The sequence below is a fragment of the Pseudopipra pipra genome, chromosome 4, assembly GCF_036250125.1.
Source record: "Pseudopipra pipra isolate bDixPip1 chromosome 4, bDixPip1.hap1, whole genome shotgun sequence".
Taxonomy (NCBI): Eukaryota; Metazoa; Chordata; class Aves; order Passeriformes; family Pipridae; genus Pseudopipra; species Pseudopipra pipra.
The window spans coordinates 17,424,674-17,485,621 of NC_087552.1; the positions used below are offsets into that span (position 1 = coordinate 17,424,674).

The 60,948-nt window shown below is 39.6% G+C and overlaps 4 protein-coding genes across 10 annotated transcripts; 2 read left to right on the forward strand and 2 right to left on the reverse strand.

Moving 5' to 3' along the window:
* Nucleotides 1–7,009: 7,009 nt before the first annotated feature.
* Nucleotides 7,010–25,563, reverse strand: LOC135412833 (glycerol-3-phosphate acyltransferase 3-like). 3 transcript variants are annotated; one of them, XM_064651782.1, is made up of 12 exons: nt 24,490–25,563; nt 17,679–17,720; nt 15,636–15,928; nt 14,430–14,504; nt 13,685–13,774; nt 12,674–12,767; nt 12,305–12,420; nt 10,838–10,893; nt 10,403–10,488; nt 9,511–9,639; nt 8,330–8,409; nt 7,010–7,883 (listed from the first exon to the last, which is right to left on the reverse strand). In XM_064651782.1, the coding sequence occupies exons 1-12, from the start codon at nt 24,694–24,696 to the stop codon at nt 7,769–7,771; spliced, it is 1,383 nt and encodes a 460-aa protein (XP_064507852.1). In that variant the 5' UTR covers nt 24,697–25,563; the 3' UTR covers nt 7,010–7,768. The 3 variants fall into 3 exon arrangements, with proteins under 3 accessions (XP_064507852.1, XP_064507850.1, XP_064507851.1); XM_064651780.1 differs by having other exon boundaries at nt 15,636–15,906; nt 17,648–17,720; XM_064651781.1 differs by lacking the exon at nt 24,490–25,563 and having other exon boundaries at nt 17,648–23,001.
* A 7,551-nt stretch (nt 25,564–33,114) lies between these two features.
* On the forward strand, nt 33,115–40,010 carry ABRAXAS1 (abraxas 1, BRCA1 A complex subunit). Its single transcript, XM_064651786.1, has 9 exons — nt 33,115–33,253; nt 34,376–34,466; nt 35,795–35,831; nt 36,703–36,769; nt 37,449–37,642; nt 38,258–38,377; nt 38,695–38,779; nt 39,270–39,378; nt 39,532–40,010. Exons 1-9 carry the CDS (start codon nt 33,167–33,169, stop codon nt 39,957–39,959), a joined length of 1,218 nt encoding a protein of 405 aa, XP_064507856.1. The 5' UTR covers nt 33,115–33,166; the 3' UTR covers nt 39,960–40,010.
* A 608-nt stretch (nt 40,011–40,618) lies between these two features.
* MRPS18C (mitochondrial ribosomal protein S18C) lies at nt 40,619–43,261 on the reverse strand. Its single transcript, XM_064651787.1, has 6 exons — nt 43,154–43,261; nt 42,991–43,064; nt 41,698–41,781; nt 41,191–41,248; nt 40,821–40,880; nt 40,619–40,740 (listed from the first exon to the last, which is right to left on the reverse strand). The coding sequence occupies exons 1-6, from the start codon at nt 43,203–43,205 to the stop codon at nt 40,664–40,666; spliced, it is 405 nt and encodes a 134-aa protein (XP_064507857.1). The 5' UTR covers nt 43,206–43,261; the 3' UTR covers nt 40,619–40,663.
* Nucleotides 43,262–43,325: 64 nt separating this feature from the next.
* On the forward strand, nt 43,326–60,155 carry HELQ (helicase, POLQ like). 5 transcript variants are annotated; one of them, XM_064651775.1, is made up of 18 exons: nt 43,327–43,628; nt 44,027–44,765; nt 45,108–45,286; nt 45,879–46,079; nt 47,114–47,186; nt 47,626–47,723; nt 48,294–48,392; nt 49,122–49,267; nt 50,156–50,395; nt 51,266–51,407; nt 51,709–51,813; nt 52,320–52,539; nt 53,282–53,439; nt 54,352–54,450; nt 54,754–54,927; nt 56,079–56,192; nt 58,269–58,403; nt 59,964–60,155. In XM_064651775.1, exons 1-18 carry the CDS (start codon nt 43,473–43,475, stop codon nt 60,048–60,050), a joined length of 3,165 nt encoding a protein of 1,054 aa, XP_064507845.1. In that variant the 5' UTR covers nt 43,327–43,472; the 3' UTR covers nt 60,051–60,155. The 5 variants fall into 5 exon arrangements, 4 of the variants coding, with proteins under 4 accessions (XP_064507847.1, XP_064507845.1, XP_064507848.1 ...); XM_064651777.1 differs by lacking the exon at nt 54,352–54,450 and having other exon boundaries at nt 43,326–43,628; XM_064651778.1 differs by lacking the exon at nt 43,327–43,628 and having other exon boundaries at nt 44,351–44,520.
* Nucleotides 60,156–60,948: the final 793 nt, after the last annotated feature.

The window sequence follows — 60,948 nt, forward strand, 5'->3', positions numbered from 1 at the left end:
TTTGTGATGTAGATGTAATGCATGACTTTAATGGGGGTTGGATTGAATCACAGACAGAGAAAAGCATCTGTAAAATTCTCATCAGTTTTACCCCACTGCTGCTGTAAATGGTTTATTTTTTTGTTCCTATAGCTATACTTATTTTATCCCACTTAATTATCAGCACATACCAAATTCTGGTGGCATGAAGCATGGCTGCAAGCTTGGTTTTCCAAGAAGGGGGAAGCCTTGTTAAACCAGCTTGGGAAGAAAGCCTGGACCTGAGGTGGCAGTCCAACTCTGTCTTTGCTAAGCTATTGCATGTTATTGGCTTCTGGTAGGTCAGATTTAATAAAAAGTAGCATTTCATTTGTCTCCTGTCACAGGAGCCGGGTAGCCCCAGAATATCAAGCAGTTTCATCTCATGTAAATATCTGTATTGTATTGGAAATAAATAAGGTCAGAGTAGTTATCCTGGTACTCCTTTTTATCTTCTGCTGTTGAGGAATGGCAGGTAGCCAGCAAGCCACTCAGGGGAATTCTTTACTCTCTTGTCTGTCTTCTGGCTGCAAGCAGGTTATACTTTTTCTCTACCACTGTATTTGCTATAACTCACTCTAAAAATTGATACCCTTTATACAAGGAGTCAGATGTTTTCAGCTTCACTTTGTATCCAGGAACCTAAGTGGAATTTTACCATCTGCTGTCATGGACCTCCAGTTCTTATTACACTGAAAATAAATACAAGTAGTTCGGCTTCTATGCACCCTATAAGCCCAGAACTGTGTATTGACAGAGCTGCAGCCTTGTGTGTTGTCTCCAGCAGGAATGAAGGCTTGAACACAGCACACAGGCATGCCCCCACCTCAAACAACCTCATTTCCATAATTTAGAAATTTAGGTTTCTAGGAGTTCAGCAATCCAGCTACAATTCAAACCCTGTTAAAAGCCCTGAGTTTACTTACTCCTTACGATGAATGGGAAAATATGACGAAATGGAGGGGATCCTAGCTAGACCAGCTAATAGGAAACACACTGTGCTGAAGGCAATTGCAGGCCATAGGAACTGCATGCATGTTCCACACAATCTTGAGCATCTCAGGTGTGCCTCTGGTGAGATGACTCAGTGAGAAACTGAGTCTTTAATGCCGGGGAGTAAGAGAGAAGAGAGATCTTCACTAAGGCAATGGTCACATGAATAAATCCCAGTGCAGCACCCAGCACTTTTCATTTGGAGTCCCTAAGCACAGGTTTTGTGGTCATTTGGCCTCCCATCTACACCAGGATTTTATCACTTGGAGCATAACAGCTGAGATTCCTTGTTAGTCTTGGAATCAGGACCTTGAGACCTTTCTAGCAAGCCCTACGCTTGCACATTTTTCAGTGGGACATCTCAGAGTTTGTTCTTGCAAGCTGCTAAAGATGCTGGCCTTTATACAGCAAAATATGTAAGTGTACACTTAAAGCTTGGTTCTGCAGTGGGAGAGGAGCGTCAGAATTCAGCAACGCTCTTCCCTTTGTGACTTTAACAGCATCTGACCAAACGACGAAGAAACCTTCACCCTGGCATTTACATGGAAGGAGCTTTGTGAGTATCTGAGTGGTTCTATGGGTCAAACACAGGAGGAGATGCAGACACCATCTTCAGAGCAAAAATGGTACAAACAACCTGGCAGATGTGTTAGAATCTGTGGCATCAACACAAGGATGGCACCCCCTTTTGCTGTCCACCATGACCTGAGGCCTGTCAGCCTGGCTTTCTACTGCATTTGGAGAGATGAAAAGTGAAGGAAAAAAACATATATATGTATTATTCCAGAACTTCATGATCTATTTAATGACTGAATCTTCCAGTGTAACAGAATTACCACTTAAAAGAACCTATTCTTTTCCATTCACGCCAGGATTTTAAGGAAGGACAAAACATGTTGATGGCCAGTAAATTAACTTACCTTTGCATCTCTTTTTTTTTTTTCTTAAGTGATATTAAAGCCTACACTTCCTAAAAGAGCATTAGTAAGGTTCTAGTCCTCATGGCAGTGTTAGACATGTGTTAGACACGCATACAGGGGTGCCACCTCCTGGTTCCGCCACACAGTGTAATGCATGTGCTCGATGCACGTACCAGATCCCCGTGTCACACATACAATGCAAAGGGGGGGTGTGCAACATGCAAAGAATAACTTGCAAACCCAAATGTTTAAGACAACATCTGGATAGAAATCAGCCTCAGTTTTCTAACAGAAATGGAATTTTCATATAGATATCCCTCCTTACAATACCTTGTAAGTGTATTTTAGAAAATTACATTAATAAAATGCAAGATTGAGCGGTTATTTGAAGTATAACATACAGATTATTTTATTGAATGTGTGTACATACTTAGATCTTATGTGAAGTTATAAATTAGATGAGTAGACTGCTCATAGCCATATATGACGAGCAATTTTTTAAAAAAATCCCTATTATATAATTAATAAACACAGGATTGAACATATGAACTAATGAGTGCTTATCACATAGTTATAAAATAGGCCTTTTAACAACTGTCTGTATAAACTTAAAAGTACTTATTAATAACTATCCCTTATAAAAAGAAGAAATAAACCTTTCAAAATTATTTAATAACCTACTTCTTAAAATTTTGATATGCAAGAATATAGTATTTTCCCCAGAATTACTCTATTTAATATCCACAGTTTAGATATTAATCACCTTTCACCACATGCATCTTTTGTAGAGTCAAATAGAAATACCAAGGGATATCAACTGATGTCAATAATCTGCTGTTGCACACAAATCATGACTACTGATTAGTAAAGCAATTATCATATTAAAAGAGTTCAACAGGGCTCAACATACTGTAAAATTAGAAATTGGTCAATACCACTGCCATTATATAAAACATCATTGATTGGATGTACCAAACGGTGGCCTTGATGACAATTGATCACAATGAACTCTGCTCACAGAGGAGTCTGGTACACTAATTGAGGAGCCATCGTTAAACAGAATAATAAATAGAGGAAGAAGGGAGAGGAGAAATGGCTACAAAGCTAGGGTCCTTCCTTGTGTGTACAACAAAAACAATAAAAAGACAAAGAGCCAGGAAGGCCTCTGTCTCTACTGTATGTCCATTAACTTCTAAGCCTACATTTCCAAAACCAAATGAACCTGTGAACCCCTCGCAGGTCATCTCCACAATCTGCGCCACAGCTGGGAAACAAGCTCAAAAGAGCCTGAACAACACTTCAGCACAAGCGTTTCCAAAACCAAATCCCACAGAGAGGATAGAAAGCCCAGAGGTCTCACCCATAGCATATCTGTGACCTAAATCCATTGGCCTACTTGAAATGAGGCCTCAGACTGCACGTGTAACCAAAATATGTTCTTTGAGGCTAAAACCAAACACCAGGGGAGGACCCACCCAGGCTGCTTTCCTTGTTTTGTTCATGGCAAGCTGCACATGAAAGAGTTTCAGTGAAATGCAGGCTTGTTAAATTTGGCACTAACGGTTCGCTGTTCTCACTGCAGCTCAAGGAAATGCATGCTGGTAGGAAACAAGTTCGGAACATCTCCCTTATTATCCTGAAAACTTGTTTTCTTCTGAACATTTCATCAGTCTCAGATCAGGAGCAAACTGCATCAAGGTGCAGAAGAAACTCATCACGGCAAATCCACATGTCCTACTGCCTTCAGGTTTGTTGCCTCTACTGAGTTTTAAAATACAAATAAAAGCCCAGGGGTTAGACTCATACCTGATTTTGAATGAACTGAAGGACAGAAGTAGTTCTGACTTTGGTTTGTCATAGGGTAGAGATGACCTGGGGAAACCCCACACAACAGAGGCTGCTGAAACTTCGAACAAGCACAAGCTTTGCTGGTATTAAACCACGACCAGTAATCAAAGATCCCGTGCTGGGGGTACACAGCATTATTTCTATGTTTTCATGGTTTCCTGGAAATGCGGGAGAAATAACAGGCTCATTTATCGGCATTTAGGGCGAGCAGGTTGTGCAAGGCGGAGTTTGCTCCTAGTTGAGTGGACGCCACCAGATGGCCCCCGTTGCCCATTTCTTCTAATGCTCGTGGTGCAGCGACGGGAACGTACCTTGAGCCGGGAAAAAGAGCTTCCCAGTAACGCAGAGCTGGTCAGCTGAAGTCGGAGAGAGATGGGCATTTCAGACGTTCCCAAAGGTAAGACACAGCTTTAGAAAAACGCGTTTGGATCCAAGGGAATTAAGGACCTGAGCTACATCAATCGTTGTTAACATGCAAGTACGTTACAGTGAAAGATTAGCACATGTTTTAGCCAACTTCTGTTCAGTTGTCAGACAGTACAAGAAGTCATCAAGTTGCTTAACACTACATCCTCTAATAATCCACAACATTTCTATTGTTATAAGTAACTCATGTTTCTCATGTCCACACTGTGCTCCTAATAGATAGGAGGCACTTGGTCATCCCTTTATATACATACTCTGTGTGTGTATAGACAGAAAAAAATATTTATTTGTAAATATATATAAAAAGAAACCTCAAAACTCCTGGTCCCATCTTGTATTTGAGTCAAATACGCTCCCGGAGGCCCAGGAAATTTAGAGAACCTTCCTGAAAAACAGGCTCAAATACATTAAGGCAATGGTGGTCATTTACACAGAAATTCACCTTACACTGCTTAACACTGAATAATTACAATCTGTTTCAGGTTACTTTACTCTTGCAGCAGAGCAGCACAATATACTTTAAACATGAATAGGGGTAACATCCAAATAATCTCTTCTTAATCCACAGATGAAAAGCCAGAAATGAGACAGATGTTGAAGCTATTCCAGTCTGCAGATTTAGTTTAAAGGGGTCAAAACATAACTCACCTTTCCAAGTTCTACTCCCAACTGAGGAAAAATTAGGTAATAGCAATGCAAACATTCAAAAACATGTTTTCAGAGGACTCCTCAAGCTGTGATTTTGGAAGCCTGCCTAAGGAAGGAGAGGCATGTTACACACAGTGACCCAGCCTTTATGGGATTTTGTAGGGTGCCCTTACTTGTTCAAGGCTTCAGGACTCTAAATATAGGGAACACAGCTCCAGCCTGAAACAGGATAGCACCCAAGTGACTTGAGGTCCGGAGCCACCCCAGAACTCACACTGTGTACAAAGATTCTGCACTGTGCCTTGACCATGCTGCAGTTTTATTAAGGACCTAAAGGAGGAGTTTTTTGAATAGATCTGGTTTTCCATCCGCACAGCTGATCAAACAGTGATGTCTCTGAAAGTTAGAAACAGCAGCTATGTTCAACTCTCTGTCTCTGACTCACTCACATAGCAAGAGGGTATGATTTTACTGTTACCATGCCCTCCTGCTGGAGGTGTAAGACACACTTATCTGTGGTGTCCTTTTGGATAGTAATCAATTCCTCTATAACCTTATCACTCTAAGGGCAGTATACAATTTCAGATAAAAGTAATTGCCAAGGCCACTGCTGATATATTCTGTATTTCATTTGCATTTCAAAAGAATGGAGGAGGTGGAAGGTAGGTAAAGAAAGCATCACTAAAAACCACAAACATTTCTTTAAAGCAGGACAAGACAAAATAGTCTCTGTTTCAAGTTAGGCTGGTATTTTTTAGCAGCTAACGAAGCACACTTCACTCATCATTAAGAAGTTCTTCTGTTCATCACTTGCTTTACATTTCCCTATTCTATATGTATGTACGTACTTCAGAGTTTTCAGCTTCTTTTGTCAAGACAGCCAAAAAATGGCAGAGGAAATACTGACAATCCCACCATCCTCCCACAGATGACATGTAATACTCATACCTTCAGGGGTCTGAGCTAAATTTTACAAGACTTGGAGTAACAGATATGAGGATCACAGGTTCAAAGGCTCCTCTTCTTTTTTTTTGGCTGGGGAAGTGTAGCAGGCTGAGGAAAAAGGCACATCATCTCCTAATTTCTTACAGAAGCAGAGCCCAGATTAGAATATGTCTCTTCCAACAGTTTTATCTCCCCATATTTTCCTGTCTCTGCCCCCTTTTTTTTGCTTACTCAGTTTCCCCTTTTACCTCTGAGCAGGAAGAAAGCCGATAGTAGTGTGGGAAGGATGCTCCCCACACTTGTCTTACTGCAGCCTCTGTTAGTGACTCTCAGACAGCAGTCATACAGAAAGAAAATCTCTCAATTTTAAACTCTGGCACATTGAAGAGATTTAGCAGTTATCAGGATTGTCTACCACATTTCTTCACATTTTTATACCTAGAAAATAAATCAGCAGCTTCAGCAGCCATGGAAGCACAGCTTACTACACTCAGGAGCCAACAGCCCTCTTTCACAGCAGGAGAGCCTAAGGCAATTCTCCTCTGTAGACATACTGCTAGCACTCTCCCTACCTGAGTGGCTAAAAGCTTTGTAGAAGAGCAGTTTCTTCTACTGCTTACCTATGGCACCAAAATTTGGACTGACTGATCCACCAAAAGGATTCACATACTTGTAACAAAGCCCGGCCTGGCCCCAGAAGAGGAGAACTCAGTTCCATGCCACTTCTGTGCCATGCAGCCTCAGGGCAGTTATCACCTCTGTTAGCCCCTCCTCTGAATATTAGTTTTCTAGACTCTCCAGGGCTGGGCAAAGCTGTATCTGTGCATCTGTGCCTCTGCAGGGTGTGTTTGTGATCACCACAACAGATCCTTCATCTCTTCATCAATGGGCTCTCACGTAAACCTTATTAACTGTCCTTACCAACATCTCTGTCACAGAGCACCTACTTGCGTGTGTTTCATTAGGGCTATTCAGATCATTTAAGAAGCCAGATCCTTCCATAAGGGAGCTACTTACCAGGAGAGCAAATATTTTATACCAGTAAATACTGTAAGTGATGGAAATATTTCCATCTCATACTTCTTATGTGCAGCTATTCTATTTATTTCTGGAGGGTGGGCTTGTCAGAGAGCAAATCCATAGCCTTCATATCGAGTGGCAACATAAGCAGGTGGCTCTCCAGAAATAATGATAACAGAGGACAATGGATGTCACATCAAATGTTTTCTTTAATTTGGGTAATACATACAAAGAGACAGAGAAAGGGACACAACAAAACTAGAAGATAAAATGTAATTTAAAACCACAATATATTTTCTTTGACACTGTCCTTGGCTGTGACTAATTTACCTCAGCATCACACACCCAGGCATGAGGGGCATGCTGCCCTGGACACTGTTGTGCTCTTTGTCAGAAGAGAAAACTTTCTACATTGCTGTCCCTGGTCTTGTGACATGGAGAGGAAAGTCAGCACGTGTTTTTTTTCCCCCTCTGACATCCAACACTTCCTCTCCAACATACAATTTGGAAAACATGTTTTGGTGAACTGCCTAACGTCTCCTGATGTGAGGAGCTCTCCACAGCAACATGGTTACTGTGGCTGACAGGAACACTGCTAGTCCAAGTCACTGAGACAGCAGGCTAGGACTACAGAGTTGTTTTGTTAGAAGCTAACAGGTAACCATTTAAGTCCTCAAGGTATTGCAAATGTTTAATAAGCCTAAGTAATTTTATTGCCAATTTTTCTCACTCAACATCGGAGAGAATTTTACTAGTAGATTGTATATTTTCCTATTTATAAAATTAGAGTCTTTTGCATTAAATAAGGATATCTCTTTATGGTTTCCCTGCTGTGTCATATGCAAAATATCTTACAGAGACAGAAGGAAAACATGTTTGGTTTCCTATAAAAACCAGTCTATTTTCTGGTAGAGATAAGTCATGGAAAAATGAGATAAAATAAATACCGTTTAACAAACATTTCCGTTTCCCACAGATCCATTTTCTATTACTATTTGGCAATATTTTTTCTGTTGCTCTTCCTTGAAAGACTCTTTCACCTTTTTCCTTTTTAGTCCCCCATCCCTGAAAGATACAGAAAAGAAAGAGCCTTGAGCTCACTTCAGGGTCAAGGCAGAAAAACATTGCAATATTTAGACCACGTAGTTTCCAATCTTTAATGTTGGATTTTGTACAACAATGTTAAATGATCTGTACTGCCAAGTCTTACCACACAACAATGCCCTTTCTTAACCCAGCATTTAACAGTCAAATAATTCATTTTCACCTAACACTGCCTGCTGGCTAGATCTACCTGTCAGCTCTGTTTCTCTATATATACTATATTATTCTATTTATTCTAATGCAATTGTTCAAGGAATATTTTCTGGATTTAGAGTCAGTAAGGGTGATGGACTACGGTGCAAGCAAAGCAAATCTGGAAGAAGTTTTAAAGGATTCCAGACTAATGTTTCAGAATACAGAACACCTTAAAATGCTTTAAACCCAGTCTCAGAGGTGTTGCTTCTTACCAAGGAAGCACAGACATTCCTCCCCGAGCAGCAATGGCAGCCTTGACTCTGTTGGCAAAGTGAACAGCATCTTCTTCTTCCTGAAAAATATAGTAATTATTTGCTTTACAACATGAACATTTTTTCTGTGCCTCACTTAAAGACATTTTGTCAGACAGCAGGCACTTCCAGACCCACAAGCCAGATGTGACTTGCAGGGCAGTTCCAGCTGATCCTGGGGAACGCTGACCAGTTTGCCACCAGTCAGTGCCAAAAAGAACTAAGTGGGAGGCTCTCTGGTTTCTGGGGCAATCTCAAACAACACACAGTATGAGGTCACAGGTCTGGCCAGAGCAGGGGATGTGTCTGCTCCCAGTACTTCAGCATGAGTCTGAAGCTGGGAACACACCGACAGGATCACCCTTGCAGGAGACGGGGTTCTTGAACAGGGTTGGGCCTGGTGCATTCAAATTTTTGTGAGCTCACAGGACTCTGCCCAAACTTCAGAGGACTGAAGATACATGCATTACAGCAGCTTCCCTGCCAAAATTAGGGCTGAGGAAAGACCATGGTAGACAATACCAAACTAGGGCTTTGCTAGAGAAAAAGCCTTGAGCACTTTGTCAGTGTCAGGGTGGTATATAGGGCAGTGGGCTGGGAGGCTCTGCCAAGTTGTGAGGTAAAGCTGCTGGGCAAAGGATTAGCTGGATATGCTGCAGGGCTGAGGAACAAGGTGGTGGGAGGAAGCTGTTACAGAGAACAGGGTGTTGGGAAGATGCTGGTAGCAGGGGGGGGACACAGAAGGCAGAAGCGACCCTGTATGGAGTGAAGAGAAGGCCTGAATCTATGTATCCCTTGTAGAGTAAAAACAGGAGGTCTATGCCAGACTGAGGGGCAGGACTCCTGCAGCATAAACCTATGTCTCTTCTAGTCTCAAGGATCAGAAGAAAGCAACTGCACCTGCACCCAAGTAAAGGTTTTAGTAGCAATAGGGAGCATGGTGCAGGAACGTCTGAATATTTTCAAGGTTAGTTTTTATTTGAAGATAACTAACCCACATGAATCCATGCTCAATTTTAAGACTGTAGTGTTGCTTTCTGGTCTTAATCCATTAAGTTATCAATAAAAATTCACAAACACTATGCATAGTAACACAGACAACATTTTAAAAGCATTTTCAAAACTTAGAAAAGCATAAGTACTTCTTGGACCATCGGTGGCAGGTACCATACGTTACAGACAACAGCCCAGCTGGTCAACAGATTGAAAGTATAGGTCATCATAGAATGCTTTGTGCTGTTCCAGAAGGCATCTCCAAAGCGGGGGTCATACTGGAAGACAAGAAGAATAAGCACAAGGGCATGATCTGCTACCTTAGTTTAAATCACATAAGCTGCTTTTTTTTCGGCCACAAAGTCACAGTTCAACTTATTAAAAAGGGGTAAATCTACTCACACCTCCTAAAAGCATCAGTTAATTCAAAGTAAAGCTCCAACATTTATTATAAGTTTCTAACATTTTTCATTTACAAGCCATGCAGGACCTCAAACTGTAACAGACCCATTGAAACACAACTGTAACAAGAGATTTACTCGAAATGTAAAGACTTGTCATCTACAGATATGCTGACTATGAAGGTTTAATGAAAAAATGTTCACACCACTTTTAATGATTTCCTTAAGATTAGGCAATGTTAGAGTTCCAGAAAAAGTAACTAACATATCTAGATCTAGGGCAACTTGGCTAAAGCTACTCAGAAAGACTTGGAAGTGCTAAGCAAAGTGCCTTTATCCTCAGAGCTCACAAGAGCCAGGAGCCCTAGGACAGAATGAGCAAGCAGAACTGAACACACAACATGGCAAGGGCCACTGTACTTTTCAGGTAACCTAACCAGTTGCAAAGATCCTCAGTGAAACATTTCCCATACTGCACTGAACATCGCAAAACATCAAGTTTTCGTTTTCTCAGGGTTTATTCAGTACCTCATTCACACCAAACAAGCCCCTTTATAAGGTTTACACATGAACATCTTCTCTGACGTGAGAAGCTTTTTCAAACAATCCTTCCACATTTGGAAAACTGCAGTTACATTACCTTGATTGCTACTGGATGGATGGTCCCTCCTACCTCAAAGCTTCCCTTCTTAAACATCATTACTGATGTGTTGTTAATGCAGGTACCTGGCCAGAATTAAAACAGATGAAGAGCTTAATCCATTCTGAGAAAACTATCAGCAAATGAATCATAAACTGTCTTAAGGAGACTTAAGTTGCCAAAGGAGAAAGTAAGCTTTAGTTCTGGAACAAAATCCCAGAACCTGTACTCTCTTCCATTATGTTATATGCTAAAGCAAATAGACTGTCATAAAACTGTTGTAAGATACTAGAACTTGACTTTTAATATCTCACAAGAGCTAATTAATTCTACAAACTAAAAACAAACACCTCACTTGTAAAGACTGGATATAATAAACTGCACTCAGTGGCAAGAAGTGAGAAGAGCAATAAAATCAATATAGTTGTTTCCTACCTTCTGGGAAAATTAAAATGGGTAATTTGGCCTTATCTGCAATGTGTTCTCTAATTCTGTGGAGAGAAAATAAAATTTCACTGTATATTTCATATTTGTATTTGTCCAAGCATCTAAACATCCATTACCTCTTACATAGGACAAGAAAAGCCCTTGCCCTGTTGTCTTTTGCCAGGCAGTAGCCTCAGCTGGGACATGTGATAGTGAGACACAGGCCTGAAACTCTCTCTTGCTAATTACAGAAGTACATTTTTTACAAAACTGTATGAAGTTTCATTTTACCATTTTAACCTAGTTAACATGAAGCCAGAAAATGGTGGTACTTGAAGTCTCTGAAAATAACTTCCCAGGTTGCAGCTATGAACACAGTCGAACTTGCCTGACTGAAGTATATTCCATATTTTCATGCCTTCTAGGTACATAGCATCAGTTTTACATGTATCTAATGATTCTCTACATCTAGTCAAGTGACAGGCTGCTATCTTACTACATTAGCTGCATCACTTAAAAACAAATGTATCACCACTAAGCAGATGACTGACACCAAAATCTGTTATTTTCCAAGACACCCATCTTTCCTATGACTCAAGAGCATGCAGCTCCTCTCCAGTCTGCATTAAAGAACAAAAGCAAAATATCAGATATAAAATTAAAAAAAAATAAAAAAAAAAGAGAATGATCTAGCATAGGGAACCCTTTCCAATTTTCTAAGGACAAACTGTCATAGATACTTTATGTTAGCTGCATTGCACCCTTTTTCATGAAGATTTAGGACAACTAAGAACAGTCTCTGTAAACACCTGATTCTATAAGAACTGTCATACTGAGTCAATCCTGTTTATGTCCTTAAAGTCCAACATGTTATCTCTGCCAGGAATCAGTATTGCATGTCTTGAGAGCATCATAGGCATTAGGTAAAAATTTTATGATACTACTCCAGGTGCTCTTCCAGCTTCTAGCAGCTAGGTGGTACCTTGGTTTGGGGGGTTTTTCTTTGCTGCAATCACTCTCCCTTTATACTGTGATAACAGCAGACACAACCAGCTTTGATGCTCAGAGCTGGTGAGTAAATGTACCAGGACAAGCCATGATCTGGGAAGCAGAAGTGCAGATAGAACTCTGTTTTCAGTCCTGACATCCCAAATCACAGCCTCAAAACTGAATGAATAGGGTCCTGCCTGTGGCAGACAGGGCAGTTGTAGCAATGTGGAAATTCCCAGAGGTTACGTGGCAAATGATCAAACATGGAGTAGAATTATTAGAATAGTTTGGGCCGGAAGGGACCTTAAAGATGATTGCTACACCCTGCACCTTCTCTGACAGAGCAGTTTCAAACCTTACACTGATGACAACCTACAGCTGCCCACCAAGGAGAAATGCAGGGTAAGAGCAGCCTCAGCTTATGCTTGAACCTCACAATTACTAGACTTGACCAGACAATTAAGCAAACAGCTCACACTACCTTACTTTTTCCTCACCAGATGACGGTCTTTCATTTCCGAACGTTCAAATACGACATGCCGACCGGTCCGCATGCAAGATTTTTGAATGAGTCCTATAAGCCCTCCGTGTGCCTGGCCAACCTGCAAGACCAAAAGAAACTTGTTACTATGCAAATGCACCCATGCATCTGTTTCTAAGCTTAATCACAAATTGTACCAATTCTCTTGGTCATAAATGCACACACACTTGCCTGCATGTGCTTTCTTGCAGTCCAAAATGTGAGTTTGAATGCTATCAAATCCCCCTCTTTCGACCAGTTAGTTTATCCTCTTCCCCAACACTACATCTACAGGCATCTCAACATTACTGATATTTACCAACTCTTGTTCATACCAAGGAATAGCATCCATCGCTGACCAGGATTAGGACATCTAATGGAGATGTGTGGTTGGCTACACAGATGCCTCCTTGCTGTGGTCTGTTTTCCCTGCAGTGACAACCATAAAGGCAATTATTAAACATTTATTCTCCAGACTACAGGCCCCATCAGATGACCCATCCAGCAGGCATACATGCACAATCAAGACTGAGTGACAAAAGCATTTCAGGCCCATGGCTTATCTGCAAATCCGTAGGAAGTGAGAGAACACAAAACATTTTAAAATACTAGTATTACAACATATATGTTAAAATTTCTGGTAGTACATTACAGCAGATAAGTCATCTTTCCTCATACTTCTGAGAGTCCCTTCACATTTCAGCAGTTCTGGCATTTCACCAAAACCAGTTTCCTTTTAGCTGAAAATATGAGATTTCCCTGGATATGCATTTTAGCTGCATATATTACCATTCACAGAGGCATGTATCAAAGAATATTTGGACACCAAAATTCTAAAAGCAAAGCCACTGCAGCATGATTTTGCTTTTCTTTCTAAAGCACAAACAAGATATTTCAGAAGCCTCCATGACATAAAGCATACCATTAAGCAAGCAAGACACTACAAAGATTTACCAAAATACCTCCCATAACTTACTTCAGGAGAGAGCACGAAGAATTAGTTACTGAACAAATTGGCTACTGGGACAGATGAACATTTTATGGCAATATTTTTGCATGTGGTTAAAACAAGTTCATGGCAAACATTGAAAAATATCTAAGTGTCTATTTAACCAGGAATGCAAGTACTACTTCACCTACACATACCCTGCCACTACACAACAGAAGACACAATAGGGCATGCAAACATCCTGACAGAGTCTAGATGATCCAAACAGCTTTTTGGATAAATTATGCCATCATAGTATCCATGCAGTAATGGAATAAGAATCCTTCTCTGAAACTTGAGACATTAAGTACTGTAAGAATGAATACCAACCCATTGAGAGCAGATTGGAACCACTCACCTGTTGTGAAAATGAACAAGACCACTCAGACATCGGACACCTAGTGTGGCACATATCATCTGAACCTGGTTGCTCAGCCAGCCTTTAACTCTAAAAGAAATGAAGCCATACATACATTTCCAGTTCTACATAGTCAGCCATAGAACGCTCCAATATAAACTCTCCAGATTATTCCAAAGACCTGTTACTACAAAGCCCATACTAAGAGGATTCTCTGCAGTAACAATACCACACAGAAGGAGCTCATTGGTATCAGAGATATTCTTGATCCACTCTCTTACTGTAATCTATTCTAAATCCACCACATTCAAAGCAGAGAAGATAATAGGGTTTTGTTTTATAGATTTCTTCTCATTCACTAACATAAATTTAATATAGCAGTATCTAGCTGGTGAATCACATTCGAGTTTCTTGCAGTGAGAGGACACAACAATCTCAAAGTATTAATACGGAATTGCTCAGGACAGGTGATTTAATTGCCCTGTTCTGACTCAGGTAGAGCATACTCTATTTTATGCTCTAAGACATGCTTCCAGCAGTATCTATCTGGCTTACATTGCATGTCTGCTTTCAGATACCATTGCCATACTCTCTTTCATAGCACTCTGTAAGTTTACAGTAGAGAAAAAGTCATCCCATGATAGTCCGCATTAATCCTCTGGCTACAAGCAGAGTGTTCCAACTACTAGTTCAAATCCTTAAAGAAATGAAAAAGAAATCAGTAGAGCCCTCAGCAAACACCTACCTGCCATTTGGAAACTGTCCTACTACCATACTGGCCAACACCAGCAACAGGATGCTGAAAACAGACAAGCAGACGCTACAAAGTAAAATAATCTTAATTAAATGCTAAGAAGCAAAACTGGAAGAGTAAGCAAGAAAACATTTTATTTGGCCCTTTGATCCATTTCACAATGCTTCCCTCCACCATAATAGCATCTAACTAGCAATAGAAACTAAAGGCCAATGGGACAATACAAGTACATGTTTTCACGCAATTAACTGGTTACAAAACCTTGTGCTGCTTGGAGCCTAACTTCCAAAAAGCACCATGCTCTGATCTGAAAGTATCACATGGTGAAGAAGCCATGGTGTTCAAAGAGGACAGCAAGTAGTGGCTGGTGTTCTTTTATGCAGGTGAGATTTCTCAGGGCCAAAAGGGTCTCAGAATTTAATTTTTAAAAACTTATCCAGATATTTCAGTATGTATTTACACTCTAAAAAGATGAAAATTAAATTCTGTTGGTTACTAATGGCTGACTCAACCAGTATATTGAAGCCATTTCTACACAGATGTTGTCTTCTTAAGCTGTATATCTAAGTTTACAGGCAGGTATATGTTCTTGGCTATGTGACTGGTACAAAATTCCACCATGCACTTCAGCTAGGTTGTAAGTATATTGCCCACCCATCAAAAGAATAAGGAATTTTAAAAGCTCCTGTTGTTTGCAAGAACGCATGAATATTTGTAGTGGTTTGGTCAATATGACAAAGGTTGGGTTTGCTTAATAGACAATGTTAAAATGCTGAACATTTAATACATTCCAAGTGGATGTCTCTTCTTTTCCCTCCATTCAGCCCTATGCCCCATGAACACTGGCTTTGCTTCAAATCCCAAGTGTTCAGCACAGTCTCCCTGTCTCTTAGGCAAGTAGAGCCTGATCCTTTCACTTGAAACAGCTGTTACTTTACCCGACAAAAAGATATCCAGTTTATTCCTATACAGTTTTGCTGGATTTTAAAAACAAATGAATTACTAATTACTATTAATTAATTACTAATCAAGCATATGGAACATGAGAAATTTACGTCTTTGGCACCTCTTTTTTTTTCTTTTAGGGATATCTGAGTTTAGATGGCATCTTGGAAAACAGACAAAAGCCATATTATTTCACAACTTCCCTGAAAAGTAACATGAAAAGCAGATCCCAGCAAATTACATCTGGCTCACCGAAAAGGCAGCAGGAGACAATATCGAATTAGGATCCCAATGACCCACACAACAGTGAGTTGCCAGCTGACACGGTGTAAGTTGGCATTGGTTCTGCTGAGGAGGTTCCAGGACACCAGCTCCTCAGAGGAGAACCGTCGAGTGACTTCATCTTCTGCAACTGCCTCACACCCCTTCTTGGAGAAGTACATAACATCAGCAAGGCTGAAGCACCCTTGGCACCGGCCAGCAATCTCCTCTTCCATGGGGGTTTCATCTCTCTGGATGATCCCTGCATGAGGAAATGAGTCCTCCTTCCACACGGTGAAATGAACAACATGGGTTCCAAAGAGAGTAAAATACACGTGCTTTTTAGACATAGCTTTCCTCCTACTCAAGCACCATAATTGCATTGTTATGCCTCATTTTTGTACTGAACATTTAATTCCACAAGTTACTTCTCTAACCCTATGCCATATAACCCCCCCTAAATTGCTGAGGAAAGAGAAAAGCATTCAGATCAAGCTGCAAATAAAATCTTGAGCACAACACCTACTTCATTGTTATTTACCAAACAACATATGTACACACACCTAGAAATGTCAACAATGCACTGCCAAGGTTGCAGATCCCTCCTGGTGCCCTGACTCAGATTCAGCCAGTGCTTGTATACTTATTGTTCTTGTTGCTGTTGATTAGTTTTACTTTTTTCCAACTGTAACAAACTCCTTCCTCTGTATTTTTTTTCAGAGCCATCTTTCTTCCCCTATCCCTTCTCCTTTAACAGTCCCCTCACTAACAAGGAATTGGAAGTGTCTAGATTTCCCCCAACCCCCAAAACATTGCATAGTGTAACACTGCATGTTGTTCTTCCAGACACATTGTACTGGAAGAATAAAAACACATTCATGCTCTTCTATTTGTAAAATTACACTCCATCGGACAACCACACAACAAGTTTCAGTATGTTTGCTGAGGTCACTCTGAGACCAGATTCTTATCTGGCTAGTTGAAGTGACTAAAATTGTCTTGATTCATACCAGCTAACACCTGGCCTTCTTGTTTGCCTTTTGTTTTTTGTTTTTTGTTTTTGTTTTTGTTTGTTTGTTTTTTTCTGGTTTCGTTTCTGGTTTTGTTTACTTTTGTTTGTTTGTGGGGTTTTTTTTTGGTTTTTTGGGGGGTTTTTTGTTTGGATTGGGTTTTTTGTTTTGGTTTTTTTTGGCTTTTGGTTGTTATGCGGGGGTTTTTGTTTGTTTTTGTTTGTTTGTTTATTTTGGGGTTTTTTTGGAGGGGGTGTATTGGATGACATTAAATGCGCATTACTCAAAATACACTTAATTTATCTTAATCAATATACTACCCCCCACCAGAATCACAAAACTTTCCTCCAGCTGCACTTCAGTCAAACTTTCAACATCCAGGAAATCATCAGACCCAAAACTTATTAGCTGACAAACCAAGCAGTCTACATGACTAATGACTAAAAATGGCACTACAAGTAAAAGGATTACCATGAGAACTTAACACACTCCCCTCTGGTCAAAGAAGAAAGGAAAAATAGTTGGGGGAAAAAATTACTCAGATTTTATCCTCATGCCTAGACAAGAATGCAAAATTTAACTGTGATCCATGGGATGCTGTAACTCCTTCACTTGAGAGACCCTGGGTTTTTTGCATGTGAGGAGTTACAAGAAACAAAAGAGAATCCATGCAGAGCAAAGTCAAGAGCAATGAACACTCATTCAGTCTTGTAAAGAGAGAGCTGATGGAGTCAGAAAGAAGAAAATACTCATGAAAACAGGGACAGCTTCCCAAATGCTTATCAGCAGTCTTTCTATACCCACACTAGTCTCTAGGTCCTTTTATTCAAGAAGACTCAATAATTTGCAGATTATCTTGCTTATAACATCCTTCTGTAGCTTTGTAACTTCAACAGTTATTTGCCCATCAAACTCCTTTCTAAGTAAGATTTTTAAATAGTTGCCTTTTTACAAGATGAATAGTGCTGTGTCCCCTTCATCCAGAGATCTTACCAGTGGAGATTAAATTTTCAAGTGCCAGCGCCTTCTGCTTTTTTACTCCCTCCTCAATCTGCAGGGTGGCCCACTGTTCCCAAAACAAGAAAAGTAGATGTTGATGGTTTTAATTTCATCATTTCTAGACATTCTGTAATTACCTTAGGTGAGTTGTCTGAGCCTCTTTTACTCCTACACGGTCTTAGATTTTCATTTTTCAAAGTGAGCCTGAAGGCTGTCCTGCACACCTCCGGTTTCATTTGTTACATAGACTACCTTTCGCCATTTCCAGGAAAAATTGTTTGGCTCAAACTTCTTTTCAGGACACAGTTGTTTTTCTTCTGGAGGCTCAACAAATTACTGAGCTACCTGAAAGACTATGAGATCCATGGGTCCAAAACTCTCTCTTTTCCACTTAGCTTCAGGCAATAGGGTTATGCAAAATACTATCACTGACATCAGAGAGATGCTGAAAAAATAGATCTAAAAAAATTAATTTAAAAGAATAAAAGAGATTACCTCATTTTTAGGGCATTAATGTGATTTCTGTTAACAGAAAACAGAGGCAGCAACATTTTGTATCCATGGTATTTCTGAAAAAGTAGCTTTGGTAATGGGTTTTCACCCTTCCCTGTCTTCACCTTTTTGAGCTAAACCAAGTTTCTCCTCCCTGCACAGAACATCATAAAACTCTCCATTAGCAAATCAAATATACCAATACACCTAATTTTTCAAGTTTTTATAGTTTTGAATGTTTTCATCGTACATATATAAATAGTAGCTCTAGTGAGTCCTAGATCTTCCTGTATTTATGTCAAGATATCTGGCCTAACAAAGGACACCGGATGCTTGAGTGTAGGCTCTGCTCATTATCAAAGAATCAACAACCCACACATCTTATGCCTTCACCTGCTATTAAAGCTACCCATCTACAACAGATAAGGATAATCCATCTGCTTCAGGATAAACTCCTGCTTAAAGTGTATTTCCTTCTTACTGATGTGTGCAGCCATTTAAGTCACCACAAAGTTGATCTCAAATAGTCTTCACTACACTACAATGTGTTGCATGTGCCAACAATATCAATTAGCTTTTTTGCCATCCTGAAGTTTTGCATGCTCTCTACCAGCTCCTTCTGTAGCATTAAAGTCAGTAAAAAAAGGGATACTTTGCCAAGGCGTAATTAGGATATTTTAGTTACCCTAAGTTGACTTTTTCTTACCAGCCATCTTAAAAGAAAAGAAAAAAGTGAAAGCAGAATAGGCTTTGATGGGGTATCTTAAACTCCATGTAAACCATCTGTTATAACACCATAAAACAAACAAAAAAAATCAAAAAAGAAGAAATTAAAAAAAAAAAATCCCACACCACAGCCCGTCACTATACTTCCCAATTACTCTCTTGAAAAGGTCAACTGGTACATCACCTGTCTCAATCTTTTGCAACACATGAAGAGTCAGAATTGTGGAGCCAGGGGATGTCATGAAAACAGCAGCCCACACACTGAGAAATGAAAGAACATCCGGAACAGGTACAGCAATGTTGCAAAAGAGAGTAAAGGCAGACATGTGGCAAATTTAACCTCTTTATAATGTACTGCTGGTTCTCACCCCTTCCCCAATATTCTTTTAGGATACTTGTATGGCATGAGGGAGGAAAATAAATAAAAAATCACTGAGCTTGACAAATAAAGCCTTTTTGCCTTACTCTCTGCTTTCCTGTCTCCTGTCTACCACCCTTATCTTGCCTATCACAGTCCTCCTACATACAGAGGCACCTGGCAGCCAGCAAGCACTGCGAGAAATGAGCTTGCTCATACTGTCCTAGAGGATTTGGAATGCCTCAAGGAAGCCGGCTTTTGATTGCCAAATAGAAAAAGGGTGATAATTACTGACCAAGCTGACTCAAAATATATGTTAACTAATTTAAATAAGACAAGTCAAAACCAACAAAAATTTATAAAGATTACTAGTAAAATATAAAGTCTTGACTCATAGAACAGAGAAAGAGTGAGACAAAAGTGGCTGTAACTAAATGGTCAAGGCTACAAAGACGAGGGGACAAGGCAGAAGAGAAGGAGCTTTCAAGGGCTGAACAGTTACACGGGGCTTGTCAGCTTGGCCAAGATGGCAGGGGACAGAGGTCTACAAAATCTGGACTGGCACAGGGCAAGTGCATAAGGTACAGTTATCTGTTTTCTCTTCTAATACAAGAACTGAGGTTCATCATATAAAAGTGTTGGGCAGAGTGTATGAGCAAGAAAAAGGCAATATATTTCCACAAAACACAGTTAAGTTGTGAGTTCATTGTCCAGAACATGTCACCAGAGATCGTTTGAAATGGGAGCAGTTACAAAAAAAACATGGATGAAAATTATTGTGGAACACAAAACCCTCCCAGCTCATGAACTGGCATGGGAGACTGAGGCAACAAGGAGTGAGGAGGGAATCTGATCATACAACCACCCAGCTCTTCAGCTTTTCATCGAGCAGTTGAATTGAAGCCTGTCAAACTGTCTGTCTGGGTCAAACTCTGGACTGACTCAGCAGACTAGCTACTATGTTGTTCTGTATTCAGTTGCATCTGTACGTATAATTTGTTTTTAAAAATGAAATAAGTCTTTGCGATCACCTTTGTATTGCACAGCATTGAGACAGAGCTGTCATGCTGGTCTTTGTTGCAAAACAGTAATGAAAGGATGTTTTAAATGCCTTACAAAAAAAAAAAACAACAGATGTTGCAACTAACACAGAATTTAAGTATTAAATGTAGCAACTTCATTCCTAAGTTTGCTGACTGAACCAGAACTCAGCTGCTGTGCTTTCCTCACTTCCATTTCTGAAGCGATGAGGACACAAGGAGTCCAAACATCCAGTGGTTGATCCCAGATGGAATACTGAAGACCTGACAGTTTACCTCCAACAGTCCATTTGTTTGAGCTTCCTGTAATTACATTCTAAACAAAATAAGAATGCCCAATACTTGGTTATATTAATTACTTTCTTCATAGTACCTGACAGGAAAAACTATACAATATGGAACGTTGATTTTCTGAAATCTCACTTTTTGTGTTTTTTTATGAGGGTTTTGCAGTTTTTCCTCCCTTTTCCATTTAAAGTACTCCATTTTTCTATACTATGTAATAATTCAGTTTTGCATCTCTTCCCATATTTTACTACCTCTTCTCCCATATTCTTACAAGAGGTTTTTCTAGTCACTCATTACACTGGCTTTTCTCAATCCTTTTCTCATGTGTGACAAAGGCTTTGGGGCAATTACTCCCCATAGTCTACCAATACAATGGCAAAGAGAAGGTCAGTAGGTTTTTAGCACAAACTAAAATCACCATCGAGCAATTGGGACCTTTTCATCCAACAGTCCTTTCTGTCTGGCCTCATTTCGCCTTTCATATCACAACCAAGAACCCAGATCAAATGATCTGAGTATTACATTGCATGTCTGAGAGAATGTGACTGTCCACCATCAGATTGTGAAAAGGACTCACAAATCTCCTGCCTGCTTTAGCGAGAGCTGATGAAATAGGTTAAGAAGGGTCACAAACATTTGTTTGGAACAGGAGCACAGGTGTAATTTGTTTGGGCTTTGTTGCAGAGGCTAGCTCAGGATAGCCATGTATTTGAAAGCACGGCAGGGAGCTTCTTTCACTAGTTTAAGTGACAGCAACATCTGCCCATATTCCAGTGGGAGTTCACAGCACATTAGCTACCTCTGTATACCTATCAATTCAAAGACTATTCACAAGTATTAGATGTCTTTCCTACATGTGAGTATTTCTCAAGAAACAACAATGCTCCAATTTCATACAGAAGTTCAAAACTCAAAATTCCAGAAGATTCTTGACAAATAGAGCTACAGCTGTTCAATATGTTTCTTTGACTCTCCACAGGACTGCGAAAGCAAAGGCATTTTCTTTTGGAACAGCTGGAATACCATCCCTAGAACGGCTTCGCTAGTATTGTCATTTCCATCAAATTCTGATATAGACAAGCAAGTACAAACTCACAGAAAACACATTATTTACAAATAGAAGTTTACAAGCATATGGGAAAAAGTAACCTTATCAGAAATCAAACCACATTCATCTTTATCACTTCTAGACGGTACAAATTATTTCCATACATGATTACATCTTTTCCATTTGTTCCAGTCACTGTTCACAGTGCTAAAACACTTCAGTGAAGTCAAGAAATCAAATTGACTTATCATATGCCACCATTACTCATTGCTTAGTAATAGATCTGAAAACTTAAGCTTCATTCTAAAACACATTTTTTTTTGCTCCCAGCAAATTCAGTAAGGGCTACAGATATGCTTTCTTTGAAAAATATTTTCTGACTTTGAAGTCCTCGATTTCAATCTCTACTTTTTTATTTTTCTCAAGCTGACAAACATGGAGGAAAATAAAACATGTTTTCCCTTTGCCTCCCTATTTGCCATCTACAGCTGTAAGAAACAAATATAAAGTGTTGCCAGGTGAGAAGTTTTCTGTTAATTTTGCAGGTCTACATAAAAGACTAAATCAAATGCAACATAATGGAGAATCCAGTCATAGTGCTCAAGGTTGGATTTTTTTGCTGAAACATCAACCAGTTGTTTGGTACTTCCTAAAGCACTGATATTCCTGCAATATAATCCATAGTGTGCTAATATATGACTAAGCATCTACTCTTAGCATTTTCAGCTTAGCTATCCGGTTTGGCATCCTATTTCGCCATTCCGGATAAAAACAGGAAACATGGTCTGTCTCTATGCATTACCCCATTAGCAATATCTCAGGTAGATAATGTCACAGCTGGAAACCAGTCCACCCTTCACTGGGCTTTCAATGTCAAGTTGTTAATTTCTCAAACAAGCGGTGCATAGAAGCCTGCTTTAAAGCTGACTGTATCCCAAGCTGCGATTTTGGCCATATTCTGAGGAATGAGCTCCAGGACTCAGAGAATAGGCCCAGCAATTACATGCACAAGCTTTAACCCAGCATTTGCCAGTCGTACTCTTCCCTGCAAAGAGCCTAGTGGGCCACAGCACAAGCAAAGGTGACCTAAAATTCCCTCCATCCTCTCTCCCTCCCATTTCCCCCCGAAATAGCTCTTAGTTACTCTTTTGGCACAATGAGAAGCATTTGAGCAATACTTCAAAGAAAGTAGTTGGAATTACCTGTCAGATGAAAACAGAGGAAACTCCTTTTTTGCCCATCGAACAATTAGGGAGCAACTTTGAACTAAAACACAAAACAAGCCAGTCTGAACTGCAGTGCATAGAGTTGTGCTGTTCCTCTTACTAGCTGCTGTGGCCACAGGGAACTAAACATAAAAGGCTCACCTGATTACATAACAATTAACTTTTTAATTATTTCTCCACATTGTGAACACAAAATTGTCATGCTTATAACCTGTTACAAAAACTGTGGAAAGAGAAATATCTAATGTGCTTCACAAAAGAAGTGCCTTCCTATATAAAGCACACACTGAGTTGGTCAAATGTCTCTCAAAGCTGGAAAGTGCACAGGGTGGGGGGAAAATACGGAAGTTATTTCAATGTCTGGCAACTGCAGCAGCAAGACCTGTCCAAAAGACCTTCTCAGATTTGATATAAGAGTGCCAAGAAGAAGGTACCAAGAAGAATTTAATTAGCATAGCACTAATTGATTAAAAAAACATATGACGTACAAAGGCCAATATTACACATAGCCACTCCAGGCAGTCATTTGTCATTAACACCAGTATCTGAAAAAGCAAGTAACCCTAAACTTTGCAGTCCTGTGCACTATGCTAAATGTTGTTCATACAGCTGAAGACAGATCCTGCCCAAGAGCTCTTAATCAGCATTAAAATGAAACAAAATAAAAAACAAACACAAACAAACAAACAAAAAGAGATAGAAGAATTATAAGACAGAAAAAAAAGACAGAATTGGCAAGGTAAGATGGTTATGATATTAACTATATCACATGGCTACAGACATGTTATACTGCACAAATAGATGACTCCAACAGTTTAATAATAATAATAGCAATAATACTAGTAATGTGTTTTCTGCCACAAGTAGAAAGTATATTCACAGAAAGCAGGTTTATGCCAGAAGCACAAAGTTAATCTACTGGAAAATGGAAATCCTTCACTGTTCAGTATGATGAATTCACTGCACCTACTTCTGGCTAATGATGGATACAAAAAGTCAAACTTGAAAAACCAAATGGAATTATGGCTTATTAAAACCCCCAGAAACCGCTTACTGATAGCAGCAAAATTAGGATCTTAGCCATGATCAGTTCATCCCTAGAAAAATTACACTTTTAGAAGGTTGCACAGATTCCTCAAGTCTCGTACAACAGAACTTGTAACTGCTTGATCCTCCAGATTTACATCTGGAAGAAGCAACACACAGAGTAAATATTCTTACCTAGAATATTAATACCATGTAAATAAAATAATCCAAATAAAACCACTGAATCTTAATGTACATCTAAAATACATGTTCTTATTACTTACCAAGTCCCATAAACTAATACCTCTTTTTCTTTATATCTGACTTTTCATGAGTATGCTACTTGCATGAAGTACTTTAACCAGCCTGAACTAGAACAGATCATGGAGTCTCTATTTTAATCCAAGAAAACCTCAAATCAGCAGCAGATTATATGTAAGCCAGCACATAACTAGATATCATTAAAGACACCGCTCAAAGTCTATCATGTAAAACAAAGCTTCAAACAACACATCCAAGTTAACGGAATTCCTTCTGCTGACTTTTATGGCTTCTATAAAAAATGCACAGATTTTATTATTAAACATGTCCTGTAGCAAACACATACCTTTTGAACCTAATTCTCAACTTACCTCTAATATTTTTATTACAATATTCACATAGAAATGAGAAATCCCCAGTGACACTCGGAACATCGAAGGCAACAAAACTAACGCCACAAACAAAATCATCCAGATTGACAAAATCTTGCTTTCTGCAAGACCATGGCCCTCTCTATTTTCTTCCATGCTTACTCCTCCAAAATGCCAACCAGCTGCCTTTCTCAAATATATGCTCATCCGTAGTGGAGAATCTAGCAAGCTTCCAGAGATGGAGCCAAATAAGAATTACACATTCTAAGAGCCAAAGTTATGTCTAGGTGAAGGCTGCTGCTCTCTGAACCTGACACCACAGACACTCTCAATGATAATGTGATTTCTACCCTTTATCCCACCCTAACTCCACCCACTTCCTTGTAATTGATAAGCATTTACTCACTAGGGGAGAACAAAAAAAAAAAACATGATAGGTAATAATATATGTTAGGTAATTAGATACTGTCAATAAGAAAACTTTTCAGTGTGTCAATTAATTTTCACAAGGTGTCCTGCCAACAAATTACAATACAGAACTAGGTGGGTGTGGTTTTCAGACTACCTAAAATCTTCTCTTCTAAACCTCATTTAATACACATGAAATACTTCTCCAACTGACATTTGTGCAAATTGGTGACTTATTTAGTCAGACTTTCTACTTCATGAGGAAATAACTGCCTCATTTTGATATTTGATCAAAGGAATGAAACTGAAGCTTGAGGTGCAAGTCAGGCTTTTTTATTTTATTTTTTAATAACACACATGAAATGAAGACGCAAGTTTCAGCAGGCAGGGATTGACAATATGATAAACCTGCTCTCTCCATTGCTCTACCAGAAATTAGCCAAAAAGCCTGTATTACAGGGTTACAAAATACACTATGGTGAAGTAACAAGCCTTTCATCCTTTCAAACCTTTTCATCTATTCAACTACAGAATTGAAATGCAATAGATAATCTGGTTTCTCCTTCTATCCTATCAATTGTCAATAATTTAATTCAGTATTTCTTAGGAAAGACACAGTTCAGACCCTAACGGCCACCTCTCTCCTGCCTTTTTGGATGCACAACAGAAGAGGTGAATAACTCCAGAATTCAAGGGGAGCCCACCAGCTGCTTGTTTACAACCTTCTCACAGAACAAATTAACTAACTTTGATAGAATGAGCAAAACTGCCGAGACAGTGATATGCTAGTCCACAAAGCATCTTCCCTTTGCACATACTTACATTAGCGTGTTTTTCTAAAGCTGGGGCTGTCCTTTTAAAATATCCCCAATCCCACGTACTATTGTTTGGTTTGTGGAGCAGTCTGAGTACACACAAACTGGATTTTCTTGGAAATGAAAGCAGACCCAAAGATTCTCTGTAGAAAGTGCACCCAATACCCTCCAGTCAGTAACAGAAGCAGAGGTGTCAGAGTGGGCTGTACCACCTCTAAGTCCTCTAGTTTATATCACATGCCCAGGCACCAACAAGCAGGATCCTGACATGTTCTCAAGCTCACATGAATCTCTGGCATGCTTCTTGTGCCCTATAGTGAGTCAAGTAGCTTTTGTATCTTCAGATTTGCTGCTGAATGACATCCTTCGGGTCTTGCAACTACACTGCAATCTTTTTCAGCAGTCTAACTTTTCTTTTGCTTCTTCTCATTATTTAGCTTCTTTGCCTTCTCTCCCCTTTCTGGCTTCTTTCTGAGCTTTCTGTATCTTCTACAAAATCTTGCTGATTTGTCTGTTTGGTTTTTTCTGCTTTCCCATTGCTCTTTCTCTCAATGGCAACCTCAAGCCCCTCACTCTCCCATCACGCTGCCGCTGCCAGGTACGCCATCAACCACTATTTTCTCACCTGCCCCACCAAAAGGCTCCAGTTCCAGGCTCCCCTGGGAACAGTGTTTTATCATTTGTAAAACAGCTTTACTCACCCGTTTCTGTTTAGCTACCACTCCTTACATTCTCACTACTAGTCTCTTCCTCGAGTGGCTTGTCCAGCTAACACATGATCCCTAGGGTGGCATATACTGGAGAGCTGGATGGGCGGGCGCTGATGCACCTGGCACAAGGCAGTGTCTCTGAAGAGCTGCCATCAGCCCCAGCACAGGGGATCGGTATGTATGTCGCCTGGGTGCTAAAAACCTTGTGGGCGGGAGGGTGGAGGTAGTTTCTGGGACCTGATTCAGGCAGGAAAGGTGGGCAAAATTAAGTATTGATAGGACACCACAAAGTAACAGGAAGTTGTGGTGACTCGCTTAATGGGATGCCTCAGCAATAAGTTTGGACACACAAAAGATGGATTCTTTCTTAAAAGGATAGAAGGGAATACAGACTTGCCTACCCTGCGTGGGAGTAAGATGATGTTTCCCCTCCTGAATAGGGCAGAATTGTCTTCCATCCCATGAAACCTCATCATCTGCACTGCCTAACTCTTACAAAGTCATATTCCCCACTACACCATGAGCACAGACACTGTAATCCTTACCTGCCACTTTCTAAAAATACCAGAGAGCAAGCAACCCCCTCCCACGTTCACCCATCTATTATGCTGAATTATGGGATTGTCAGCTATAATTTTCCCTGGCAAACCACTCAGCCCAAGACACATGAGGTTTTTTGAGGATTGCTGAGACAATTATCACAGATGTATGAGGAAAAAAAAAACAAAACAGGTTTAGAGGGGGAATAAATAGAGAGATCTTGTCAGTCTATTGCTTTTCACCAAACATGTCACATTTTCCACACAATAAAATATAATTACTACACTTATTCCACTCAGTTTGCTCCTGGACACATAGCACTGCAACAACCCACTGCAGTGAAAGCATCATCTTGAATTCATGGGCCAGCCTGGCAGCCCCAGCCCCTTGCAGGTCTGTGAAAGAGGAGGCCATAGGGATGGTATTCCAAGTGAAAGAATTGAAGAGTTGCTAGTAGCCTCTCTATTGAGGTGGTCAAACTATCCAGCCCAAAGGCACTACAAAATCCATATGGATTGGAATTTTATCTCTGCCCTGAATGAACTTGCACTTGTTCATGATGTGAAGAAGAAAGGAAATCTTTTATTTCTCAAGGCAATTCATAACACAGCTTCCTGTTTTTTGGTCAGAAATTTGGCATAGCTTTTTACACCCCAGCACAATAATTGATCTTTTATTATTTCCAAAGAACCACTGAACTATACGTTTGTCGAATCCAGTATGAGCTGAATAACTACAATTTGTGATGGGGCTACACAAATTTCCTCGGCACAGAAATTTCTTTCAGAATTAATTCTGCCAGCCACTGACTAAACAGAGCTTCTGCATGTCATTCTTCTGCCCTCTTTGTCCCTTTTACCAACAGCCAACCATGCTGCAATCATATCCATTTCTAAGCTGGGAGAGGGAAGTGTGAAGGCATTGCAAATAATTCAAATAAACATGCAGCAACAGAACGTAGCATTCATTTGTAAGGTCTAGTATATAACAGCTGATGAATTTATACCAAATAGCTACAAGCCCTTCATTATCACAAAGTACCCTGAATGTCAAGAAAAGCTGCAAGACAATGTGCAAAACTCTCTGTTCACAAAATCTAACTTAGAAGAAAGAGATGCTGGTGACACAGGAGGAATTCAAGAGCAAAGCTCCCTTTAATTTAACAAATGTCAAATTGACACCCACAAGCATAAGAAATTCACTTGAAACAATCCTGGTCTCCTAGGGAAATGAAAAGGAGACAAAATGGGTGTCAGACGCCTACTCTTGGCTCTTGATCCCTTGGGGTCATTCTACTAATTTCATATTGCAAAACATTGCCTAATATCTAATTGCCAATTGTCATATGGAACCAGAATTATGACCCGTTTATTTTTTCAGTGCAAGGAGAAGCAAACACGGCACTGACCTCTGTCTATCTGTAGTGCCTTACATGGAAGGGTTAAATCAGGTATAAACAGCCTTTTCCTGTACAGCAGTCAGCTTTCGAGCAGATGCATATACACTGTGAACAGACGAAAAACAGCAATGAGGCATAACAGCTTTCAAGAAGTACCACTATGGTTTTGCCTTCCCAATACGTACCCTACTGCAGACACAGACTGGAAATAACACTTGGCATGGCCTCAAAGAGAAGGTATCACACAGTCACAGAAATTTTGGGAACCACTCTTTCCAGGTATGCTTTCTTCCTGTTCAGTACTAACTATTCCAGTGACTCTGAGGGGATATCCTACAGGAGTTTGCAGCCTGCCTTTCTTACAATGCCTTTCTTATCAGACTACCAGAACATTGTATGTCCCCAGCAGATACTGTTCCAAAGGAGCACTGACACATCAGCTTCAGCCACATGGTGCTTCAGTTGTTGAAGTAATACGTTCCCTAAAGGTTAACAAAGAGAAATTTCTACCTGAGGTGAATGACAATGACCACAACTATCAATCATGGTCAACCATCTACCAGCTGATCTTTTTTATAGTAAATATACAGGGTATATTGTTTATGGTAAATATATAGTACATTTTTATAGTAAATATACAGGGTATATTGTTTAACTGTTTTGAGTTGAAACATGATCCAAAACTGCTTACATCTAGAAGTACAGAAGCACACACAAGCATTGCCATTAGGCACACGAAGGTGTTACTATTGCTAAATGCTCTTCTGCCTCCAGTTTTAGGGCTCTCTGGTATTTCTGTGTGAGTTTTGCTATGCTACAAAGCGGACTGATCTACTTAGAAAAGCCTTGTAAGTCAATGACAGAGGGTCAAGAGAGCAAACCTGGGCTGATTAGCCAGCATCAGTTAATACTCAGGGGTACCAGGATTATGCTTTGCAGGATAAGAAAGTCTTTCAAACAGGACTGATGAGAGCATTGTGCGGTCCAGTAATTCTGATGTGTGTACTTACACATGAAAACTACTAAGAATATATCTTTTTCAATTGCAGATATTAAAAAATAAAATAAAATAAAATTTAAAAACAAAATCAAAACCAAACAAACAAAAAAAAAAAAAAAAAGAAAAAAAAAGAAGAGAAAAAAGGGCCTTTTTGTTTTTTGTTTATGTCTTCTCTGTGTTTCAACCTCAGATTCCACACCTGATTGCTACTTAAGGGGGAAATAATCTCTGGTAGTTTTGTTTTGATATTTATCAAGACTGAGGTTCATGTTTTACTGGTGAAAAATCCTCCAAAAAGCCAGAATAACCTTAAAGATCACCTATTGCATGTAATAGCAATGTCAAGTGCAATATTTATCTATAGAAACTACACTGTTTTCAGGCACTTAAATGCAACTTTGTACTCCTCTGCATTAACATCCTAACTGATCTATATCTGCTACTCTTAAGGTCTGTACAGATCCCATCTACACCACTAAACAGATATGTGTTTATATCTGACCACAGTAAGATTGTGCCTTTTATGCTTTATCTTTGGCCATCAACAGTTGAATTATGAAAACATCGAAGAAGTATGTTTGACTACTGTATCCCTCATAGAATGACTGTAATACATTTAGCTCTGACCACACAAGCATTATTGTTTCCACACAACATAAATTCAACAATTACAGAACCTTATTTATTGTATCCTGTAGCTTACAACAGGCTTGAGTCTTTGTATCACAAAACAGGGAAATCCACTACATGTTCTGACTACATTTGTTTGCCTTAGCAATGCCTAGATATCACAGGTGTGAAGGCATTACACGACTTTCAATATGTACCTCACATATTGTCCATATAAATCTTGTATATGATTTGTGTATTATTGATGCTAAATGCAATAAAATAATTTGTCAATGCCCAACATTTATTGCATTGGTTAAATGCATAACATTTTCTCCCAGCTCTGGCTTAGGAGTGACTGCAAACACAGCACAGGGTCCTTTGGGGCAATTCCTGAAAGACGTCAGCATTCATCCCCTTTCATCATTTTCTCCACAAACAGCTATGGAATATGGACACATCCATCAGTTCTTGCTGCTTTCGCCACGGCAACGTGGTCCATAATGGAATCATTTTTCGCGATGTATCACTTTAGTTGCGTTGTACTTATTACCCCTTTTTTAATACCACATGGCTTGCATTGTAAGAAATGCATGCTAGCTCTTTCCCATTACCCTCGTCCATCATTCTGTATCATTCAGAGACTTGTGTTCCCCTTATCCAGAGATCTAGATCATTTATGAGTGTGTTGAGAAATAAAAGTCCTAGCTGGTCCCTCTCTCCACTGTAACAACAGCTAAGAAGCACAACAATTTTCCTCTTCTAAATTTTGGCACCATTCACATATATTTTAAATAATACTTAAAGAATTTTATTTAAATATACCAGAACTAACCCTTCTCCTTCTAAATCTTGCCAACAAGTTTTAATGGAAAAAATATTACACTAAGAATATTAATTTTATATGCAACATAAAAAAAACATATTTGAGATCCCAAAAGCATGGAAATACAACTTAAAAGACCACAGGAGCATACATTCTATTTCAAGAGTCAGGCAATTAATGTCTAAGGCTAAGAATGTGCTTACCTATAGTCCTGGTGAGGGATGGAATCAAACATTTGCTTGCCTGATGTGAAGGGGTAAAACTCCTGCGGCCTTTAGACCAGACCTCTGATCGTATTTCAAAGAATGTTGTCACTTTTAACTCTCCCTTCCTGAAATTGTTTTCTAGACCTTTCTTCTGACTGTTATGTCAGGAACACCTGCTAAAATGGGTAAAAATACATTACTACAAGTATTAAAAATGAGTAAAATGTGACAACTGAAAAAATACAGAACGTATATTCTGCAAACTCAGTCTATACCTGAGGAAGAAGTTGTACAATTTACTGCTCAGCATTGTTCGGCATTATCATTGTATTAATTCCTTATCACAATTTATTAGGTTATTAACTCAGAAAATTCTCACCACAATCCTAAACAGTACAGTGCATCTCCAGACATCCTCACAGCTGCATGGCCTGTTTTGAAAGGCATGGCCTTGTTATGGACAGCAGGTCAGCCAGTGCCATGCCTCTTCATATTGCAGGCTGGTGTGACACAATCCTCCCACTCCCAAGACATGAGCCCAGCTCACTCCACCCACACTCCCAGCAGGATGATGTGGGCCAGGCAGCTCAGTTTAAATGTCATTTTGATGAAAGCATCAAACTAAAGCTCGTAGTGCAGCTCAATGAGGCACTTCCATGAGTGCAGATCCTGCCTTTCAGCCTAGAGCTGCATCAGGTCCCAGAGCTTGCAGGCAGGAGACTGGCAGCCATGAATGGGGCCAGGACACCCTCGGGACAAGCCCTTGGGCTGCACTCACAGACATTCACAGAGGCAGAGGACTGAGCAGCCTTCCTAAGTCAGAGCAGTGTTTCAATTGTTTCAGTCTCCAGGAATTTAGACTTAAGAACTGTGCCATTTAAGGCAAACTGCAAGGGATGATTTTCCAGAAGTCTCACTGGGCAGGTGGCAGGAAGAGGCTGGGAGAGTGAGGGAAGATAGAAGCGGGCACAGAGGAGGTGAGGTCTGGTGCTGTTGTTCACAAAATCGGATTCATTGCACAGTGTGTAATAAGCCAATAATTACACTACACACTTGAGAGAGATATTGATTATCTATTTCAGAGTTACACAATCATGGGTCCTCGGTGGTATTTCACAAATCAAGCATGCCAACTATCAAAATTTTTCACTATTTATACATTTTAGCAAACAAAGGTAATAATGTTCATTGGTTACAAGTTACATAGTTGTCCTTTTAATTAGTATTGTATCTTCTATTGTTTAATGATTCTCTTGCTTCTTATGCTAATTAGTCCACAGGTTTGGTCTTTCTCTTCTTTTGGGCCAGTGGGTTTCTTGAGTTGGTGGCCGTAAGTCAGTGGTTGCCATCTACCACTGACAGAATTACCTTTCATGCAGTTGAAGCTGATTCAGCACAGTTGCTGAGTTGTCTTCATTAGTTTCTTCCTTTTCTTGGGAATTCTGCCAGATGTCTTTGTGGCCCATAAACATTGCATTCTTTGTGTCCACTATGAGCGATACATCCTTCTTCCCAAGCTTTGCTAACCTCCCCATGGGCTGAGATCGTTGAAGCATGTCCAGCCCTAAACCTTAACAAGGCAATTTTACCAACAAGTAATTTGTCTTTCTGACACCTGAGCACCACTTAGAGATTGTTTGTTAGCTGCTGTCTTAAGCTGAGCCAGGGGAGATTTAAGTTGAACATTAGGTTGCATTTCTTCACAGAAAGAGTGCTTGGGAACTGGAATGGACTGCCCAGGGAGATGGTGGAGGCACCATCCTTGGAGGTGTTTAACGAGACTGGATGTGGCACTTAGTGCCATGATCTAGTTGACACCGTGATGTCGGTCATAGGTTGGACTCGATGATCTCAGAGGTCTTTTCCAACCTTATTGACTACGTGATTCTGTGATCCGTTTTCACCGATTAAATCGCCTTTCTTGTTGATTAGCTTTGAAAGCACACAAAGACCAAACATCAGAGGACACCCTTTCTGAAGAAAACGTTTAGACTTTCCACGTTTCGCCCGGGCGCGGGCGGCTGAGGGGATCCCGCGTCCCTGCGGGGCCGGGCTGTGCCGGGCTGTGCCGGGCTGTGCCCGCCCGGGCCCGGTGCGGCGCTGCCGCCGGCGGCCGCTGGGGGCTCCCGCCGTGCGGCGCGGCCCGTCCCGCCATTGCCGGGGCATGGAGGGCGAGAGCACCTCGGCCCTGCTCTCGGGCTTCGTCTTCGGCGCGCTCGCCTTCCAGCACCTCAGCACCGACTCGGACACGGTGGGTGCCGCGGAAGAGGGGACCGAGGAAGCGGAGGGAGGGAGGGAGGGAGGGGCCGCCCCCGCCGTGGCCGCGCCGGCGCCGGGCCTCCCCCTGCCCGGGCTCCCGGCACGGCCCCAGGGCTGCGGGGCTCTGCCGCCCCGCCGCGCACGGGAGTCGCTTTGTGTGCGAGCGGCGGGGAAACGCGGGGTCTTCCCGGTAAACCGGGAGGCTGTGGCGGCTGCAGCGCCGTGTCTGCCCAGGAGCGAGCGAAGGGCTGGTATGGCCGCCTAGCCCGAGCCTGGGCGGCGGGCAGCATCCGCACGGCCGTGGGCTGCTCGCTGCTCAACGAGGAGGGACGGGAGACAGCCGAGGAGGATGCATCACTACTTGTTGGGTTTTGGTTTCTTCCCTCGGAACTACGGGCTAGTATTGAAAAATTAGTGAAAACCTAGTCTGTTTGAAAAAAAAAAAAAGTTCATTTTGACACCTTTTTTTCCTTTTCTGAAGACAGCATTTGGACTTAATATGAGAGGGAAAATCCTCTTGGAATATCCTGAGTTGGAAGGGACCCATAGGGATAATCAAAGTCCAACTCCTGGCCCTGCATAGGAGAACAGCCCTAAGAGTCACACCACGTCCCTGAGAGCATTGTCCAAACACTTCTTGAACTCTGTCGGGCTTGGTGCTGTGACCACTTCCCTGGGGAGCCTGCTCCAGTGCCCAACCACCCTCTGGGTGAAAAACCTTTTCCTTTATCCAGCCTAAACCTCCCCCGACTCAGCTTCATGCTGTTTCCTCCAGTCCTGTCACCAGTCACAAGAGTGAAGAGATCAGTGCCTGCCCCTCCTCTGCCCCCCACAAGGAAGCTGTAGACTTCAATGAGGTCTCCCCTCAGTCTCCTCCAAGCTGAACAGACCAAGTGACCTCAGCCGCTCCTCATACGGCTTCCCCTCAAGGCCCTTCACCATCTTCATGGCCCTTCTTTGGACATTCTCTAATAGCTTTGTATTTTTCTTATATTGTGGCACCCAAAATTGCACACAGGATTAGAGGTAAGGCCCCACCAGCACCGAGTACAGCAGGAGTGTCTGTTCAATGCTACGGTTAACATGAACACTTTTTTCCTCTTCCCCTCTACAGGAAGGTTTTCTCCTTGGAGATGTGAAAGGTGAAGCCAAGAACAGCATTACTGACTCACAAATGGATGATGTTGAAGTTGTTTATACAATAGGTTAGTCTGTCCATATTTTTAATACCCTTCTTGGTTTCAGGCAATATGTGAATGCTTTAGTTTTGAAGGAGGGCAGTCAAAAACTTAGAGCATTATCAAAGCTGTGAGGTCCAGGAGTGCACCTTGGTGTAAAAAGCATTATTTTGCAACATTTTAATTGCTACAAAAGTTACAATACTACTGCAGAAAACAGAGTAACTTTAAATAAATACTAGTTCTTAGTTCCTTGAATAGCTGCTCTTTACCAAGTATCTCGTCAGATTAAAGGTAATTTAGGGTTTAGACTGCTACTTTGTTCTGGCCACAACACAAACTCTCCTGAACTACAGTTGCCCTGAAAAACTTGGTCTATTTCAGTGATGTGACCTGTAATGTATTAGCATTTATTACCTCATTGAGAGCTTATAAAATACTGTGTCTGAAGGCTGCAAGCTGTTTATTGATTTCATTAAGCAGATGTCAGATGTATTTTTTTTATAGTCTTCACGGGATTGGAGTGGATGTGCATTTTATACTGGCCCTTACATTTGTATACATACATGCACACACAGTCAACTCCATTCCTTTCAAATGCAGTTATACAAAAAGAAACAGAACAAGGTAATGCAGCATGTGCCTTTTTGCCAATCTTCTGGAAAATATAGTAGGGAGAAATTACAACTCATTTTTTAGTTTTACTCTGGGATACAATTAAGGTGTAACACTTTCCTTCACAGAGTCTCACAGCTGAACCAAAAATGTGGGGAATTTTTTGCAGTGGCATTGATCAGGTTACCCAGAGTCTTGTCATTACATTCTCACAGGCAGACTTAGTTGCTCTAAAGTTTGGAGGTTTTTTTCAGTTATCTTGTGAAAATGAAAACAGTGGAGAATTTAGGTTAAAAAAAAAGGATTTAGAATGCCATTAGATCACCTGCCATTTTTTTTCTGGTTGTCAGCCTTCCATTTATCTACCCTGTGGGTTTCTGTTCTTCAGCCTCATCTTACTAACGGCATCTATGCCTTGTTGCAGAGTAACTCAAGGGAAATCTTTCATATTACATACTACTCCTGTACTTTGACAGAAGGGAGAGAGAAATAAAATGCCCAACTTGATTTTTCATTTGACAAAATACACAAAAAAATACAGTTTACAGAAGTGGTTCCCTTTACATTTGAACAAATTAATTAGAATATATTTTTTAAATATTTCCTTTCTTCACCTTATTAATGCATTTGTTTTTAAGAAATTATATAAAATTATTTCTTGGTTCTGCTATGAGTTTAATAGTGATCATAGCATACAGAAGAACTGATGAACCTGGTGTAATATTACTTTCACTTTCCAGATATACAGAAGCATATTCCCTGCTACCAGCTGTTCAGGTAAGAGTCTTAAGTAAACAGATACAAAATGCCTAACTTGAACTCTTCAGGATTTAAACTCATATTACATTACTTGAGAAAATCACATGATATAACTATAGTAGCCATATCAACCTCTTGGAATAACAGATGCAAAATGCCTTATGTTATTCCTATTCTTTTTTATTATGTCTTTTTTTTTTGGTCTTTGCCTATGTATATGGAAAAAGAGATATGACACAGTGCACCTTCTGGTGAGCTATGATACCATATAAAGTAAAGAATAATATCAACATACTGAAAAAAACATTGCTTTACTAAAAGCATACATTCTCGCCACTCACCCTCAAAAATAATAATAATAAAAATTTTAAAAATAAATAAAAAGGTACAGCCATAGGCTTCTAAGTGGGTCAATAAAAGAAACACTTGTTAGCCCCATAGCAGGAGTAGTTTCAAAAGTTAGTATTCAGAGTTCCATCATACATGGAAACACAGCTGTGCAGGTTTACACCCCTGTAAGGGGAGAATCACAGTTTCCTTCTCAAACCTTTCTGAAAATTAATAAACCCATCTCTTATTAGAAATGCATTTTATATCAAATTGAAGGCATCTTATTTTTTTGTAGTTCAGAGAACACAGGTGCTACTTTTAACTTATATCCCAGCAGCACTGATGCTAGAAGAGGATCTGGGCTGTACAAGACCTCCTACAGAGCTATTTGAATAATGAAATCACCTGCTCTGACCCAGCAGAGAAGCTGTGGCAGCATATTGTTATGCTTAATAGGAGGGGGAAAAGACTATTAGAGATGATTACCAGAATGTTAGTGAATAGTTATTTCTACATTAGCATTTTTTCCCCTCTAATTGTCCTACTTTTCTTCTTCTAGCTTTTATAATTCTGCAGGAGAACTGAATGAACTTGCCCTGAAGAAAATACTATCAGGCTGTAAGAAGGTATTTTATTTTCAAATCTAAACCATACTGAGGAGCTTACTGAAATTTTGGAGGCTGTTCTGGATACCTTTTGCATCAAGCTTTTTTTCTCTCCTCATTTTAAATCTTTTATCTAGTCCCATATGCTGCTGGTCAAGGCAGATGCATCATCTCTTCCCCCTAGAAAACCAGATTAGGTTATTTTTGGTATATATATGTAGGGTTTGCTACATATACGTCACAACTTTATTTGTTCTTATTAATTTCCCAAGTGAACATTTCAAGTATCCCAAAGGAATTCTATCAATTTCTAGCTTAAGATGAGTTAAGGTCAGCTCGCTCAAATGGTTAAGCACGATTTGACCAAAAAAAATTAGTCTTTTCTACAGAAGAAATTTTTACAGGGGGAAGGTATAAGCTGAAAAGAAACAAACCACAAAATAGCAGAACAAAGTTTGCAGAGTTTCAGCTTGAGCACAAGCTCAGAAACAGGCCGGTTCAACACATGGTTTTGAAGGAAAGAAGCTGCCATACTGGAATTAGGCTTAGATGTTTTAAGGGTTTCAAGTTAACTGCTTGAATATGTACGTATCACCAAACAATTCAGACTTGTGACTTTGTACTGTATCAACCTTGCTTCACTGTGGCACACAGGGACAGCAGAATTCAACACTAACAATGATTTTTCTTCTGCCTACAGAGTGTAATAGGATGGTACAAATTCAGACGCAACACAGACCAGACCATGACATTCCGGGAGAGACTCCTCCATAAGAACCTGCAGTCACACCTATCAAATCAGGGTCTTGTATTCCTTCTGTTAACCTCTAGTGTGATGACAGAAAGTTGTTCTACTTACAGACTGGAACATGCCTTACATCGGCCACAGGAAGGGTAATTGGTTTGTTTTCTACAGTGTGTGCTCTAACTTGAAACAGTTGGGGTTTTTTTTCACTTTGTTGCAAATGAATTATTAACACTGTTTATTTTACCCTTGAAACTTATACATTAGGTAAGATCCCTCCTTATCTTGCTAGAGCACAGTTCAAAGCTTACCCTGGGACTCTATTCTGGGATGTCCCTTTAAATCTGTAGTGCCAGCATCATCAGGTAGACACTGTCAGCATATTTATGTACATAAGCTGTTCTTGATCAAGTTGGTTTTCTCTATAGGACTTCAACCATCCATGGTGTTTATCTTGACATATTAAGATATCTAAATTGGTGGTAACTATTTTCAGAGACATGCTGCCCACAGGCTAGGCTTAACAAGCAAGTATTGCATTATTGTGTACTGTACTCAGAAACAGGGGAAATAATACAGGCTCAGTGTCTGGTTGCTCCTGGAGTTTGCCTTTAGCCTCATCTCTGTGTCATGTAATACATTTAGCAAGGACTAACTATACTGTAAACCCCCATCTGGGATGCTTAACAGTCAAGAACTGTTAACTATCAAAAAGAGGCCTCTGGATGTTAATAGATCATGTTTTTATACTTCTGCTTTTTCAGTCTTTTCCAGAAAGTCCCTTTGGTGGTTACCAATCTGGGTATGGCAGAACAGCAAGGTTACAGAACAGTGTCTGGCTCCTGTGTATCTTCTGGCTTTGTGAGAGCAGTAAGACAACACAGGTACAATGACATATCGACTGACAGCTGTTGCTTCCTGTTAACATAACTATACTTACCTTTCTATAAAAGCATTTACGTGTTTTTGCAAATGCTACAGCTATATCCTGCTCACTTTTTGTCCTTTATCTGCAATTATCTAGCATTCCACCACACTTGGAAATTAGTTCAGTCCCATACTCTGCCAGGAGAGCAGCTTCTGTCTCAACATAGGCACCTGCTACTGAAGCTCAAAATGCTTATTTATTCTTTAAAGCTCCTACTAAGTAAGCACTGGGATAACTAACTTGCAATTATACAGTTACATTCTTGGCCCACAGGTCAGAGTTCTTTCATGAGGATGGATCCTTGCAAGAGGTTCATAAGATAAATGAGATGTATGCCACTTTGCAGGAGGAACTCAAGGTAAGCCAGGCATACCTGCCTCACCTTTGGTAGTACTACAAAACTGAAGTCAAGCAGAGGGTACAACATCTTGCACTACATGAGAAACAAACCTGTGTCTTGGAAGGGCATCCGAAAGATCAGGGAGTTCCATTTACTATCAGCAGCTGCACATTATGTTCTCAAAGTTGAAGACTTAAGGTTCCATTTGATAGAAGTACACTGATAAATCTTCAAGTTCACTAATAAATTCTCAGAAGAGGATTGTTTTGAAGGAGTACTATCCGTAGTTTGTTAGATCTTCTTTGCTTAGATAGGAACAAATAAAACATCCTGCACCTCATTGAACACAAGGTTTAAGTGATCTCTAAAATCCACCTCAACTTCATTACTTAAGCTTTTACTACTTTGTGTCCAACTTAATTGTGAGTACCTTTAAGGATTTTGCAACAAGGTTAAAGTCAGCTTCTGTGAATACTATTAATCTGATCAAATGCCCTTTTTCTTGCAGAAAATATGCTTTACAGTAGAAGTCAGTGAACGATCTGTAGAGAAACTTTTAGCAGAGGTGAGGCAATTAAAAGAAGAAATAAAGAGGAAAAAGCAACAAGGTTGTTCAGGTAAGTTAACCAAATGTAATGCCAGCTTTAGACTTCCAAAGTTTGTTCAATTGGCAGAAGCAGAAAACACTTCTGAACTTGAGGCAGCCAAAACACCAGGGGTAGGAGTGTGCAAGAGGTTTTGCAACTGTAACTTTTTTTTTTTCCCCCCAGGAGAAGACAGAAACTACACAGGAGAGCCAAAGGAGAATGTTCTCCTTTGTCAGGCACTGCAAACATTTTTCCCCAATTCTGGACTTCAGACATGTATTGTTTCCTTCAAAGGCCAACAGATATCCAAGAACTGCTGTAACATTAACCATAATATTAATGTCACGGACAAACTGACTCTCATGGTAGAGGAAAGAGACTTCACTGAAGCTGAAACAAGACATCTAACCAAGCGTAAAGTCAGAGGGACCACAACAGTATCAAAGTCATTCAAGAAATCCAGATCGTTGCAGCTTCACCGAGAATCACTTGCAGACCCAGAGGACAGTGACCAGGACAGGAAGCTTACACTGAGCAGCACTGAATCAGACGAGGATGTGTTGGAAAAAAATAGAGACACAAATGAATACCCACACTCTCCTACTTTCTGATCTGTTAATGATTTGTCAGATGACTTCACACCAAAAGCTACTGCAAGCATATTCAAGTGATGTGTCAGTTTTCAGTCCATTTTTGCAAAACGTACAGGGTTTGTTTGGGGTTTCTGTCCAGTGCATGAATCCTGTTCAGCATAACAATGTCCAGATGACATTCCCTCATTTTGCCTTCCAGAGTTCCATCTGTAATCTCTCTCTCAGGGTTTAAAGACTATGCCAGCAGTCAGATAAGCACATACTGCCTCAAACTAATACAACTTCAAGCTGCTGTTGAAGAAGCAGTACTACCCTTTCCTCAGCAGAAGCTGATGCAGGCAGCACCAAATGAACACAGATAACTTAGAATTAGCAGTCTACTTGAACTGCCACATTTTAAATACTTTTAATTTATCCTTAGGAAACCAATACTTGCTCATTTCCCCCCATCTTAAAATCCAGAGAGGATAAAAAACAGCCACCTAAAGTTTAACAAGACCTGTGAGCTCAGAAAGGGGTCCAGAAAGCTGCCAGTTTCTCTTACTGCCTTAATATTTCATACTTCCTTCAGACAATAAATTTTAGAGACTTCATAAAATTAATAAAAATCCAACTGACATCCACCCCTCACTCAACCACGCACTATGCTAGAAAACCACATTTCCAGTAAGCAAGTATATGAACATGAAACACAGTTTTATTGTTTATTTCTTTACAGCATTTTACTCTGGATACTTGATATTACATATCTTGGGGTCTGTGAGAAATTGTGGGTTCTTAAGCACAACTGGCATAAATCCTGTAAAAAGATAAGATGGAGGTATTCTTAATAGAAAAGTAAGCTTGCCTTAGAAAACTCGGAAGCATAATCATACTTACCAAGTACTTGAGCTCTTCTAATGGCTTTTGTAACTTCCCTCTGCTTCTTGTGGCACAAGCCTAAAGAGATGAATTATTTTCAACACTAAACAAGCCATTAGTCTAAAGGGTGAAAGGGATATTACTGATAATTCCCTCTATCTTTGTCTAGTCTTCCTGGAAAAATGCACATGTGCTTTTACTGTTACATACAAAACGCATATAACTAAGGGATATTTTTATTCCTTGATGCAGGCTACTAAGTCAGAGGAATACTCTTAAAAAACGTATAGAGTTGGTAGCAGTTACTTTTGGAAAGGTTGCTGATGCACAGTTACTTAGAAGAACATGAATATTAACCAGTAAATTTTTAATTTAATACTTCACATACCTGTTATATGTCTGCCATACATGCAGCCAGTATAAGGAGAAACAAACTGGGAAAGAAGCTACTTAAAAATAAGAAAATCAAAGTCAGTTTAAGAACTTTTTTTAGATATTTATGTTACTACTTGCCCTCTGTTTTTCTTTTTTTTTCCCCATCTGTTTTTACAAAACACAGTTCTACCTAAAGAAAAAGTAGAGCTTGGAACTAAACAGTATTTTCTATGGCATAACACTTAAGCTGTATGACAGATGGATTGTAACCAAGGACTCTTATTTGGTAAATGGCAAAACTGTCACACAAACACACAGAACTAGTAGCTTGATCAGCTTATAACTACATTATTTGACCCTTAATCTGCACACATTTTCAAGTTCTAAACTCCTACACATATGAATGGATTTTTATGTTTGGGGTTTTTTTTTTTTTTTTCAGTTCTTGTGGACTTCTGATACACACATTTAAAAATCATAAACCACTTACCTTCATCCGAGGACATGAGTTTTCACTCACCTGCACATTCTTGTAGTCCACATTTATTTTACATAAGATACATCTTTTTGGAGGCTCCTTATAAGGGTTCTCCATTTGTATAGGCTGAAATTAGAGAATTTTTAACATCTTTAAGCTTCGCCAGACAATAAAGAACATTTGTTACTTTGAATCCTTCAGGCAAGATATACCTTGAAACCAAAAGAGATATTTAGGGCACCACTGAAGTTTTTAAATAACTTCCCTAACTCTGTTTCCCTAACACACTGATTGGTACAGAGCCATCTAAAACACTTCTCACAGGTAAACAGCCTTTTATATTTTAGGAATAATGATACTGTAACAAGTCTATTAGAGCATTCAGTGAGATGGTGCTTACACCTGTTACTAAGAAGTCAATATCTGCAGAAGCTGGTAGTGAGGTAGCTCTGTCTGATAAGTCACGAGAGTCTTTTTTTTGAAAAGAATTTCAAAGCAAGTGGCCTGAGGGAGCTCCTGTCTGCTCACACACTTTAAAGAGAGATTTCCAAGGATTGAAAGGCTCCTCAAGCTTCAGAATACACCCAACACCAAGTCCTCGCAAGAAATCACAGAATTGTCAGGGTTGGAAGGGACCTTTGGAGATCATCCGGTCCAACACCCCTGCCAAGGCAGGGTCATCCTACTGCACAGGAATGCCATCCAGGTGGGTTTGGAATGTCTCCAGAAAGGGAGATTCTACAACCACCCTACTGTGGCAGCCTGTTCCAGTGCTCTGCTACCCTCAGTGTACAGAAGTTCTTCCTCATGCTGAGGTGGAACTTCTTGTGTTTCAGTTTATGGCTACTGCTCCTTGTCCAGTCACTGGGCACAACCAAAAAAGGTCTGGCACCATCCTCTGGGCACCGGCCTTTGAGGTATTTATATGCACTTTGCAGGCATAGGTAGAATTTGGGCAGAGAAGGAATACTTTAAGAAGTTTTTGCTGGTGCCAAAACCCACATATTTTTTTAATGTAAACCTAGTGCACTCTCTTAAGTCTTTTCCCCAGCTATATAGAGGAAACCAGCTGGTGCTACCAAAGCTTTTGCTCCACATTCGGGTTACTGAGGCAGCAGGTTTAAGGACTATAGTTAGAATACTGAAATACAGGTCAATGGTGCCGTAACTCTCAGCACCCGGTAACCTCCTGTTCTGTAACACAACGGATCCGTAGCCACTAGGACAAAGCCTTTTCAGACACGGCTGAAAACGGAGAATCGGGCTTTTTCAGCCCGGCCGAAGCCCCTCCTGCGCAGGGTGGGCGGCGGGACGGGGGGTTCGGGGGAGCCTCACCTGGTCGGGGTGCTCGGGTTGCGCCTGGGGCTGCCCCTCGTGCTGCAGGCGGCGCGGGCGCGCCCACAGCGCCGCTGCAAGGGAGAGAGCGACAGGGTTAGCGGCGGCATGGTGGGCCGAGGGGAGTGAGGAACGGGAGGAGGAGGGAGCGAAAGGGACGCACCGGGAACCAGCCGCCGCCAATAACCCTGCGCCGACACGGCCCGCGCCGCCATGATACCCGCGCACGGCCGCTTCCGCCCGCGCGTCACTGCCGCCCGCCGGCCAATGGCGGAGCGGCCTGCCCCGCTCGGGGCAGGCGATTGGCCGTCGCGTGGTCACGTGCCCGTCGCGGCGGGTTGTTGCCGGAAGTGCCCGGTCCCGCTTCATGGCGGCCGCACCTCGCCCGCGCGACTGGGTGTCCCCTCGTCCTGTCCCGCCGCGGCCGTGACAGCCCCGCGCAGCCCCGGCCGCAGGGCGGCGGCTGGGGCTGGGACAGGGGCATGGCCGAGCCCGGCATCGCGGTGCGGAGGAAGAGCCGCCCCAGCTCGGAGCGCAAGAGGAGCCACGTCCCGGTGCAGCCCAGCGCCGCCAGCTCGCCGGTGGCTCCCAAGAGACCGAGCTCTGGTGGCGAGGGGCCACCGCCGGCGGAGCCCCCGGTAGGGGATGGCGGGGTCCTAGGGCTGGTATCGGGGCGGGGGAGCTCCATCTGGGAGCGTGGAATGTCCCAGACCGAGCCTGCGTGGCGTGTGTCGGGAAGGGCCGTGCTTTGTACGAGAGGGTATGATCCCGTTTGACTTTACCTTTAAAAAAGCTCATCTCCATCAGCTCTCTGTGCAGGCATCCATCCTGCTTGTAGGTTTGGTTTCACTGAGTCAAGGTGTGTGTTCGTTTAGAATCGACCTGGGTTTCCCCACAGACAATATCAGAAAAGACAATTTTCTTTTAAGCTGGGGAAGACCTAGATTATTTGCATCTGATGTGCGTGCTGCACAAGTTATGCTGCCTCCTGTGGCGTTACTTCAGAGTGTTGATGCTCACTGTTCTGGTTTTACAGTGCTGTAACGACAGTGAGGAAGACATGTTTGGTGACTATGACAGCTTCTGTGGAAATGATTCTTTGCTAGCTCAAGTGGATGACATCGAACACAAGTACCTGCAGGATAAAAACATAGATGTGAAAGCAGCTAGAGAAATCACAGTTGGGAATCTTCAGTCAGGAATTCACCAGAAAAAACAAGACAACTTCTCTGCTTCAGAAAAAGCATCTGTCCTTAAAGCTGACAAAGAGGGTGCTTACCAAGTGCAGGACAGAGACCTGGTGGATGGCAGTAGAGAACCACCTGAATCTCTTTTAGACGACTTGCCATCATCACAACTTTTGTATTTTGAGAAAATGGATGAACTTTCTTCTGCTTTTAGGACATCGCCAGACTCAAAAGAGAGGAGTGAATGTGTGAATTCTTCCTCGAACAAAATCAGGAGCCCATTGTCTTATTGTGCTGATGCTGAACACAGGAACAGACCTATGGACTTTTCCTCAGACTCCAAGTGTGTTTTATTGAAAACTGAGAGTCTTAAAGATCACCTAAAAAGTGCTATGACTGGGAATGCCAAAGCCCAGACTCTGCAGGTCTCTAAGACCAAGCAGCTTAAAGAAGCTGTTTTATCTGAAGAGATTTTTGTTGCTAGGAAAGCTATTGAATCTTCTTCTGTTGATATAGGCCCTTTTTATGGATTACCTAGCAAAGTTAAAGATTTATTCAGACAACTTCGAGGGATTGAAACACTTTATGGTAGTGTAACTAATGGTTTGTTGGAAAAAAATTGCTAATGGAGTGTTGTCTCTTTCACCCATTACCCTATAAAAATATTTAAGGTAATTTTTGATGTAAACCATGTTGGAAAATAGTTGTTTTGGTTTTGTAAATGGCTTTCTTGGTGTTTTAGGTGGGTGAAAAAGGTTTATGTGGCTCATAGAATATACTGTTGAAGGCTTCACTACTGAAGACTTCTAGTGGTTTATTGAGGAAAAATCCTCAAACACTGGGCTTAAAGTATTCCATGGGAAATGCAGGCATTGTGCTATTGGCTAACATGCCCCTGGGATTGCTAATAGTTCCTTTTTGATTTTTCAGAGTGGCAGCATGATTGCTTAATGTTAGAATCTCTACAGCAAAGAAAGAACTTAATATACTCATTGCCAACCAGTGGTGGAAAAACACTGGTAGCTGAAATAATGATTCTCCAAGAACTACTCTGCAGGCAGAAGGATGTTCTGATGATCCTGCCATATGTTGCCATTGTCCAAGAAAAGGTCTGGATACAGTGTTTCTGATACTGCTTTGTTTGATACTTATATTTTCTGATATGTTTCGTTACCTTGTCGCTTGGCTGGTTTTCAGCAAGCTCCATGATTTTTATGAATATATGGTGGGAAGTGAGTGAAGTGAATGACCCCCTCCTAGATGCTGTTTTGAGGGTCAGTAATTTTGTAACGGAACAGTCATAAATCGTGAGGTGAGGATGCTGAGTTGTAAAGTAAATTTTATATACGTATATTTATATATAAAGTGAATTTTGAAATAATGGTGCTTTTTTGATGTTTTGTATAGTTCTGCAGCCCAAGAGCTGAGCTGTCCAACTCGCTAAAGAAATGGTCTTGAAATAAAAGCTATCATTTTTTGGTGTAAAGGGAAAGTAAGTTTTAGAGAACAGATGAAACACAACCTGATAATATGTGCAGACACTTCAGTTTTGCAGCTGGCATAGATAGCCATAGCTAATATGTTTTCAGTAATTCAAGCCGTTGATTGTGGTGTGGGTTGATTATTTGTATGTTGAGTTCTTGAGGCAGCTCTGAAATCCAAAATGAGCATGTGTTTGTTCTCTGATTTTTTTCTTTACAGATTAGGGGTTTATCGAGTTTTGGGATAGAACTGGGTTTCCTGGTTGAAGAATACGCAGGAAGTAAAGGAAGATTTCCACCAATCAAAAGGAGAGTAAAAAAATCTCTTTATATTGCTACCATAGAGAAAGGACACGCTCTGGTGAATTCCTTAATTGAAACAGATAGGATCAGTGACCTTGGTCTGGTTGTCGTAGATGAGGTATGACACAAGACTTACTCAGTTTGATCATATTTTTCTAATATAATTAGCAAACAGTGGTTCTTTGATTGCTTGGTTTTGCTTTGGGTGTTCATCATGGAATTACTACTACTTAACTAAGTTTTTTTTCTGCATTGGTACATAATTCTGTAATATTGAAAGTTATTTTTCATTAACTGAAGCACTTGTTGCTGTATCAGGATGATTCTATATCGAGAGATCTACAGTGTTAATGATTGGTGGTGAATTGTTTAATAACTACTTGTCAATTAGACATCTGTATCAGATTGCCAAAAAGCATAAATCATTTTAGTTGTATGGAATGTATTTTATGAAACCCAGAACTTAGCTCCTAAGTGTGAATCCATGTGACTTTGTGTCTGGTATTAACAACAACTCAATGGAACATTAAAAGAAAAAAAAGAAAAATATCGAGTGACATTTGGCTGTGAGAATTGCCCCTTATTCTGCTTTTTAGTGGTGTGGCTGAGTTGTGCTACTAAGGGTTGATTGTGGGGTTAAATAACATGTATAGGGAGGCTGTTTAATTCATGGAATGCCTCAGGCTGACTGACCTTACTTTAGCACAGGAGCTTCTAAACAGAAGACAGCTGTAGCATTTAATTCTACTCTTTTTGGGAGCTGCCTACTAGAAATTTTTCTACTCTGAGTGTTGTTTAAAATGCATTTTGTTGAAAATTACTTTTGACTGATGAATACAAAAATCTCCACACTGACTTTTTACTGTCAGGAGTTAACTGTTTGGGTCAATTATGGTCTAGTTAATTGGAAGGTAGATCTTGTCTACATTTGGTCTTGATTCCTAAATGTTGTTTCATTGAGGTTGTACTTCTGGAAGGAGCTTAGCAGTCAAAATTTACAAGCGGAAGTCCAACAAAGAATCCTGTAGTATTTGTTTAAGTCTACATAATTTGTTGGGGGTGTTTTAGGTTGGTTTTTTGGTTTTGGTTTTTTTTTTTTTTGAAATACTGTTAGTAGCATTCTTGCATTTTCTTTTTCTCTTCTGTGCACAGCTGCATATGCTTGGTGAGGGAAGTCGTGGAGCAATACTGGAAATTACTCTTGCGAAAATCCTTTACACCAGTAGTAAGTCATGGCTGCAGTTAATGTTATTAACATATTGTGGTGATGGCATCTCTAGAGGGGAGTCATGCTTTTGCTTTCTGGATTTGTGGTGTTCTGGCTGCTTTTGAAAAACATGCCATGACTCCATGCAGTAATGATGTTCATTGACCCTCTAACGATGGGCTGGGTGTTCTTGAAACTTTTTTGATACTTCTCTGCAAAATCCTGAGTATTGTCAATTGTCTTCCATTTCTTTGTAGGAGCCCCTAACCATTCCAATTAAATGCTCTTTTTTTACATCTCAAGTAGTATTTCTTAGCCTAGATCCCCCTTTAATCTGTCTACTTCGGCATTTACGAAAGACTAACGATGAAGAAGCAGGCCTATGAATTAATTACTGAGCAAAAGTGTTAAAAATTGGTCATGTGACAATAAATTCATCTCAACTTCTGTTCTGCAGAAAACACACAAATCATTGGAATGAGTGCAACGTTAAATAATGTTGGAGACCTGCAGAAGTTCCTGCAAGCAGAATACTACACCAATAATTTTAGACCGGTCTGTATGCAAGATACCATAGACTAGTAAAGAAGATATTTGGCTTTAAAGTTACAGTAAATCTGTTTAGGATTGCATCACAGCTTTTTTACTTAATTTCACTGTACAGTGTAATATAATCCGTTCTATTGCTTGCAGTTGTTACCAATACAATAAATTTCACTGTGCACTTCTAAATGCACAAATGTAGTAACCTTTATATTGTCCTGTTAAGACATTTGTGTCATTTTAACTAAACCAATTTCTAAATTACAGCTGCTGTGATAAATCAGTTCTTTTGATGTAACTAGAATCTCTATTACTGGTGCTTGTATGCTGTCAGGACAGTGGTTTTTAATAGTTCATGGGATACTGTATTTATCATTCTTCATCATGATTCAGTGCCTTATCAAGGCAGATAATTAAAACAATTATCTAAAAAATTCTTGATGGGGTGAAGTGTGTGCTTGTGTGTAAGTATGTATATGTCATGTGATGCTTAGAAAAAAGCTTTAGCTGTACATAAGCAATAGCTTGAGAGAAAACTTAGTAACTTAATTAAAGTTTCTGTTCATGGCTTCTATCTGCTAGGTAGAATTAAAGGAGTATGTGAAGATACGAGACACCATTTATGCAGTTGACAGCAAAACAGAAAATGGCTTTACGTTTTCACGTCTCCTTAATTTCAAGGTAAAATCCAAAGTGCTTATAGTTTCTTTGAACTGTTTTTATGAAATGTATTATTATACATTGATTATTTTTAATAGGCTTTTTACTAGAGAAATTGCTTAAACATTATAGTTCGTTTGTAGTACCTGTGAGAAAGAAAATAGTGAGCTTTGGGGAGGAAAAAGGCCTTAAAATACTGAACACTTAACTTGATTTTCACTTTATTTTCACTCTTTGAGGTAGAAGTTTCTTCAGTATTTTGACCCGTGAAGAGTAATGGGTTTGAGTATTCCAGATACCCAATGCTTTATGTTTTGGGGTAGATTTTCTCAATGGTTCATCACTTAAGACTGTACTGAAAGAAGATATTTTTTGGGGGGGTTTCCAGCTTATTGCTGGCTTGTAGGGATTCATTTCAACCTTTACAAAGAAAAATGTGTCTTATGGTAGACTGCCAGTATCACAGTATTTCTATGGTGTTGCTAAAAGAAAATGAAGTATTAAGAGGAAAAAGCGAAGAATTTGATTTGTCCATCCTTGTATCCCTGAGTCCAAGCTAGATATGTTAATAAACTCTTTCAAGTGAGAATTGGGAGAAAAGCTTATCGTTCAACTTCTTGCAATTATGCCACATTAAATTAAATGGATGTATTCTAGCAAAGGTTGAGAACAAGTATTACTTAGTATTGCATACTTCGGTTATGACTTATTAACAAATATTTAAACTTAGAAATTCTGTCTTTATTATAGTATTCTAGTTGTCTGGAGAAAGCGGATCCTGACCACATCATTGCACTGGTTACTGAAGTTATTCCTAATTATTCCTGCCTAATCTTTTGTCCCACCAAAAAGAATTGTGAAAATGTGGCTTCAATGGTGTGCAAGTACCTCAAGAAGTAAGTGTATGTGATGGGTTTCTTTTAATTATATATATTGAATAAAGGATTTATTGTCACTAGTTCGCAAGTGACTTTCCCTGGTGATTAGAAGTAAATACTCTGACCATGGAATCGTATGAAGTTGCTAACTGCATAAGTGACAGCAAACCGTGAAAGGCTTATTAAACAAAAGGTTTTTTTAAAAATTCTTGCTTTTAAACCAAATTAGTTGAAAAATGGTTATCAGAGGACAAATGCTAAAGAAAAAAGGAAACATAATTTAACTTTGTATCCCTTTGGCACTGGTGTCTGCAAGCTTAGAAAGCAAACATTTTTCTCTGTAGCCCTGTCTTTGGTCATGTATGTTATTTTATTAGTCATTTCAGTATCTCTGTTCCTCACCCACTTTGTGAATCTAAGTTGTAAAACGTAAACCAGACTTCATTAATAAAGAAAAGAAAGTAAGTCTTAGATTTGGTTTCGTTTAAATATGATTTGATCAACTCATAATGGTCTAGCAAAGGTAAATTTTATGTAGAAAGAAATTATATTAAAATAAACAACCCCCCTCTCTTGCTATGAAAATTGAAACAATTTTTAAATGTAGCTATAATCTTCACTACTGGCCCTATTTCCTTTCTTTGGTGCATTTAGTACCCACACACAATCAATAAATGTTTGATCCCTTTTGTGCCTGTGCTTATAAACGAGAAGAGAGTTCTATTGCAACTAAATCAGTCCTGTGTATTGCTGTTTTAAAATTACTGAAAATAACTATTTCTCCAACCTAGATGTTAGAGGAATGGATAATGAAGAGAAATAGACAGTAAGCATGTTTCTTAATTTATTTTTTTTTTTTAGTTAATGGTTGGTCAAAGTCTAAAGAAATACTTTTCCTCCTCCAAGAGAATTTAGAGCTCACAGGGAGAAGGAAAAACAAGATCTCGTCGAGAACCTAAAGAATATTGGAAATGGAAGTGTCTGTCCTGTTCTGAAGCAAACAATCCCTTTTGGTATTGCCTATCACCATAGTGGCCTTACAAATGATGAAAGAAAAAGCATAGAGGAAGCATATTCTTCAGGTGTCCTGTGTCTACTTGCTTGCACAGCTACTCTGGCTGCTGGAGTCAACTTGCCAGCTAGAAGGTTAATAACCAAAACATATTTCATTTTTTTAATAAATTTTTACTTTGTAAAAAAAAAACGCTTTAATAAGTTGGAAATATCAGTGCTATTTAAAGTGTGTTTCTGCTTTTACTAGCAAATTGGAAATATAAGGGATTTTGTACTCAACTTGGGACACAAGACTGCAAAGGTTTTATGTAGGAAATGTGAGTCAGTAGCAAGTCCCTCAGAACGTATAGCTGAAGAGCACTTACCTAAATGGAATAAGGAAATGTTAATAAATTGAAGAAAAATTTCAGTATTTTACTAATGTTATTCAGGAGTATAGTGGTTTCTTTAGAATTTAACCTAAGAACAGTGTTTAAATTGGAAAATAAATATTTTCTAAGGAGTTAGTTTGAACACAAAAAGTTAGTTTCAACACAAAAATGCGTTATCTTTTCATGTACAAGTGTTGATGATATGATTGCTGTATGACCAAAGACTATTTGCTAAGAGTCCACTTCTGTGTGTTGGAATTCTGAGGGGAGAAACAAAATTCATACAGACAAGTGTTGTCTTTTTAGCATAACTGATGTATGGTCAGTGTTGAGCATGTTTTTTCGTAGGATTTATTTTATATCTCAGTGATTTTCATCTTAAACTCCGGCCTAAGTACATGTAAAAACTAGTTTCAAAGGTTCTGCAAAACATAACGAACAAGGCTTACCATTTAATAAACCTTAAGCTGTTAAATGCTTTGCATCTGATTTACGCATCTGTTCAAAGAGGTGCAGTAGATTTTTATTAGTTATTAGGTAAGGACCATATATAAAGAATGAATTTGTATCATTTTATTGCTGCTTTAGTAATTTGAGTATAAAGTATAACTTATTAAAGGCTTCTTTACAGGGTTATTCTCAGAGCTCCTTATGTTGCTAATGACTTCCTGAAGAAGAACCAGTATAAACAAATGATTGGCAGAGCTGGTCGAGCTGGTATTGACGATGCTGGAGAAAGTATTCTCATAGTGCAAGAAAAAGACAAACACTTGGTAATTTTTACAAAACTGTTGGTAATTTAAGTTGTTGTGTTAAGTTGGTGGAATAAGCAGGAGGAGCTGGGCTACCTAGCTTAATTTTTGTTCACTTCTTAATGTTGCAAATATTTAGCTTATATAATAATACCTTTAAATGACCTTTATGTGATTTGTTTTCAGATCTGAACTGTAAAATTTAGATGTTTACACTTATATTCTTTATGAGCTGAATCATGCATATCAGTGTGTTTTTTTAAAATGTAAAATTAATGCATAAATATTTCCCCTGTACAAGTACATTTCTTGCTCTTTTTAGGTTCGGGATTTAGTTAATAGTCCTTTGGAGAATTGTTACAGCAATCTTCTGCTGGAGTTGACCAAGGGAATGCAGAGCCTGTTGTTGTCTTTGGTTGGACTGAAGGTATCAGTTAACTCTTCTCTGTGAGTAACTTAAGTGCTTGGAAATGTGAAGAAAATGTTACCTGTTGATTTTCTGTAGAAAAAAAGCAGACTTCTTAAACTTCAGAACAGCTTCCAATCAGATAAGAAGTGCAAAGGTTTGATTAGTCTTTACTTAATAACTGAGTTAAATAAAATCATGTAATATGACAGTTTCCTTATGTGTCAAAGCAAAAATGGTATCTACCTTATTGTACAATACAGTATTAATATTTCTATTTCTGATACTTGATTCAAATAGAAACAGTGGAAACAAATTAACATGATGTAGTAGCTCGAATAATAGACCGGGTGGAGAGCAGTGCCATCAGATCCGCCACAGGCTGCCTATCATGCTATTTGTTGTCGTGTGTTTCTGTAGAAACACATCAACAGGATATCAAACTTCTTCTCTGTTTGGTAAATTTTTTCCTATATCTTATGAAATTATAGCTTCCAATATGCTAATCACTTCCAATACTGTTGCAGATAGCAGTTACCTGTGAGGAGATCAACAATTTTATGTGCGGTACATTGCTGGGTGTTCAGCAGCAGCTGCTGTCTAAAGAGAAGAGCCTCTCAGAGGTAATTAAAGATGGACTAGAAAATCTAATAGAAAAAGGACTCCTAAAAGGAAGAATATCTGAGAAGGACCACAATTCCAAATGTACACTAACAATCACACCGTTGGGAAAAGCTACATATAAAGGTGAGGCTTTTTTTATTCTTCTTATAATATGTATTCCAACAAACCCTTCATTTCAGCCTTATCTCAGTTTGGTCCTTTTTCCCAACTTCAGTCTGAAACTGCAACGAAAAATAAGTTGTAGAAAGTTTTACTGAATGATGTGCTGAACTGAAAATGGGAATGAACAAGTAGCACATGACTGAATGGGATGGGAAAGAAGTGTAATAATATTGATCCCAGGGGGAGCAAAACCAGAAGTGTACCCCTAAAAAAATTACTTAAAGATTTGCTTTAGTGGTTGTGATCAAAGTGCTCAGGACCTTGTTTTATAATTCATTGTTATGAACAGTCATTGTGAACAAAGGGATTTCTTGACTAGAGGGAAGCTTAAGATGGAAAAGGAGCATATGACATGTAAACCAATTGTAATAATGAAGAGAATGTATCAGGAAGTTCTGTTTTCCTGGCATAGCATAAAGATTTTGGGGTATGGAACACAACTGGAATAAGATGAATCTGAAAGGTTCCTTCAGTCTACCACACAGAACAGACAGACATGGAAATAGGTGGCTACCTTTCCTCAGTTTTGTTTCACTGCTCATGTTAGGTTAGAACAATTATTCAGGTTACAGGTTATTTCTCCTCAATTCAGATGGCATAACAAGCTTTTGTGGAAGATAAAGATAATATTGGCTATGTTAAAATCTATTGCACTTGACTGTGTGCCTGTTTATAATTGCAATACACTCTGTACTTATTCTAGGATCTATAGACTTGGCATACTGCAATCTTCTGTACAGGGACTTGAAGAAAGGTTTGGAGGGGCTAATTCTTGAGAGCAATCTTCATCTCCTATATCTGGCAACTCCTTATGATGTGACTTCTAGCTGTAGCCCAGACTGGATGATATACTTGAGACAGGTGAGAATTTGCTAGCAAACATGCATTGGGACGTAGAACAATCCTGCTTATTAAATTTGCCGTGAGTTTATATGCATAAGAAGTGTAGCTAGCAGGGTAGCAATGTAATGACAAGATATGTTGTTTTATTTTCAGAGGCAGGGCAGAACTGCTTTCCTGTGCTGCATAAAAATCTAAGTTCTCTTTTGTACTTATAATATTTGACCCTGTTTGGGGAAAACAGTGGCATGAAACATATCTCTTGAGTTGCCAGTACTCTAAATCCTACCTCTAACCTTGGTGCTTGCCTTGCCATTGCCAAAGTCTGGTTTATCTTAAACAAGACTTTCCTAAAAACTAGTTATATGTAGCCACATCATTGTCATCCTGCAAGAAAACCACTATTAAATTAATCAAGAGCCATGTTTACCTTCTGATGAGCATTCATTTATATGTGTAATTTAAGGAGCAAAATCCACTAGAGATTTAACCATTTTTTGATATGTCTAATGATGAGTCTAATACTAAACTCCAGCCATGACTGTAGCTATTACACTGTGGTCGATACTTTTCCTACAGACTACATTTGTGTCAGCCTTAGCAGCACTGCCCTCATTCTAGTCTTGCATGCTTTGAAAGATCCACCCATAATTCAACTATTCTGCTTTCTGTAAAGTGTTGTGTACTGGGGGAGCACTAAAATTTATTTATTTATTTTTTAATGAGGCATTCAGAGATGGGCATTTACAGATAATTCAGATAAGTGGCAAAAGAGACTACAGATCTGACTGTCTAGTGACTACAGTACTAGTCCAGTGATGAAATACTCTGTAGAGATACTGAAAAACATTCTTTCACTGTAAATAATACACGTTTTTCTATAACATTAAGAGAACTAAACATCTGAAAATTCTTTGTGAAATCTAATTTTAGTTCAACCAGCTAAGTGCAGCAGAGCAAAAAGTAGCAGATATTGTGGGAGTGCCTGAAAGCTTTATTACAAAAAAGGCTTCTGGTCAAGCCATCAGAAAGGTAGGCTGGAGATTTCTCATACCTAAGATGACTGTTTAGTAATTTTATTTGATTATTTACAAAATCTAGATTGTTTACAAATTCTAGATTATTTTTCTGCCAGTGTTCCCTATTACTGTTCTAATTATTAAAGTTCTTTTAACCTCATTGCTTGGTTTTCTTAATGTTTAATGTCTTTGGGTATAATATAGAAATGTTTTAGGGCTGCGAAGGAGTAGAAAGATAAAAAGAATTTCCTTACAGTGCTAACAGAAAATCTGCAGTTTGATATGAGGTCTGAATTTTAGCTTGTTTTATTCCTAGAATGTGGACAGTGCTGTGGTAAACAGGCTCTACCTGACGTTTGTCCTTTATACTCTGGTGAAAGAGACCAATATATGGAACGTTTCAGAGAAATTTAATATGTCCCGAGGATATGTGCAAAATCTCCTTAATTCTGCTGCCTCGTTCGCCTCCTGTCTTCTACACTTCTGTGAGGTAGTGTGTTAAATGAATGGAAATAAATCCACTGTGGTTGGTTTTGCAAAATCTGGAGTTTTGTTCTCTTACTTTAGAACTGAACTCGGGTGTCGCTGAAAGTGTCGGAATGGCCAAAGCGACACGAAAAAAGGTTCCAGCAAAGTTTTATTCCAAGAAAAAAGCAGGGACAGCGGGGCTGCTGCGCAGCCCCTTAAGTACAGTTTTTGAACACACGTAATGCACACGGATAGGACAGTTCAAACTTTCACACCAGAATTCTTACAGCTAATTGGTGCATTTTCTAAACTCTACTTTCTCACAACAACTTTGCTCTTTCTCAAAACAGCCCAGTTCTTTCCCACAACAGTCCTGTGCACCTGCTCTTATTTTTCTCTCATGTTGATGTTTTTCCCAACTACTCTCGTTCAAAACAGGTCCTTGTTCTCATGAGACAGTGCTCCTGTTTTCATGAGACAGTGTTCTCTGTTCCCACGGGACAGCTTCTTCAGGATGCATCAGTATGTTGTCAGGATCAGGGCCTCCCTTTTCAGTCCTCTCTTTTCAGTCCATCTCAGGGGTATACTTTGATCTGGTCAACATCTATTGCTTCGTCAGTATGTGCCAAGGTGCTGACAGACCCGCTGTCACCCGTGACACTCAGGTGTTGTATTTCACCTTTCCCGTGCAAAACTGTCTTTTCACCTTTCCTGTTCAAAATTATTTTTCCTGTTGAGAAAAGCAGCCTTGTAAAGTCATATTTCTGATACTAGAAGTAAGCTTTATGCACTGAGAATGTGAAAATGCGCAAACTGTATGGGGCAGTGATCAGTGTTGTTGGTGAAATATTTGGCAGTTTTACCTTTCTCTTGGAAATAAGGTCATCTGGTTGTGGAATGTCAGCTCGGGAAAAGAGTTGTCTTGTTCTCTTGGGTTTCTTTCCTCTATTGAAATAATGCATTGCTTGTCCTTCAGAACTGCCCCAACCTTGGGATGTTCAGCTGGAGTGCTGAACACAACTCTGCAACTGGCTAAAAGTATAATTAGAAATAACAGTGCTTCCCCTGTCCAAAAGCCAAATATACACTTGTTGCCGTAGCAGAGCTTTTATCAGTACTGTCCCCCAAATACAGAATTAAAGATCTGATTTTTAGTGATCTCTGTCTCTGCAGGAATTGGAAGAATTCTGGGTTTATAAAGCCTTGCTGACAGAACTTACCAAGCAGCTGACATACTGTGTTAAGACAGAACTCATCCCTCTGATGGAGGTAGCAGGGGTTCTAGAGGTTAGTAAACGTGGCTTTATGAAATTTTTCAGTGTGAACTTGTATGTGAAATGTTACAGTGCCTTTCAAGTATATCTGGAAGATCAGGCTAGTTTGTTATGGAGAATTCAGCAAAATGCAGATATTCCACAACAGTCTGGAGGTTGGGGGAAAAGTGGTCTGTTGAGGAAATGTGAGCTGGAGCCAGTAATGTTTTTCTTCTGGCTGCTGCCACGGCAACAGTGAAAATCCTCTATTTGGACAATAATTTAGCTGTATCCTCAGTTGGAAAACAGAGTCCAGGTTTCTTTTGTGGTAAGAATTCTTCAGTTCATAAGAGTAAAGAGGAATAAGAATTTACATATTTAAATTAGAAGATCCTCATGGAAATATGTGAAGTCCTGTTGGGAACTTTGGCTTTTGCAAATCACTTGCAGCGCTACATGTACTTTAAATAAGAAATTTAACCAGTTTCTGAATCAAAGATTCCTGTTAAAGTATAAAATCTTCTGGGGCTTCAGTCCAAGGTTATACTCTCTGCAAAATGATTTAACTTGCCTGTCCAGCCTGTTATAGAATCAGTTTGTCAGGAAACCATTGAATTTAGTGGCAATAAGGTTTTATTCTCAAAAACTAAACAATGAAGACTTCAAATCTAGTCAGCTGTTGGGTTTTTTATATATATCAAATTTTTTGAAAAAGATAAGTAGTAATTTTTTCATGGCTCACTCCATATGAGACCATTTCTGTGTAAGGCCAAAAACTGCCTGGACAGCATGATTCTGATAAAGTTGTGTTTGATTCTGATAAAGTTGAAGGAGACCCTTCAAAAAAATTATTGCTGTAACCAAGATACTTCTGCCCTGGAGTTTAAATTATACCAACAAGCTAATATTTGTAGCAGGTAAACTGTCCTCCTGAACAGATGTGACTTGCTCAGATTTCTGTGGAGGAGATGATAGAATCAGTCTTGAGAGTATTGTCATGAAAGAGAATTATTTACACATTTACTTGGGCAGTTTTCAAAGAGCAATCTAAACCCTTTTCATGAGATTTAAGTAATTAGTGGGAAAAGAGTCTGTGTTATTTGTCATACTGTGCATATAACAGCCAAATAGGGCACAGGAAATACTTGTTGGCAATTAGTCTCTACTTCTGGTGAAATTAATGACACCTTTTTCACGTCAATGAACATGCATGGAGGAAGATTATATATTGTAAACTATTGCCTGTTGGATGCTAAAAGACTCCAAATAAGCCATCAAAGTTTTTCTATTCCTTGTTGTCTTTAAAAGAGGTGAGGGGGAAAAAAACCCAAAAGGTAACTAACCAAATGTTTGTTCATCAAATGGGCATTTATTTCATAATTCATATTGGGTATGATACATTACTCCACTACTATTGTAGAAATTCATTTTAATTTAAGTTCTAGCATTATTTGTTTTGCAAAAGAAATTTGTTTGCCCAGAGACCCTCCGTTAAGCAAATTCTGCTTGGCTGCTTTACATAGGCAACAGGATCAGAGTCAAAAGAAGCAGATAATGCCCACCCTCTTACACTGCTGATAATCACATTCCAGAGAATTACTCCTGTGATGTGCATCTCTCCTGTATATGTGGATTCACAGCCATGACTTCGCACAAAATTGGAGAAATAAAAAAGATACTGTGATGCTAAAGGAAAAATTATTTATAAGCTTGAAACAGAAAGTGTAGCCTCTTCTGGAGTTTTGTGAAAGCTCTCTCTGTAATCAGCCCTCCTTTTACTTAGACACCTCCAAAGAATGTGAGACAGTTGTTGGTGCCAGTGACAGTGAATGCAGAAACCCTGATAACAAGAGAAGATGGCAGAGTCAGTATCATCTAGGCTCAGAAAATAAGGGGTTCCTAAGAGCTGGGTGAAATTGTTGGGGGAGGTAGATTTTAGTGGTAAAAAGCTGTGCTTTTGAGGAGTAAATTCTCAGTGAGTATTCATATTAGGGAACAGAGAATTGGATTGATACACAAAATAAAATATTTGAGGTTGGTGCAGAGATTGGCACTTAACAGTAATTCTTACTGCCTGTTCTAATAATCTAACACAATTCTGTACTTTCAGGCAAGAGCCAAACAGCTTTACAATGCAGGGTACAAAACTTTAGCACACTTGGCTAATGCAAATCCAGAAACTCTGATAAAGATGATTGAGCACTTGTCACGTCGTCAAGCCAAACAAATTGTTTCATCTGCAAAGGTAAGTTAGAAACAAAGTTATAAAAACCTGCTTCAGAATGCCAGCATGTCAAAAGTGGATGTTTGAATGACATTAAAAGTGAAGGATTCAGTTTACTAATTAGGGGATATTTGTGATCCAAATACTGATCTGTAGTAAGAACAACCTGTTACATACAGGATAGTTCCAAGTTGTGCTCCTTTTCAGAGGGGAAGCAAAAGGAAAAAATGTTTGATGGCTTGTCTGATAAAATACGGGAACTAAATGACTACACTGGTCTCCCTGCTGAGTTGTTGTAAGTGGAAATGCTTGATTCTGCCAATATCTCAGGACTTACCTTACAGAAATTCTAGTGGTAGTTGTGGCAACAGAACAGTATTTTCAGGATTCTGGAAATGTAAACCAACAAGGCATAGGGTTAACCTCACCTATGTAGTTGCTTTTGTCATGCCCTGTTATTCTTTCCTTCCTTTTCCATTTTGAATAGGCATCACGAGAAGGGCCTTTAAGGCCCTAAGGTATCTGCCTCTAAGGTACCCTTATTGCCTTTGGCACACATAAATAAACAAAGGGAAAGGTTCTGTAACAAACATTGAGTTTTGTCTAAACAAAAAATATACAGGAAGTACTTTATTTATCAATGGTAGCATTTTCTCTCCTCTATCTCCATTAATCATCTGCTGCTACAATGGTATTGGCTTCATGTTGGATTCTGCTGAAAGAACAGGATTTTGGTGAAGTAAGGAAATGTCTAGAATGAATGAATGGGGGGTTGGTGTAAAATTGAGGCGGTCAATAACGAAGTCTTGGTTTGTATGTTCTCATGGAGTAAACATACTAACTTTGAGGTTTATGCACTTGAAAGGTCACATTTGTTTAATGTTGTTGTAGGCTTCTTGCTGCTCTTTTTTTTCTTATGCTGCTTTGTGAGCCAGAAGAGAGGGATATATGCAGATTCCTCATCCACATCAATGTCAAATCCAACAATCTAGCTTACGCTCATGCTCAGATTTAAATTAATGGAGTTTTCTCTAACTGGGAAGTTAGAAGAGTGCTTGCATGGAGGCCTGTTCTTCCCCAGCTGCCAGCAACAAACAGCTCAGTTGCTGATACTGGGACTCCTCTATGTCTGGTGTAAAATGCTGTAGTAAGAAATTTTGTATAAAGCAAGAAATTGGCAACTTGTCAGGCACAACTTAAAAGTGTTTATTCCAATGTGGAAAATAAATGTTTAAGGTTAAAGATTATCCTTAGTAGTTACAGACAAAACTGTTTAGTTCTGTAAATTTTATGTACTGTGGCAGAATTGAGAAAAACAGCTGTGTACTGTATGAACTTTTATGTGACTGCTTTTTATATGGGTGTACACTAATCAGTAAGACATGTTGGTAGTAGTACTTGTGCACAAGTTAGTCCTTTGAGGCAAAGGTCCTGTGATCACTGTGGTCCTGTGAGCAGCAGCAGAGGTCTTTCACAGACCAGGTGCAATTTTGGAAAGAAACATTGGTGTTTTAACCTAACAATTACATCTACTGCTTGTATTTGTTTTCTAATTTTTTTTGTTTGTTTTTGTCACTGTAGATGCTGCTGAGTGAAAAAGCTGAGGCTTTACAAGAAGAAGTTGAAGAACTCCTAAAGGTGCCTACAGATATCCCAGGGACCCACTGACCAACTGTCATGGAGAAAAATCATGTCCAAAATTTGGATGTTTTAAATTTTTTAACTTTCCGTGTAACGCTGCTGCAATGTAATAAATATTTAATGTCTTTTGTATACCACAATTCTGTGTGAGTTCTGAGTTCAGAATGTTTCTTGGAAAGCTGACTTCATTTGAATGGTTGGATTATGAGCAGTAGGCTAGAGTCAGAAGATGTGATCTTAATTCATTCCTGGTTTCAAACATAGCCCTAGGAGTGCTTTGGGGATTGGACTAACTGCCTGGTGTGTACTTCTGCTGGGAGCTTAGGTTCATAGCTGACTTAAATAATATCTTTATTTTGGATATCCCCTTTAGGACACATGGGCTTGAGTGAGCTACTCCAAAATTCCTACTTGGAGGATTCTTTGTTCTCTAGGTATAGCTAACAGAAGGAGAGAAATAGAGCTGCAATTCTTAATAAAGAAGCTGTCCCAGAGTTGTGCAAGAAACTGTAAATGATGCCTAGTTTAAGCTTTCTTAAAAGATGCAAATATCAAATTCATATTCAGCCTTTGGCCATTCCCTAAAATAATTTTTTCAGGATGTATCTGTAGCTGTCTTCCAAACAAAAAGTTTATTTTTTTTTAATGGTTTTTTAATTACTTACTTAAATGTAAAGACGAAGTTTTGAAGAACTGACTTTTGAGAAACTGTATCAAGTTCTGAGACTCCATGGGCATGTGTCAGTCACAGTTAGGATTTCTAAAGATATCTGAACCAGATTTGTTCCAGCAAAAAGTCAGGGCTAGTGGAAATAGTTTTGAGGATGGCTGAAACTTCCTCAGTTGTGATAAAGTAAACTTTGCAAAGCTGGTGTCTGGTACTGGACAATGGTAGAGCACTGCCTGCCCATTAAGACAAACTTGA

Bases quoted from the DNA above. Each gene is read 5' to 3' on its own strand.
- LOC135412833 (XM_064651780.1), bottom strand. From the start codon at position 24,696: ATGAGCATATATTTGAGAAAGGCAGCTGGTTGGCATTTTGGAGGAGTA. The intron at 15,907-17,647 runs GTAAGATCTCTG...TTCCTCATGCAG, and splicing joins TGAAAATTTAATCTCCACTG to GGATCATCCAGAGAGATGAA. The intron at 13,775-14,429 runs GTAGGTGTTTGC...CATTTCTTTTAG, and splicing joins GGACAGTTTCCAAATGGCAG to AGTTAAAGGCTGGCTGAGCA.
- ABRAXAS1 (XM_064651786.1), top strand. From the start codon at position 33,167: ATGGAGGGCGAGAGCACCTCGGCCCTGCTCTCGGGCTTCGTCTTCGGC. The intron at 33,254-34,375 runs GTGGGTGCCGCG...TCCCCTCTACAG, and splicing joins TCAGCACCGACTCGGACACG to GAAGGTTTTCTCCTTGGAGA. The intron at 37,643-38,257 runs GTAATTGGTTTG...CTGCTTTTTCAG, and splicing joins TTACATCGGCCACAGGAAGG to TCTTTTCCAGAAAGTCCCTT.
- MRPS18C (XM_064651787.1), bottom strand. From the start codon at position 43,205: ATGGCGGCGCGGGCCGTGTCGGCGCAGGGTTATTGGCGGCGGCTGGTT. The intron at 41,782-42,990 runs GTGAGGCTCCCC...CTCTAATTTCAG, and splicing joins AACCCGAGCACCCCGACCAG to CCTATACAAATGGAGAACCC. The intron at 40,881-41,190 runs GTATGTGAAGTA...TCATCTCTTTAG, and splicing joins GTATGGCAGACATATAACAG to GCTTGTGCCACAAGAAGCAG.
- HELQ (XM_064651775.1), top strand. From the start codon at position 43,473: ATGGCCGAGCCCGGCATCGCGGTGCGGAGGAAGAGCCGCCCCAGCTCG. The intron at 45,287-45,878 runs GTCTGGATACAG...TTTTCTTTACAG, and splicing joins TTGCCATTGTCCAAGAAAAG to ATTAGGGGTTTATCGAGTTT. The intron at 56,193-58,268 runs GTTAGTAAACGT...CTGTACTTTCAG, and splicing joins AGGTAGCAGGGGTTCTAGAG to GCAAGAGCCAAACAGCTTTA.